Source organism: Scomber scombrus, chromosome 2, assembly GCF_963691925.1.
Source record: "Scomber scombrus chromosome 2, fScoSco1.1, whole genome shotgun sequence".
NCBI lineage: Eukaryota > Metazoa > Chordata > Actinopteri > Scombriformes > Scombridae > Scomber > Scomber scombrus.
The window spans coordinates 33,874,498-33,946,586 of record NC_084971.1 but is presented as its reverse complement, the minus strand read 5'-3'; the positions used below and the strand labels follow the sequence as shown (position 1 = coordinate 33,946,586).

The window sequence follows — 72,089 nt, the reverse complement described above, 5'->3', positions numbered from 1 at the left end:
TCCTACTCTAAAGCTAAATAGGACAAACAGATTCAAACACAGCTTTTATCCTACAGCAATTACTACACTCAATACTGCTAATTAATTATGAAGTAATACTGTTTACAATGACAACATGTAACTTTATGTGGGTATAGTTGGGCTGTTTTTATATATAGTCTTTATTTAACTTTAATTTTCTTGTTTTATTTATTTTTATTTATGAATGATGCACTGACTGGTGAGCACTTTTAAATTCCGTTGTACTGGTGACAATGACAATAAAGATCTATCTATCTATCTATCTATCTATCTATCTATCTATCTATCTATCTATCTATCTATCTATCCATCCATCCATCCATCCATCCATCCATCCACCTATCTATCTATATATCTATCTATCTATCTATCTATCTATCTATCTATCTATCTATCTATCTATCTATCTATCTATCTATCTATCTATCTATCTATCTATCTATCCATCCATCCATCCATCCATCCATCCATCCATCCATCCATCCATCCATCCATCCATCCATCCATCCATCCATCCATCTATCTATCTATCTATCTATCTATCTATCTATATATCTATCTATCTATCTATCTATCTATCTATCTATCTATCTATCTATCTATCTATCTATCTATCTATCTATCTATCTATCTATCTATCTATCTATCCATCCATCCATCCATCCATCCATCCATCCACCTATCTATCTATATATCTATCTATCTATCTATCTATCTATCTATCTATCTATCTATCTATCTATCTATCTATCTATCTATCTATCTATCTATCTATCTATCTATCCATCCATCCATCCATCCATCCATCCATCCATCCATCCATCCATCCATCCATCCATCCATCCATCCATCCATCCATCCATCTATCTATCTATCTATCTATCTATCTATCTATCTATCCATCCATCTATCTATCTATCTATTTATCTATCTATCTATCTATCTATCTATCTATTTAGTTCACAGTACATTTACTTGTAAATGGAAATAGCAGGTTTTACATTTTTAAGGATTCTATTTATTTATTTTTCAGTAAAGTCACTTTATAAATAGGTATTATTTGTATGTGCATGTGTACAAAAAGTAATTCTCACATATGTAGAAGAAATTGATAATTGCTATGTAGAAATAACTAAAAGCATATCTTTGATATTTCATTGAAGAATGCAAATAAAAGTGTTTTACATTTTAAAAAAGTAAGAAAAACTTGCTTTCTTATCTTCGATATTAGTTAAAAAGACTCAAAAACACTTTTAAAAAATGTTTCCTCATGTGAAAAATTACTCAAACTTGTAAAATCTAAAACTAATTATAGAATAATTAATCTAATTGGTTTCCTTATGAATTGATCGTTGTATTTTCTGCTATTTGATTTGTTTTTATGTCATTTCGGCATCATAGAAAATGAAAGTTACCCTTCAATGTAACCCAGAGAAAATAAATGATGACAGAATGAGATAAATGTAAGAGTAAGATTTGAAAGAAGCAAATATGTGTCTGCTATGTTTCATATACGAATGCAACTAAAACTTATTTTACTCATGTGGAAAAATACTTGACAAACAGAAAAGAGGAAATGACTCCGTCCTCACACAGAAGTCGACCCTGATGAATGAGTTTCATGTGAACCAAACTCACTTTATTGCTCATTTTATTACACACACACACACACACACACACACACACACACACACACACACACACACACACACACACACACACACACACACACACACACACATATATACAGATATGCATGAGATAAATGAGCACAAACAGCAGCAACACTGTAGCTGAGATTTTAAAAACCAGTGAACACAAAGCGTTGCACAGTTACCATATGAGTGAAGAAAGTCTGCAGACGTCTGTGTTGTCTTTGTCTTTGTCAAACACAGAAACAGTCAGTGTTTACAGATCTAAAGTTATCTCCTGGCTTGTGTGGTGTTTCTGCTCATATTGTTTTCATTTCTGTGAAGTCAAATATTATTTTAGTGACGATCACACTGAGCACTAAGTGTGATTTCACCTCTTATCTCTCTGGCTCCGTTTCAACTGAAATATATGCATCAAAGAAGTCCCTATGCAGATAATGCTGCCACTTTAAGCTACTAACTGTAGAGCAGCTTGGCTCCAGGGATGGCATCTACTGCTGTATGGATTGTCATGAAATAGGTAAAGGATGAATCATAATTACTTTAATGATCCCAACCTTGCATCTGTCTGAGTCATATCAAGATATCGGCCACATTTACTCTCCCCCTCTTTGTGTTTCCCTGGACAGTGAAGCTTCAGATCAACTTTTAACCCTCCTGTTGTCCTCGAGTCAAGGAAGGAAGGGAGGAAGGAGGAAGGAAGGGAGGGAGGAAGGAAGGGAGGGAGGAAGGAAGACGGAAAGAAAGGAGGGAAGAAGGAAGGAAGGAAAGGAGGGAGGAAGGAAGGGAGGAAGGAAGATGGAAGGAAAGGAGGGGTGGAGGAAGAAGGAAATAAATGAGGAAGGGAGGAAGAAGGAAGGAAAGGAGGGAGGAAGGAAGGGAGGAAGGAAGATGGAAGGAAAGGAGGGACGAAGGTAGAAGGAAGGAAAGGAGGGAGGAAGGAAGACGGAAGGAAGGAAAGGAAAGGAGGGAGGAAGGAAAGAAGGGTAGAAGGTGTGAGGGTGGGAGGGAGAAAGAAAAAGAGGAAGGGAGGAAGGAAGGAAAGAAGGACAGAGGAATGGAGGTATGGGTGAGGTAAGAAGGAGGGAGGGAGGAAAGAAGGAAAGGAAGAAGGAAGGACAGAAGGAAGGGAGGAAAGAGAGAGGAAGGAAAGAAAGAGAGAAGGAGGGAGGAAGGACAGACGGAAGGAAGTAAGGGAGGAAAGAAGGAACAGTCAAAACAGACGGGGTCAATTTGACCCGGGAGGACGACATGAAGGTTAAATACATTTTAACACAGAAGGAAGACTGTGGATTTTGTCTTCCATTGTGCTCCAAAGCTGGATTTGTTGAACTTTGACCTGAGCTGCCTGACCTTTGTGAGCACAGCAAATCGTTGTTGACCACTGCTAAAGAAAGATGAAAAACTTGAGTTTCTGAATTTCCAAGACTGTACAGTAACAAGGTGACCAGAGACCAGGATGGTGAAACAAAGCTGCTGCTACTTACTTTAGCATTGTAGCTTGGCGGTTTATACAAAAGTCAGAGGGAAATACTTGATCACTTGTGATGTGAAAAACCCATGATTGACAGAGAACTACAGTAAATTATCAATTTAAGTATTTTAGCTCAACTGAGACCAGCTCTGCAATCATATATTGCTCTTAAGTTGTCCAAGGATGTTTGCAAGTCTTAAACAAGGTACTTTACTTTCCAAGCATTATTTACATCATCTTACACCAAACATTAACATGTTAACGTGACAAAAGCCTGCATGCAAGATGGTTGGCTAACATTGTACAGGGATCATTTTATATGCAGCAGATGTTTCTGAGAAGTCATTCACCAAATGCCTTCTTTTAAAGGACTACACCACAGCTTGTAGAAAAGAAAACAGCTGATAAATGAAGTCATATTGACAATTTTTTCAATTATTTTGATGACTTTTAAATACTAATACAGCGGTTTGCTTGGACTTGAAGATTTAACATAGTCAAAAAGGTGGTGAATATGCTTTACAAAGTCAACAGTGCAAACAGATTATCCAACAGAAATGAATGAAGGTGTTCACAGGCAGTCCAGCTCAGGATTGACAATCCACGGCCAGATCGTCAACATTTCCTGCGGAGTCCGGCTGTGAACCAGCATCAGACTCCTGTAGATGCAGTAGTTGGACCTGTACTTCTCGTCAATGTCAAATGTCTTGAAGCCACTGTGATTCTCTGGTGCCAGGCCCAGCTTCTTCAGGCACATCCCTGTATAAACATCGTCAATCGGATACAAGACCACTTGCTGGGATGCATTGTAAAGACGTAGCGCTACATCACCAGAGTACAAATATCCTCCGCCCCCGGCATAAGGCGGGTACAGTCCCACAAATACACTTTCTGGGATAAAATACTTGAGTTTCCGGTTTCTGTGAGGGCCGGCATTGCTGATCACATCACCAATGAACAGATCCTTAGCCTTGGCCTCTGGCAGACCTTCCAGGAAATCAATAATCTTTAAGGTGTTGACAAAGACATCGTCGTCTCCCTTGAGGATGTACTGAGCCTGGGGACAGTGTGTGCCGAACCACTCAAGGAAGAGGACTTCCTTCAGGGTGAGGTTAAAGAAAGTATCCCTGTAGTCCCATTGGAGGAGGTCTCCGTGAAGCTTCGCCTCATGTCCCAGCATCCCCAGCAGGTCTGGGAAATGGTCTGTGGACATGGTGTTGCCTAGTAGGAAAACCGTTGCCACAGTCTGATTGGCTAAGACACCCGCCCGTCCCCATGTTTCACGGATAGCCTGCCGCCGCTCAAAGTGCGGCACCAGCGACTTGACCACCAGCAGCAGAAAAGGTCTCTCGTCACACACGTGGAGCTGATTGATCAGCATGGGGTGAGTCCTGCAGCGCATGTGCAAAAGGAAATCCTGAAAGAGCTGCGGTAAGGTGTTGTAGTCTAAGACTTGTGTGGCGACTCTGTAGTCTGGTTCACAGGGGTTGAGTGGCCGGGTGTCGTTCAGCCAATCAGGCAGCTCGATAAGGGAGTCGCTGGAGAGCACAGAGGAGACGATGGGGCTGTGGATGAAGTCCAAGCGCTGCTGCTCCTTGTTCCAGAAGGATTCGCTTAAAATCTGCCGTTTCCAAAACCTCTCGGATGGGATTCGAATCTTAGGGTTTCCATTTTTGCCATGCCTGAGAGTCCACGACACACACATCAGGACGCAGACAAAGAGGTTGAAAGTCATCATCACCCAGAACCCCCTCCCTTTCCGGCGAGGCACAGGCATGTTGCTCCCTCTCTGCGCCTACACACAGGGCGACAAGGGAAGAAAAATTAGTGAAAACCAACAACAAACAGGTTCAAACTTTGAGAATCATGGTCCCAAAAGGCAGACTTACAACAAAACCAGGATATAAAGGAACATTTGGAAACATAGAAACAGCTAGATCAACCCTTAAGCCTTTAGCAGCTATAAACAGAGGAAAACTCTGGTACAACAAGTCAACTGGAAGCTTGATTTCACCCCCGTTTGGTTTCAGAGCTCAGACCGGCTGCATACAAGGCCACATTTTCATCCCTAATCCTGCAGGAATGGGCCCATGAACATTGTTTTTTTTCTCATTCCCTCCGCCTCTTCCCTTCAGCAGTGACAGACAGGAATCACACGTTTCCAATTCAGCCGTTCACATGACACAAGTTTACTGGCACCGGTCTGTGTCACTGTCATTGTTTACTGCCTGCACGGACAAAAACAGGCACAAACATATTATAGTGCACTGTTGAAATGAACAGTTACACCACTTGATGTCAGTAGATTTACAGCATGGAAAACAAACTACAGTTAATCTTTGTAATTCTTGGTAATTTCTCTATTTTATGGATTAGTTATATGGAGTTTACTGTCATAGAGGTCTAAAGAAACCAGGAAATATTCACATTTGAGAAACTGAAAGGGTTATCAAAACAGTTGATAACTGAATAGTTCATTGTTCCAGCTCTATTTTTAATATGGCTCAGGTTTATTTTTGTGAATTTAACCCTCCTGTTGTCCTCGAGTCAAGGGAGGAAGAGAGGAAGAAGGAAGGAAGGGAGGGAGGAAGGAAGGATGGAAGGGAGGGAGGAGGGAGGAGGAAGGAAGGCAGGACGGAGGAAGGAAAGGAAGAAAGGGAGGGAGGAAGGAAGGATGCAAGGGAGCAGAAGGAAAGAAAGGAGGGAGGTAATGGGGAGGAAAGAAAGACAGAAGGAGGGAGAGAGGAAAGAAGGAAGTGAGGAAGTAAGGAAGGAAGGAAGGAGGGATGTAAAGAAGGAGGGAGGGAGGAAGGAAGAAAGGGGGATGGAGGAAGGAAAGAAGGAGAGAAGGAGGAAGGACAGACGGAAGGAAGGAAGGAAGGAACAATCAAAACAGACGGGGTCAATTTGACCCGGGAGGACGACATGAAGGTTAAATTAACTATACAGATTAAAAACACTACAGAGAGATTTACCTGGCTGTGATTGGCTTAAGCAGCATTTCATGAAGTCATTCAGCAAAGGCTTCAATGCAACGGACGTTCACTTATATGTAAAAGTCCTGCAGTATAGCTTAAAATCTTATTTGAATATTAATTTAGCTAAAAGTGACTCAAGTGTGACTATCTGTGTGTAACAGGCCAGTCAATTGTGATGAGTGAGTAAGAGGCTTGTTTTAAGGCTCCATATATTATGTGTTTTGCTTCATTTTAAGTAATTTTTGAATGTGTTTCACCTTTTTCATTCATATAATTTAGTTCCTCAACATCCCTTTTAAAGTGTTCCAACATCTTCTCCCCTTTATAGGAGGCGGCAATACTAGACCATGCATATAAAGAAAAATGCAATATTCAACCACACAAGTACACATTTTAGTGCATTCCAGTATATTTAACATTAGTGGCCAGTATTCAACAGGTGTTATTTAGTCAATGAAGCAAAAGATGGATCCCATATATCTGAGACAACCAATCAGGAGACCTCATCATGCAGAGTATTCTCACTTAAATATTACTGTACGTACTGGTGTGGGGTAGCGAGGCATTGGTCAGTTGGTTCTGGTGGAAACTGAGACCTCTGCTGGGCTCATGTGGATGAGGTGCAGTGTGGAAGAAGAAGAAGAAGACGTCTCCAAGAGGAAGCAGCTGGTTGTTTCTGGGGCCATCTGAAATCAGACAGGTGTTAACCAGGCGGGGAGTTCCGGTCCTCTGAAATGAGGCCAACGCTGAAGTAACTTAAAACTGCATTCTATCAAAAGGCCACCAGGGGGCGACCGTTTTGGTGTCAAAAGGACTTCCGTCTCTATACAAGTCAATGGAGAATTCACCAACTTCTCACTTGATTTCTAACCTCAGTAAACGTTTTCAAAATGTGTTTATGGTCTCAATCGCTAGTTTAAAGCCTTCTTCAATGCAGTATGATGTTCATTTGGGACATTTTGGCCTCCCTGATTTTATATGTGACGATAAAGCAGGGTATGCATTAGGGCGTGGCTACGTCGTGATTGACAGGTTGATTGGTTCACAGGTTCAGGAGGGCGTCTCATGCTCCTCCTGATGCCCATATAAGTAGAATCCCTGTTTTTATTTTTCCCAGCATGCACCTGAAATTTTCAAGATCCGAAACTATTGGCCTCCGAGCAGCAGTCCACAAACCAATGGGTGACGTCATGGATGTTACGTCCATTTCTTATATACAGTCTATGGTGTTGACCAGCAAGAAACTGAGATCAATATATCAGTGTTGTAATAAACTGGTTTGTTTTAAGCTTTATGTTTAAATAGCAGCTTCAATAGTCTCAGTTGCAGAGCATTATGTTATCACAGTACAGCATCATCTCAGAGAGGCCAAGACAAATTAGGTCTAATTGGATTTTTCTGAGTGTCTATAATAAGTACATGTACAGGCCTGTTTCTATCAAGCAGAGCAGCACCTGATTAGAATAATAAGAGTTCATTACAGGTCAAGTCTGCCGTATAACTTACTGCCTGTCATTACTGATGATAGCATGATGAACACAGTGATAGTGACTTTACAGGTCAGAGGTTAGTGATTCATGTCTTGATCTGCAGAACTGTTGTTATAGGAAGAGTCACTTGTTGTTGTTTTTACAGATTTACACTGAAATATATCTAAACTCACAGTAACTGACTTTAAACATCTGGTTTTACCCAAATTGTCTATCCCAACAAAACCAAAGATTATAGATGATTAATAAGATCCAAGATTTGGATTGGTTCAAAAGTGCTTCATGGATAATTCTCTCTTTTAATAACTGAAAATAAAAAAAGTCATAAACAAAGCTGCAACATAAATATCCCTCTCACGTCGTGGGTAAAGACTTAAGATACAATACATCATCACTAAGAGCTTAAAACGTGGTCTTCTGTATCTGGAGAAGGGTTAAAATAGCATCAATGGATCAAGTGTAAGATGTTTTCCTTACATTTTGAGAACCCAAAAGCCATTTAAAATAAACCAATAGATAGATAGACGTCTTTTCTACGTGAAATAGTTTTTAAAAAATACACAATGAAGTGTGGTATTATTCAGTGTTAGTGAAATCACACTGTGCCATGTTGATCCTAATTTTAGGTCTGACCAATACTGGTAATTTTACTACTTACTGTATGTAATGGATGATTGATATTTACAGTTTAACAATAAACTTTATTGTATAAAATGACATCACTGTACTGAAACAGTAATCTGCACTGAGAATTTAATAATTATATAAATAAAAACTTGAATTAAGAAAAATGATTTTTTTCAAATATCTGTGATAGGCCAATATCAGCTGACCGGTATATCAGTCAGGCTCTACACAGTAACACTGAATTTATCCTACATTAAACTGTCAGATGATGCATAATCAACAGTTTAAAAGCAGATGTTCATAAGTCAATATACTTTTACATAAACGCATAAAAATCAGGAATTAAAATAACAATTATTTTGCAGATTATTTTTTAAAATCGATAAAACATTTTGTCAATAAAATGTCAGAAAACAGTGAAAATGCCTGTTAAGTCACCCAGAGTCAAAGGTGACATCTTTAGTGTCATATTTAGTTTGACCATCAGTTTAAAACTCCAAGGTAGTTCAATCAAATATTTGGTATATTCGCTATTTAAAAAATGACAAAAATTATTATTTGACTATTGATCGATTAATCAAATAATCGTTGCAGCTCTTATAAATAAACTGTTTATGTACAACTGGAGAGCTGTTCAGTCTGATATCTTTCATGCATTTTAGTCGAAGTCTTCAAGACCCTATTTTAGTAACTCCTACTGTACTTTCTGCTGTGATTGTGAGTTCAGGTGTAAAAAAGCTCCACCAATCGCTTCTACTTCACAGCTGATTTGTTACAACAGAACTTTTACTTCACAGGACATATTCAACATGTCAGAGCACTTGGTCAAATCCATGACCCTGCCAGAGTGCATAAGTGTGTCTTCCTTTGATATTTGAATACAACTGAGCCACTGGTGACATGATCAGTTCCACCTGAGCTTTTCCTGCTTTGACTAACCAAAATTTCTAATGTGAAAAAAGTTTCTGTGTAAAAAGGAGCTGCTGGGTCCTAATTAATGTCCTGTTCCTTTCACTCTTATGATCAGGTCCTCTGTACTGAGGTCCTACCTGGCTCCAGATAGGCTGTATGAGGTCATTTTATTTAATCGTAATTATTAAAGAGTGTGCTAAAAGTAAGCACAGAACCGAGATGATGGAAGTCTTTAACAGGATTTTAACCCAGGAGTGTCAAGATCAGGTGATAAAGTAAGTCCCATTACTAAGTCACATTTTTAATTAGATTTTTGTGAGAGCTGCAGTGATTCGTTGATTAATTGATTCATTTGCTGATTTGCTGGTTGCAGCTTCTGGTATTTCCTAATGCCACAGTCCTCCTCAGTGTGATTTGAAGCTTTTCTGTGTCAAAAATGACGGTGAACTGAATCTATTTTAGACTGTTGATCAGATATCAATGAGGCTGAAAGAAACGTATGATGAAAATAATGTTTATATGCAGCCTTAAGTCAAAGTTTTTACAACCTTGAGCTGTTCTATTCATTGATAATGGTGTAAAAAAACGGTATGGTAAGTTATTCCAAAACATAAATGCATAATTTTAAATATAATCAAAATATATTCACTTTACTGTCACGTGAGACCGAAATAAAAAGTAAATCCAGCAAATATTTATCAGTAAAACGATTATATATTAATACAAAAATCGATCATGAAAAGTTGCAGTTCTAAACAATATCTCTCACAACTGTCCTCTAACAATGGTTTCAGGTATCAATTCATAAAATAGTGGATACCTGTGTCTTTTTTATTGTAATCTGGGTTCCTGGCAGCTTCATACTTCGTTGATACGATTTAGATAAAGTTATGCTGAGTGTGCTGAAAGAAGGGGAATCCATGAATGTATTGTTAAAACTAAGAAAGAAAGAAAAGAAAGCGTGTAAAATTAACTTGATGAACCTGGACTCCTGACAAAGCTGTTAATTCTTTCATTCTTTCATCATAAAACAGACATATGAACAGACATTGAGTTTAATGTAACAAACCGTTTCCAGTTGGCTCTTTAGTCCTGGTTGAGAGCTGATCAACAGGCTGCTGCCTCTCTATCCGGATCCAAACCCGCCTGCTTCATCCTTCAGACCCGGACGCGCGGCGGTTCTGATGAAAACACGAACTCTATGAAATCTGTCTCGTTAGTCCTCAAATGTAAGATATGGACATAAAAGTCACATCTTCTCTGCACCGAGTGGACGGGGACAGAACTAAATGCGTCGTTCCTGTGTGAGTGACTCCTCCCTCCCTCGGGTTGGACAGGAGTTGCAGCGCACTTCTATTGTCCTGTGTAGTTATCTGGATTGTTCATGGTTGGGTTTATTGATTTGGGGTCCTGGGTCAGAATACCAGCCTTCAGCCTCTTCACTCAATCTTTAATTTTTAAAGGATGAAGCTGACAGTTCTCTATATATTTTTTATTATTATCAACAAATCTTGTGCAGATACAAACCAACAATTTATTGTGTCCAAACCCTGATATATCTTATTCCTCCATTGTTGGCCAAAAACTAGCCAATCAAAACACTGATCATTAAAAATAAGCCTTAACAAAAAATGAGAGTTTTGGCACATGAGTTTATTTAGAAACAGCTTCAGAGACTTATAACATCCATCATGTTTTCAGTCTCCGCAGAGTTGTTCAATGTAACGCTACTGAGCTTGTGTGGAACAGTGGTGTGCACAAGGGGGGGGCAGGGGAGCCAAAACGCGTGCTAAGGTGCCCTCCTGGTTGGCAAAACACACTAAAGTGCCCTCTTCAGTGGCGAGAACGTGCTGTATGTGTCCTTTTTTTTTTTCTTTTCGCCCCTGCCCTTCAAAAAGTCTGTGCACGCCACTGGTGTGGAATGAGACAGTCCTTCTCAGAATAAACTATACAATAAGTAATAATACAAGTATAATGTAATGTTTGCTATCTGGGTGTCTATATAGTGACATCATTTCTGCTTTTGAGAAGTCGAAGATTGCTTAAATGGGAGAAGACGCATGTCCAAGGCTTGTAGCTAATTTTGTGTTAAAAGTATGTTTTGGAGCACTGAAACCGTGACCTGTACCACAATGTCTGCCTCAATAAAACTACAGTTTTGTGAGAGGATTTTTCTTCTGGTGTTCATCCCTTCAACTGTGACAACTCGCTGAAGATCAACCATATCATCTACAAGTCACCCAGAAACAGCATTATAGTTGTGTTTGAATGACAGATGCCACTCAGCATCAGTAGTACTTAATGGTGCTTTTTCATTTGTACACGGAAGTCGAAAATTAAGAGTTCACATTCGGAAATTTCAACTGGATGCCCCCTGAAGTCAGATTTCTGACTCAGAAGGTGGGAGGGACCTCACCAGCCCCGACCTCAAAATCCAAGATGTTGTTTATTAGCACTTCTGTCTTATTTGTGTCTCATTAAATCAGTCGTACACACAGCACTGTCCGACTTCTATCCATGGACACGTTGCAACGTTGTTTGTATGAACAAAGTACAGCGATATGCATTTTTAACAACTGGTATGGCTATCAATGGCTAACTTGGCTAGAACTGGCTTTCTGACTTCTAAACTGGAACGCTTCAAACTCGTGTCTGGTGCATTCCCAGCTCCGACATCCAACTTCCAAGGTGAATGGAACATAGCATAAGACCCTGAGCAGTGGTGCAATCCTCTACTGGAAAATCCCACTTGAGCTGGTCACTACTTTGATCAGTTTGAGTTAGGTTTTTGGCGGCTGGTACACCAGATACCAGCACTGACTTGGTAACTGGTTACCAGCTGATCACCAGTTAAACCAGATTGAGCAACCTGACTCAGCAGGTAAATCCAGCTAATGACCAGCCAAGGTTTGACGCTGGTTCTAGATGGATTTTACAACAGGGGTCAGAGTTTTGACATCAACTTCCTCTCAGTCTGGACATGAAAATCTACACAGTAACCCAACGATTGTTTCCTGTTCTGTGGTGCCGCTGGACGAAAGCCACATAATTACGGATATAAAACCAAGATTACTGTAACTGGGAGATGTTTAAGCTCTGACCTTTCGAGCTTCCCCTTAATCTCATCCTCAAACTCTCTGAATCATCCTAAAAATAAGTTGTGATCGATGTCAGACAGTGACGCCACACTACAATGTGATGTCAACGCTGTATCTGCATCAAATGTTTGGCTGCATTTAAAGGGAACACCGATTTTAGACATCACTAGTAAGGCGTTGGTACCACTGCAGAACCAGAGCTGGATTCTTCTTATCAAACCACAGTTTTTATATTAACCACAATGCATAGCTTAACAATGTGTGAACCTTTTTTATAAAGAGGAAGATTCTTGTTGTTGGTGCAGGGTGGGACTCTGTCTTATCAAAGCCGTGTGAACTCATCTCCACCCATAAACCATCGGGCCTCAAGCGGACTGACAGTGAACCAGAAACTGCAAGCAGACTTTACACAATCATGATAAAGTGATGACATGTTCCAACATGTGACTCAGTGCTGTCACAGCAGTTTATTACAATGGATGTAATAAACATTAATCAAAGAAAGAAATATTTACATTTGAGCAGGTTTTTTGACATGATAGATTAGATGTGTTTTCAACTGCTTCCATTTCTCAATTTCTAAAACTCAGCAATAAAAGTTTAAGAAGTGGACAAACAACTATCTCCACACCTCGAAGCTCTAACCTGCAAACACTGACAAAGGGCTCTGAAATTATTAACTGCTCTGTGGACTTTATCCTCAGAACATCCTGTTTTATACCGTAGAGTTCAAGAGAGATTACTGTTGTATTTATGTCAGTCAAGCAGTGAAAGCAAGTGAAAGTCACCATTGTTTCAGTACCACAGATAATAACACATAATCAAGCCAAACTTTCGATTTTTCTGTGTGCAAATTTTAACTGGCACAATGAACATTTAATATGCATAAAATAAGTCCATAAAATATAAAGTCCAAACACAAACGTGTGTAGAGTGTAGACCTGCAGCTGGAAACCTTAACTGTGACCTGAACCAGGTCAATATGGTTCAAACTTTATTGAGAGTTCATTCATCAGGCCGATATCAGCCTTTTATTACAGGTCAGATAATGAAGTCGGTCATTGATCTCTGAAGCTAAAGACGCTTCCACCCTGAACACAAACACTTAAAAAGTTTGGTTTTGTTTTCACATTAATTATTTATAAAAAAAAAGGAAGCATGGTTATATGGAGGGTTAGTAGAGAATAAAGTCCAGTTATAGAGCAGTGGTTCGCTCCCTTGTCTTGGTTTTAAATGAGTCATCAGGATAAACGTCTGAAAGATGTTCATTATTTTCTATTGTTTGCTGATGTGAGGTCAACTGTAAAGTGACACCTTGCACATGTGGTGTAAACCTCTAGTTGTGAGATGCCCTGCAGGTTTTTGTTCCTCTTAAGAATTAATGAGCCACGTTTGACCTGTATAGTCACCTGACAGCAGTGAGGCTTAGACTGGAGTTTGACACCAACGTCTTAAAGGGACAAGACGCTCCAAACTCTTTTCAGTTGTGTGGCAATACCAGGCCATGGCAGTGAGCCAACTGTCTTCATTCCTGAAGACAGTTAATGTAACTACTTTAGAAATGGCTCCAAAGTACAAAAACTGTGGTAAAATAGTAACTCACAGGAGAGACATTCCTAATAAAGCAGAGGCCACTCTACTATGAACTATGCTGTTCTTTGTAAGAGAGTCACTAGCATCGTGAGCTATATAACCAGACCTCTAGACATTATAAACTTCAATAATGTTTATAATGCTAATTAATACTGTATACCACTGATTGTGCAATAGGGCCGTGCAATGACAGGATGTAACCTTATGTGTGTATGTGGGTATACTTGGGCTGTTTTTATGTATAGTATTTATTTATTGATTATCTTTTCTATAGTAACTATTTATTTTATTTTATTTTTTTTATTTATGAATGATGCAATGACTGGTGAGCACTTTAAAATTTCGTTGTACTTGTGACAATGACAATAAAGGATCTATTCTATTCTATTCTAATCAGCACAACAAGCTAGCAAATCAGTAAACAGAACCACATATTTTCACTCTTTGGAGTCATTTCTAAACAAATGAACGTGACCAAACTCTTCATAATGAAGGAACATGTGACCCAGTGCAGCGGTGTGACTGTATCAGGCTTCAGATACACACACAGTATTTATAAGTAGATGAGATTTCTTGCCAATAAGAAAAATATAGAAAAATATAGAACGCCACCAACCAAAACCTTTAACAACTACTGGATATAACATATATAGCATGTAAACATTTGATGATTATGCTAGAATGTATGACTGCTTATTTTTATGCGTTAGCAAAGATTGGCATAATGTCAAGTATGCAACAGGTATTTACATCTGTCCCCATTTAATAAGACTTATTTCGCCTCTCCTTTATTTTTCAGTGTTCTTAATTTCATATTCTAACAGCCAGAACCACAATTCGTAACATTTTCAACTTGAATGGACTGATTGACTCAATTTGCATCTTAATTGTGTGTTTGCATTGACTTTATATGAAATCGCTCCCTATCAAACATCATGTTAAGTCTAAACGCACCTTTAGAGTCAAAGACGTAACACACTGATCATAACGGTCACTTTACACTGAAGGGTTTATTTGAAGATTGACACTTTGCATCTTTCCAAAATATGAAAAATTGCTTCAAACTGGTGGTGAACACAGAGGCCCTGAAGGCTCAACACTATTAAAGAAAACAGACAAAGACCAAACAAAAGGAAATGATTAAAACATCATCAATTTGACATCATTTAGAGACAACACAAAACAATACACAACATCTTTTACACATTGTATTGAACTTTCAGGGCCTCCTTCGGTCCTCTTCAGTGACTCCACCCTGCCTTTCTTTCAGAGGCCCACAGCTGCGGTTTGTTTTTATCTTTTTTTTTATCACTATGGTCAGAGAGAAACCTTCATCCTATCGGGGGTGGACCTCAAAATGGAAAACATGATATAAAAACACTGCAGTGAATCAGTGCTGCAATTCGAATCAAAACAGGTCAAGAAAGCAATAAAAAGCCCTTTGGTCCATCAACAAGTCAGACATGAACTTAATGTAGCTTGAGAAAAGATGCCAGGTGGTATCTTTAAAGCAGTTGATCCGTTCTGAGTGTGTAGGCAGGTGTGGAGTTCATGTTAGATCCAGTCTGACTCTTACAGGTCTGAACAACTCCCATGACTGTGCAACGCTGTTAAACACAATGAATCAGAGATAGTAGGAGTCGTGTGGAGGTTAGTCCTCTCTCTCTGAGCCACACCTCTCATTGTCTCTTTCTGCTGTCTGAGATAAAGTTTCACACAAGTTTTTAGGTGCGGTGAACGATTCTGTCGATGCTCTCCTGGATGTCCGCCATCTTCTTCAGCACCTGGTTGACTTTGGCCTCGTCAAACTCCAGACACACGAACTCTGAGTCCTGGTAGGAAAGAAGAAGAGAAAGATTTTATTAGTGGAAAGTGACTAAGTACATTTATCTGATAGCTTTAGTTACTTTTCAGATGAAGATTGAAAATGACCTATTAGGGCTGGACTATATGGACAAAATCAAATATCACGACATTTTAGACCAAATACCTCAATATCGATATTACAACAATACTATAGAGATGACTGTTGATGCTTTAACTAAATAAATACCCTATGAAATCTTTGATAAATAATCATCAGTAATGTGGATATAATGACAAAGTGGGTAAAAGGTAAATAACAGAACAGCTAGAACAGTCTGGTAAGTTCAGAAAATTACATAATTTACTGTAAAGCAGCTTTAAAACCAGGAAAAGACGACTCTGATGACATATCGCGATATTACGATATCTAGTCTCATATCACAATATCGATATCATTTCAATATATTGCCCAGCCCTACAATCTATTTTTTTAACAATAAGAAGCTTTTTATTTGAAAAGAAACACAGAGTAGAGCAGCTTATTCCCATCACCCATCACACCATCGATCAGTCGTACTTGATATTTCGAAGCAGCTCTTTGCACAGATCTGCATTTTATTCATTACATGCTACTCAGAAGTGAATGAGGTCTACTTCAGCTGTGATACGAGGGTATCTCATGTGTCCCATCATTGTTTTATCCAATCGTTCTCCAGAACAGATACCACTCTGTGACGACCACTCTCCTGGTTTCCATGGATACTGTTATTCCCTCTGTCCATTGTCTATTGTTGGGTGCCATTGGTATCGCTTATCACCATAGAGGAACATTTTATTGTTTGCTTTTTTTTTTTTTTTTTTTTACCCTTTTTACAATTTGAGTGTTAATATTGGCTGATTTTCCAGACAGGGATTAAGTTTAGTTCAAGACTAGACTTGTTTCTCAATGGATACTTTCACAGATATAGTTTCTAAGACTAGTCCTTGACTATATACTATAGTAATGGAAAAGGTTCCTGGTACCAAACCGAGTCGAGTCGAGCCGAGTAGAGCTAGAACTGTATAGTGGAAAAGCTCCATTAGTCAGTACAGCAAAGCAGCGATCAGCTATAACTAACGAGACGGGCTGAGCAGCATTAAACAACTTAAGCAAACTCTGAGATGAGAAAAAGAAAAGAGAATAACTATATTCCTGACTCTAACTACTTCACATGCACTTTTACCTATATACTCATTGTGCTTTTATACTGGGTTCTAGCAATGCTGAGGGTGGGAGGGTTTGTTTTTGTGTTTTTATATTCTTAGGTATTTTTGTGTGATTTCTATGTTTGTTGTCTTTGTGCCATGTTTGTGTGGTGTATTGCGGTATTGCTGCTTGGACATTTTAAATTTCCCCTCGGGGATTAATAAAGTAAAATCTATCTATCTATCTATCTATCTATCTATCTATCTATCTATCTATCTATCTATCTATCTATCTATCTATCTATCTATCTATCTATCTATCTATCTATCTATCTATCTATCCATCCATCCATCCATCCATCCATCCATCCATCCATCCATCCATCCATCCATCCATTTTGTTATTCTCATACAGACAGAACACTGTGGAAGGGTTAGAAATTACTTAATTCATTAATTATTGCTGTGAACTTTTGGCTGTGGACCATTTATCTGATCCACCTCTATGTTTCATATATTCATTAACTTGTAAGCTCTTTGATAAAAAGTGGAGACCAACTTTTTTCCCACACAGAAAATTGATTAGGAAACTGACTCGATAATGGGATCAATCAAATCTTAACAATTCCCGTCTCTATATATAGAAGAAGCTCTTATGACTCTGTGATGTGTTTGTTATTATACAACCTAACACAAAAAGGACATAAAGGCTGTTAAACTGCTCTGAGTAATAAAGAGATGTTCAGTGTTGATCCACACTGATATAAACCCCAATTACACCATAAACTCTTTTCTTTTTGTGGGCACTTTATGATTTTACTAGACAGCAACAGTTGAGAGATGACAGGAAATGAGACACAACACTGAACTATGAACCACGTAGTGCTGGAAGCTTGGTGATGTAGTGATAGCTGCTCTGTTGATGACTTTGATCTTTATCTTTATACTGCAGCGGTTTATCTTTGATTTATTGAACGGCAGGAGACTTTTTTTTTTTTTTTGGTATATGGAAAACAAATTAACAGAAGTAGTGGAAAATGAAAATAGAAGATGGGACATTTTTAGAAAGTGAAAATGAAATATTGGAATTGGAAAAGCTGAAAGACTGAAGCTAATATGAAGCTTCAGCTGTCTGAATGAGAGACAGAAAGAAAGAAAGAAAGAAAGGAAGAATGAAGAGAAAGAGAACAAGAAGTAGGTGGAGAGAAAGACAAAGAAAGAAAGAAAAAAAAAGAAAGGAGAAAAAGGAGGAAGAAAAGAAAGTCCAAGAAGTAGGAGGAGGAAGATAAGGAAAGAAAGAAAGAAAGAAAGAAAGAAAGAAAAAATGAATAAGGAGGAAAAATAGAAAGAAACAAGAAGTAGGAGAGAAAGAAAGAAAAAGAAAAAAGGAAGAAGGGAAAGAAAGAAAGAAAGAAAGAAAGAAAGAAGAAAAGGAGGAAAAAGAGAAAGACAGGACAAGAAGTAGGAGGAGGAAAATTAGGAAAGAAAGAAAGAAAGAAAGAAAAACGGAAGAAAAAGAAAGACAAGACAAAGGAGGAGATTAAATGAGTCAAATCTTTATCTTCTATGTTTAAACGTTACAGTGTTTTTAGTAGTGTAGTGTGTGTAGTGTGTGTAGTGTATGTAGTGTGTGTAGTGTTTGTAGTGTGTGTAGTGTTTGTAGTGTATGTAGTGTGTGTAGTGTTTGTAGTGTGTGTAGTGTTTGTAGTGTATGGACTCATTCATAAAAACAACTGTAGTACGATCTGTAAAAGAAAGAAAGAAAGAAAGAAAGAAGAAAGAAAGAAAGGAGAAAAAGGAGGAAAAATAGAAAGAAAGGACAAGAAGTAGGAGGAGGAACATTAGGAAAGAAAGAAAGAAAGGAAGGGGGAAGGAAGGGGGGAGGAAAGGAGGGAGGGAGGGAGGGAGGGAGGAAGGAAGGAAAGGAGGGAGGGAGGGAGGAAGGAAGGAAGGAAAGGAAGGAAGGAAGGATGGAAAGAAGGAAGGAAGGAGGAAAGGAAAGAAGGAAGGAGGGAGGGAGAAAGGAAAAGAGGAATGGAGGAAGGAAGGAAAGAAGGACGGAGGAAAGAAGGAAGGGAGGAAGAAAGGGGGGAGGAAAGAAGGAAGGAAGGAAGGTAGGAAGGAGGAAAGGAAAGAAGGAAGGAGGGAGGGAGAAAGGAAAAGAGGTTTGGAGGAAGGAAGGAAGGAAGGAAAGGAGGGAGGGAGGAAAGAAGGAAGGAAGGAGGGAGGGAAAGAAGGAAGGAAGGAAGGTAGGAGGGAGGAAAGGAAAGAAGGAAGGAGGGAGGGAGAAAGGAAAAGATGATTGGAGGAAGGAAGGAAAGAAGGACAGAGGAAAGAAGGAAGGGAGGAAGGAAGTGGGGAGGAAAGAAGGAAGGAAGGAAGGTAGGAGGGAGGAAAGAAGGAAGGAAGGAAGGTAGGAGGGAGGAAAGGAAAAGAGGTTTGGAGGAAGGAAGGAAGGAAAGAAGGACAGAGGGAAAATGAAATACATTAACAGAACCTTTCCTCAGCTCAGGACCCAGATTGAGTAAATTAATCCTCCTCACGGGACCAACGACGGGGCTCCGTTAAAACCGACCCACCAGTAATCCGTCACATTCAGGCTCAGGCTCGCTGCCATGCTGGAAACCTCCCAGAACCAGGTTCACGCCGCAGAGAGGGGGAATTATTCTAATAATACATGTTTGTTTAAGAGCGTTCCTGTCGTTTCGCTCCCACAGATTCTCTCCAGACGGACGTCCATTCAATCGGAAATGTGAGTGGAAAGTAAAAACGTGAAATATTCCGCTGAAATTACTTTAAAGAAAAATCTGTTTGTATTATAAAACCTGAGACACATATAATTAACCCTCCTGTTGTCCTCGAGTCAAGGAAGGAAGGAAGAAGGACGGAAAGGAAGGAGGAAGGACAGGAAGGAGGAAGGAAGGAAGGAAGGGAGGAAGGAAAGGAAGGAAAGGAGGAAGGAAGGGAGGAAGAAGGAAGGAAGGGAGGAAGAAGGAAGGAAAGGAGGGAGGAAGGGAGGAAGAAGGAAGGACAGGAAGGAGGAAGGAAGGAAGGGAGGAAGGAAAGGAGGGAAGAAGGAAGGAAGGAAGGTAGGAGGGAGGGAGGAAAGGAGGAAGGGAGAAAGGAAAAGAGGAAGGGAGGAAGGAAGGAAAGAAGGACAAAGGAAAGGAGGAAGGACAGAAGGAAGGAAGAAAGGGGGATGGAAGAAGGACAGAAGGAAGGAAGAAAGGGGGATGGAGGAAGGAAAGAAGGAAGGGAGGAAAGAGAGAGGAAGGAAAAAAAAGAGAGAAGGAGGGAGCGAGGAAGGAAGGGAGGAAAGAAGGAACAGTCAAAACAGACACAAAGGTTAATGCTTCGTATCGGACTAAATATGAGCTTAACTGCATCATAGAAGAATTTACATCATTACAAACCAATCAGCTGATCGACAGGAAATGAGTCAGCAGCCATATTAATAATCTAAATGTAGCGGTGGTTTGTCTTTAAAATGAAAATAAAAACAATTATTAAGAAAAATATAAATAAATAAGCTGCCCAGTACCTTCAAATTATAAGCATTAAGTACTCAAATGAACTAAAGTGATTATTACAATGAAACTAATTCAGCTATATTCTTAAAAACAAAACAGCAACAATAAATAAATAAATGTCACCTTCATTATGCAGTTATGTAGACTTTGTGTGTGTGTGTGTGTGTTTGTGTGTGTGTGTGTAAAAAGCTCTTAAAGTATTTTATAGTATTGTATAGGGCTGGGCGATTAAGGCAAAAATCTAAAATCACGATTAATTGAACTTTTAACCTCGATAACGATGAATGAACGATTATCTCCTCCCTTGATGAACAGTTATGTATTTTCACAGTTTCTTTAGTTTTGTATTTTACACATGAGGATCTTTAGGGAGGGAAAATAATGATGTTTTAAGGCAGGGGGGTCAAACATGAGGCCCGTGGGCCAACTAGGGCTCGCTGAGGAGTCCAATGCGTCCCACTTTCCTTCCTGTCTTCTTTTCCTTCCATTTTCCCTTCCTCCCTTTCTTCCTTCCATCCGTCCTCTTTCTTTCCTTCCTTGTTTCTATCTGTTCTTTCTTTCTTTCTTTCCTTCCTTCCATCCGTCCTTTATTTCTTTCCTTCCTTCCTTTCTTCTCTTCGTTCCATCTTTCCTTCCTCCCTTTCATCTTTCTTCCTTCCTTCCTTCCTCCTCCCTTCCTCCCCCCCTCCTTTCTCTCTTTCTTTCTTTCCTTCCTTCCTTCCTTCCATCTGTCCTTTCTTTCTTTCCAGTCTTCTCTTCCTTCCTTCCTTCCTTTCTTCCTTTATGGAGGTAAATAATGCTGTTTTAAGGTGTGACGCTGTGGTTAATGTCTAGTTTACTTGATCAGAACTATGTAAAGATCATGGTTTGGGTTCAAATTAACATTAAAAATATGCAACCTTTGCTGTCATGGCAACAGTGAAGAAGGAAGGAAGAGAAGACACGAAGGAAAGATGGATGGAAAGAAGACAGGAAGGAAAGTGGGGCCGCATTGGACTCCTCATAATCGAGGTTCTATTTTTTGCTATAATTGCCTCAAAGTAATACAAATAATAGTACACAAAGTACCAAGTCCAATGGAACCTCCACATCTCATACATGCATATAATATATAATGTGATTAACTGAAGCTCAACGAGTCTCACCTGTCCGGCTCGGCCCAGCTCCAGCTCCATCAGAGCGACCGGTCCACTGTGAACCGCGTCTCCCCTGCTGCCGGCCGTCTGCAGGTCGACCCTCCAGGAGAGGCCCCTGAGTCCGGGCTCCCAGCGGCTCTGAGCCAGCAAGCTCTCCCTCACACGGGCACGCTGGCTCTTCCAGAAGCGGGAGAGAGCGGCGGCCTGTTCTGCCGTCACACCGCCTCCCTGCTTCCTGGTCTGAGCCGTGAGGAAGGCCTCCAGCTGAGCCTGGTCCATGTCTGCTGTGGCGATGGACTGAGAGAGAGAGAGAGAGAGAGAGAGAGAGAGAGAGAGAGAGAGAAGAGAGAGAGACAGAGAGAGAGAGAGAAACGGAGGGAGGGAGTGAGAGAGAGAGAGAGAGAGAGAGAGACAGAGAGAGAGAGAGAGAAACGAAGGGGGGAGAGAGAGAGAGAGAGAGAAACAGAGGGAGGGAGGGAGGGGAGAGAGGAAAGAGAGAGAGAGACAGAGAGAGACAGAGAGAGAGAGAGAGAGAAACAGAGGGAGGGAGAGAGAGAGAGAGAAAGAAAACAGAGGGAGGGAGAGAGAAAGACAGAGAGAGAGAGAACAGAGAGAGAGAGAGAGAACGAAGGGAGGAGAGAGAGAGAGAGAGAGAAACAGAGGGAGGGAGGGAGGGAGAGAGAAAGAGAGAGAGACAGAGAGAGACAGAGAGAGAGAGAGAGAGAACAGAGGGAGGGAGAGAGAGAGAGAGAAAGAACAGAGGGAGAGAGAGAGAGACAGAGAGAGAGAGAGAGAGAGAAACAGGAGGGAGAGAGAGAGAGAGAAAGAAACAGAGGGAGGGAGAGAGAAAGACAGAGAGAGAGACAGGAAGAGAAGAGAGACAGAGAGAGAGAGAGAGAGAGAGAGAGGGAGGAGAGAGAGAGAGACAGAGAGAGAGAGAGACAGGAGAGAGAGACAGAGAGAGAGCGGGAGAGACAGAGAGAGAGAGAGAGACACAGGGAGAGAGAAGACAGAGAGAGAGAGGGAGGGAGAGAGGTAGAGGTAGAGAGAGAGAGGTAGAGAGAGGAGAGAGAGAGAGAGAGATAGACCGAGAGAGAGAGAGAGAGAGAGAGAGAGAGAGAGACGAGAGAGAGAGAGAAGAGAGATCGAGAGAGCTGAGAAGAGAGAGAGAGAGAGAGAGAGAGAGGCGATCAATCAATCAAACTAAATCAATTCAATTCATGGAGTCAATAATCTAAACATTCAGCAGATTAATCGATACAGATTCATCATTCGTTGAACTTAAAGATCATTATAAACAAAAGAATAACATCATTAAAGTTAGAAAGCTTTTATATTTATTTGAAAGGAGACTTCATGGCATCTTTTTGGTCTCTGCAGAAAGTTTCAAGCTGAATTTTTCTCTCGGCCATTTTTTATGTGGTTAACCCTCCTGTCGTCCTCCCGGGTCAAATTGACCCCGTCTCTTTTGACTGTTCCTTCTTTTCTCCCTCTTTCTTTAATTTTTCCTTTGTTTTCCCCTTCCTTCCTTCCTTTATTCCTTCCTTCCTTCCTTCATCCTTTCCTTCTCTCCTTCCTCCCTTCCTCATCCCTCCTTACTGCTTTCCTTCCTTCCTTCCTTCTCTCCTTCCTTCTGTCCTTCTCTCCTTCCTGCCTTCCTCTTTTCCTCCATCCCTCCTTACTCCTTTCCTTCCTTCCTCCCTTCCTTCTCTCCTTCCTCCCTTCCTCTTTTCCTCCATCCCTCCTTACTCCTTTCCTTCCTTCCTTCTCTCCTCCCTTCCTCATCCCTCCTTACTCCTTTCCTTCCCCCTTTCTTCCTCTTTTCCTCCATCTCTCCTTAATCCTTTCCTTCCTTCTCTCCTTCCTCCCTTCCTCTTTTCCTCCATCCCTCCTTACTCCTTTCTTCCTTCCTCTTTTCCTCATCCCTCCTTACTCCTTTCCTTCCTTCCTTCCTTCTCTCCTTCCTCCCTTCCTCCATCCCTCCTTACTCCTTTCCTTCCTTCCTTCTCTCCTCCCTTCCTCATCCCTCCTTACTCCTTTCCTTCCCCCTTTCTTCCTCTTTTCCTCCATCTCTCCTTAATCCTTTCCTTCCTTCTCTCCTTCCTTCCTTCCTTCCTTCCTTCCTCTTTTCCTCATCCCTCCTTATTCCTTTACTTCCTTCCTTCCTTCTATCCTTCCTCCCTTCCTCTTTTCCTCCATACTCCTCTCCTTCCTTCCTTCCTTCTCTCCTTCCTTCCTCTTTTCCTCATCCCTCCTTTCCTTCCTTCTCTCCTTCCTTCCTTCTCTCCTTCCTCTTTTCCTCATCCCTCCTTTCCTTCCTTCCTTCCTCTTTTCCTCCATCCCTCCTTTCCTTCCTTCCTTACTTGACCTGAGGACCACATGGAAGTGGGAAGTGAAGCTTGTTCCAAGTCACCTGAATGACATGTTAGTGCTGCCCTCTGCTGGCAACAGCGAAGACACACAGGAATATAATGATCAATGGAAACACAGCAGTTTGATTAAAAGGAAAAGTTAATGATTTCAAGTGTATCTTAAAATCAACAGTCAGGAGCTCAAATGAACATGAAGTGTGTTTTTCTGTCTGTAATGATTCCTCCTGTTCATACTGACCATTAGAAGATCCTTCATCATGTTTACTATGGAAGTGATGGAGGACTAAACACACAGTCCTCCTTCTGTGGAAACATGGATTTAAAAGTTGATCTGAAGCTAATATGAAGCTTCAGTCGTCTGAGTGAGTGGAAAGAAAGAGAGAAAGAAAAAGGAGGAAGATGAAGAAAGAAAGAACAAGAAGGAAAGAAAGAAAGAAAAAGGAGGAGAAAGATGAAGAAAGAAAAAGGAGGAAGATGAAGAAAGAAAGAACAAGAAGGAAAGAAAGAAAGAAAAAGGAGGAGAAAGATGAAGAAAGAAAGAGAGAAAGAAAAAGGAGGAGGAAGATGAAGAAAGAAAGAAAGAAATATGAGGAGAAAGACGAAGAAAGAAAGAAAGAAAGAAAGAAACAATGAAAGAAAGAAAAAGGAGAAAGACGAAGAAAGAAAGAAAGAAAGAAAGAAAGAAAGAAAGAAAGAAAGAATGAAAGAAAAAGAAAGAAAGGAGGAGAGTAAATGAGTCAAATCTTGATCTTCTATGTTTCAACGTTACAGTGTTTTTAGTGTTAAAGTCTTTGTGTTACTATGGTTACACCACAGCTCAACAGGAAACACTAAGAGGGAATCTGATGCTATAAAGACTGTAAATGTGTCAGATATCATTGATATGACTAACTCACACTGATGAAGCTCAATAGAAGCTGATCAGCTACTTTATAATGATTTAGTCCTCCATCACTTTACATTGAAAGCACATTAGAAGGTTTTAATAGTCAGTATGAACATGAGGAATCATTACAGAGAGGAAAACCTCTTTTAATGATCAGATAGACACCTGACTGCTGCTTTAAGACAGATTTGAAGAATTGTGAACATTTCCTTTAAGTGACACCTTTCACTAACATGAAGGTAAACACCTGCAGGACTCAGATGTACGATACAATACAATATACTTAGGATTGGACTCAAGTGCTGCACACACACTAAATGCCCCCACAGTTACATAGACACACCACACATATTGCACACATCCTAAATACATAAAGTAACAAATACAATACAGTGCATTACATATTATACATGACACATATTGCAACAGAGACCGGAAGGATTGACTTTACAGTTCTGTATCGTCTGCCACAGGGCAAGAAGTGAAGCTCAGACTGCTGAAGCTGAATATAAGCTTCATATCAACTTGTATATGACTGTGTGGACACACTGTGGGTTATGTGTAAAACCTCTTTCACTGCTCATTTGATCACCTGACTCACTGATGTTTCTGTTTCTGTTGACAGACGTGGGGAAAAAAGTGTGAATCTCTCCTTTAAACTCTTCCACTCTTCATTAAGGACAGTCCAATCAGAAGCTAGATAGACTTTATTTATTAGCTGATATTGAAATGAAATGCTTGCTTTAAGGCTGCAAACACTTAGAGGCTGTTGTGTTGTGTTACCTTCAGGAGGCCTTTCATCTTCTGGTGCAGAGCCTTGAACTCATCTTCAGGCAGTTCCGGGTACAGCTCGTGCTTCAGCAGCTCTTCTGTGATTTCTTTGTTGTTGTAATAAACTTTCTGAGCTATTCCACTCAGCAAACCGCTCAGAGACTTAGCTGCCTCTACATCCGCCATGTTTTCTCTTTCTCAGCGCGGGTCACGTGAAAGCGGGACGGACGGATCATGTCACGTGAAGTGCAGCACCGCGCGGCATTGTGGGAGTCGTAGTTTTACCGCGCAAATAGCTGGGTTAGCTTGAGAGGTGGAAAGTAACTAAGTACATTTAATAATTTACTCAACTGGAAGTACAAATAAGTATTCTTATATTATTGAGGAATATGTTTTTCATTTATTATTAATTTTTAAATTGTCTGCAGATGAAGAATCAGAGTATTTAGTGACAGCTGTGCTAACTTGTTGCAGATGTTGTTTTATGCTAATGTAATTTTTTTTCTTATTTCATGTTTGTATGTACACATTTCCTTTTTTATGGCACCAGAGGAGGACTGCACCTTTTCAATTTGGTTGCATTTCTTCTTACAATGACAATAAAGACATTCTGATACTGATTCTGATTCATTGAAAATAAGATACACATTTTGACTTTCTGCTGTAATATACAATAGTTCTCAAATGATTGACACACAGACAGACCAGAATGATGCTGAGCCAAGCTTTAATCAGAAAAAAGCAGAAAATCAGAGGATTTGGTTATGTGTTACAGAAGTATAGGAAAAGACAAACAGTAAATAATGAAAATACTGATTTACATTAAATGATTTTTTCACCTTGATTCGATTTGATAATAATATACAGAACATTACAATACATTGGAAATAAAATAAAGAAGCTCTTCTTCACCTCCATTGAATGTTTCCTCATCAGCTAATTAGCACCCAAATTATCTGTGTCACTAAAAAAAGGCATTAACCCTCCTGTTGTCCTCAGGTCAAGGAAGGAAAGAAGGAAGGAAGGGAGGAAAGATGGAAGGAAGGAAGGAAGGAAAGGAGTAAGGAGGGAGGGAGGAAAAGAGGAAGGAAGTAAGGAGAGAAGGAAGGGAGAAAGGAAGGAAGGAAGTGAGGAAGGGAGGAAGGAAAGGAGGAAGGAAGGACAGGAGGAAGGGAGGAAAGAAGGAAGGAAGGAATGAGGAAGGAAGGAAGGAAGGAAGGAAGGAAGGAAAGGTGTAAGGAGGGAGGAAAAGAGGAAGGAAGTAAGGAGAGGAAGAAGGGAGGAAGGAAGGAAGTGAGGAAGGGAGGAAGGTGAGGAAGGGAGGAAGGTTAGGAGGAAGGAAGGACAGGTGGAAGGAAGGAAAGAAGGAAGGAAGTAAGGAGAGGAAGAAGGGAGGAAGGAAGGAAGGAAGGAAGGAAGGAAGTGAGCAAAGAAGTATGGAAGGAGGGGAAGAACGAAGGAAAAATTAAAGAAAGAGGGAGGCAGGAAGGAAAGAAGGAACAGTAAAAAGAGACGGGGTCAATTTGACCCGGGAGGACGACAGGAGGGTTAAGGTCACATTTGCAGTGGTTGGTCAGGTGAAGCGTCTGGATTAAAAACAAAGATACCGAAACTCTAATTTGACGATTAACAAACAGAATTTTTTTTTTTTTTTAAAGTATGATTGTGAGGAAACAATTTAGAAAGTTTGGTTTTCAATCCATGCACTTCAAACTATAGTCACCCCGTGTGCCTTTCATTCAATCATAATGTACTATATGTTTGGTCATGGTTGTATTAAGCCCGGTAGAAAAGGTTGGCTACCTTGCAAAGCGTGGCTTAGTTGAGTGCTGTATGTGTTTGTTGCTGGTTAACAGTGCATCATCTTCATCTTCTTCAGTCAGCTGCAATGAGATAATGCCCTCAAGATAATGTTTAATCTATCTTTAATTACCATAAGGAAATATGAATGACATGAAGACATACATGATATAGTGTATGTTGTTTTCTGAAATTAGAAATGATCAGTACAGCCTTAGACCACAGTGAGTCCTTAATAACATCAGAACATGTATTCAGTTAGTGCCAGACTCCAGGAAACTGACATCGAACATTTTAAATTCAGCATGAGAATGGTATCAATAAATCTATTGGAAGGATTGCTGAAGAGATGAGCTTTTAACGTGGAAAGAAACGAGTGCATTTTTATCAAGCATAGAGTAGGGTATCATTTTAATTCAGTAAGCTTCACTGGGCTGCCGTGGTTTGCTGCTGCTTCCTGCGCTGCGCCTGCCACCTACATGACGCGTCTTCTACCCTTGCCTCGTTTTCTACTTTTGCCCTTGTGCCCTTTACCCACGTTTTCTACCCTTGCCCCCTTTTTTGTACTTGCGTCTTTTTCTGCCCTTGCCCCCTTTTTTACCCTTTCCTCCTTTTCTAACCTTGCCACCTTTTTTACCCTTTCCTCCTTTTCTAACCTTGCCACCTTTTTTACCCTTTCCTCCTTTTCTAACCTTGCCACCTTTTTTAAACTTTCCTCCTTTTCTAACCTTGCCACCTTTTTTCTGCTCGCGCCCTTTCTTAACCTCGCCATATTTGCTGCCTCCTCTACGCTTGCAGTTACTCCCGTCACATTCTCGGGGTTCGCTCACTTCTCCTGTTTGTTTGCCCTGTTCTTGATTTGACATGGCTTCATTTGCAACACATGAGGGTGTAACATCTCCATCTGAGGAACAGCTAGTACACTGAAAAGGATCATTTCCAGGTTGGTAACAACGGAAAATATGGTCAAGCCCGAGTTTACAAATACCAAGTTCTTTAAAGGATTCAGCCTGTTGCGAGGTGTCTGTGGCAGGAACATCCGCTACTTTAGAAAACACAAATGCATAACCACTCCAATTCTCAATGACATCATTAATCCTCTCAGTGATAGTGTCCTCATTATTGCTTGTACACGTTGGACCACATGGGGATTCTTCAGAGTAGATGACAAGGAAATTATCCTGACTGTTTGCAATAAGAGGTTGTATGTTTTCTAAAACATCTAACAATGCCCCTGATGTTGCAACCACCCTGGTGCCTTGGTACACTTGCCCCAGTGAAACAGTTTGTTTCAGTTTGTCTGCTGGGTCGTCCTGGAAGACTTCCTGAAGATCAGTGGGGTCTTGGTTCTGTGGGACATTCACTGCCAGACTGAAGGTGTCACCGAGCGCATACCTGTACGAAGAAAACATTACATGAAATTTAGTGAATATCTTGGTCCATGTGGTTTTATGATGTCATTCTCTTCACTGTGTAATATATGCAGTTTGTTTTCACCTTCATCCGCTTAATCACTTAAATTTGACTTTAAGGTGTGTACCTTTGTGACTACACAACTAGTTTGGAGCCACTCGTGGTCCAGTATTCAACTTTCAGAAATGTTATGTGGAAACTTGAAGCTTCCAGTACTCATATACAGAGAATGGACATTTCAGTGAGGAAGGAGACATTGACTAATATTGCCTGCAACCTGGATTTGTCTATACTGTAGATAATCTGGATCCTAAAATTAGTATTTAAATACATGTTTATGTTATGTATTTCCAAGACAAAAGATTTCTATAGAGTCACTTTTTTGCATTTTCAACAACCTTGTGGAAAAATCTGTAATTTGTAAAGAGTTACATATAACAGCTGCTCTAGCCTCTGCAGATGTGAATGAGATAATAGTTAATAGTTAATAGAGTAGACTCACTCATTCTTGATGCCTTCTACAATACTTTTCAGCCAACTCTGGTCCACATCAGCCAAACTGGTCCCAGTAGACAGGAAGAAGACCAGCACCACAGCCATCCAGTGCAGACCAGCCATCTGCACACAGATCAAGTTCATGAATAGCATCTTCACAAAGTGGATAATACAATTACAGTAAGGAAACCTAAATCAAGAACATAAGAAGAGGAAGTGTAAATTCTAAACAAATATCTTATTGTTTACAGACGGGTAGATGAGTCCGCTGCAGGTTTTTAGCCTATTGTCCCTCAATATTAGATATCATTTCTAATATTTTAGCAGAGGCAGTGTCTCTGAAGCAGATAAATAAATAACCTTCAGACATAAAAGACACAGTTGAACACATTCATTTGTATGTCTTGAAATGTGAAGAAATCCTTTAAATAACAATCCTGGAACCACACCAAAAACTAAACACTTGCTGCTTGTTCCATGTCTCGACTAACAAGCTGTTTCAGAAATCCTGCTCAGTAAATAACAAACAGGACAAGAAGGGGAGTGTTCCTCATCGTAGAGCTGCAATTACCAATTATTTTCATTATCATGATAAATCTGCACGATTAATTGTTTGGTTAAAAAAAACATCAAAAAACAATATTTCGAAGCCCAACATGATGTTATCATATTGCTTTTGAGTGAGAGAGTGGAATCGGACTCCTCATTTAAATTTTTGTTGGTGCTAACAGGAAACAACTACAAAGTCATTTAGTCATTTCATACGAGTTCATTATTTTCCTGATTAATTTATAAATTATTCGGTCCATGAAATGTCAGAAATGTTGAAAAATGCTGATCACTGATTTCCAAAGCCACGTCTTAAATGTCTTATTTTATCCACAATCTGAAAATATTTAGTTTACTATCACAGATGTCTAAATATTCACATTTAAGAAGCTGGAATTTGGACATTTTCAGTGACTCAAAGCAATGAATTGATTCTCAAAATGATTGACAATTAATTTAATAATTGACAAGTAGTTGATTAATCAACTAGATGTTGCAGAAATTGCAGTGCGGCTCTAGAGTTTGCCCTATAACTGTGTAAAGAATCTACCAGTCTATCAATGAATCAATTAGTCAACAATATTGTTAATTGATTAATGTGTTAAGTTGATTTTAAAGGAACAATGACAACCAAAAACAGAAATGTGATAGTTACAGCTTCTCAAATGTCTTGCATTATAGTATATTTAATAACTTTGGGTTTTTAGCTGTTGGTGAGATAACAATTGCCTTGGACTCAAAATGTTCCAATGTTTGTGAATAATAAATGATTAATTGATTAACTAAGAAAATAATCAGCAGATTAATTGATAAAATAGTCGTTAGCTGGAGCCATACTCCAGTCTGTGCTGTGCAGTGAAAATGTGTGCCTTTATCTCATGTACCTGCCTCAGTGGAGAAAGATGCTCTGAAGCCGTCAACTCTTCCTGTTTTCTTCTCAGGGTTTGGAGGGAAGACGCTGCTGCAGTGAACACGATCAGAAGGAAGGAACATTTTTAAAGAACAGAGGGAGAACTTGGCCAAACCCCTCAAACCGGCAGCATACGCTTATTCTAGCACGTATTTGAAAAATTAGGAAGAGGAAGATAGCATGAGATATCATCCAGTGAGCTTTAGGAGGTTAAAAAAGAGGATGTGATCTACCTTACCTTGTCAGTCTCTTTTTTAATTGAAAAACATGAATCTATAGTTAAGTTTTAGAACAAGAAAGAAATACAGTAAACCTTACCTCACAGTCTTCAAGAATGACCTCTCAAGCTCAATCCACACATAGTTGTAAATTAACTTATTTATATTGTTATGACCCCTCCTTTTCTGCCTGTTGTGGTTAAACTGGCCACTTCCTGCAGGAGCTAGCAGTCAGGGAGGGTTGTTAAGGTCATGTGGAGACACCTTGGTAGGCCTCCATCAAGGCTACAACTACAACTCTGGCTTCAATGTCTCTTTCGTCTAGGTTCCACATCTGCATTCAACAGTAGCATACACACGTCTCACCTACTGCCTTTTGTAAATTATTATATTGTTTCATTTCCAATAAAACATTAAATTATCACCTTAACCGGACTTGTTTGACAGTCGGTTTACGACAATATAAAGCCTCTATTACTAACTGTACAAAGACCCGGAGTAGGGTTGTGCGATAGATATCGATTGCAATAATATCCTAATTGTTGTTTGAACAATGTGCAAGCTGACATTATCGAACATGTCCCTTGATTTGCAAAGAAACAATCAAGAGACTTGAGCATCCATTCATTCACTGCTGCTCATCTACAGACCAACTATTTATTGACTTTAATAAGATGTGCTTTATTGGGATAGATATTGTTATCAGGATATGAATGACCTCGATCAGGATATGACATTTTGGTCATATTGACCAACCCCAACACGGAGCAGCAACTATTATGTTTATCAAGTAGCCTAAAGTCCTTTTTCAACCAAAATTGCTAAACATGCTAAACTATAACTAGTTCCAGCCTCTGAAATGAGAGAATTTAATGCATTTCTTTTGTCTTGCAGACAAACTGAATCTCTTTGTTTTTTTGATTGTTGGACTAACAAAACCATCAATATGAAGACTTCCTCCTGGGCTCTGGGAAACTGTGATGACATCTTTCATTCTGCTTTTCACACTGATACATTAGTCATCATTAAATAGAGAAAAGGTGAACACTTCTGCTTGGTGGATGACTGGTAGATTCACCTCAAAACCAAACTCTTCCCCTTTTCATCGAGCCTGTCCAGGTGTTGATGAGATACAAGATGTCTGTAATTGATAATCTATTATAATTACAACACAGTTAGTGACCGTGAACCGCTGGATGTGGAAATAAGCAACTGTTTGCTAACAAGTTCAATGTGTCACCTTAAAAGCTGATGACATGTCAGTGTTGTGTTCACAAGTTGTTTCCAGTGAATACAAGTAGCCAAATAATCAGTTAATGCAGGTTTTACAGACAATAAGGGACGTTATTCAGCGGTTCCCAAAAGATTGATACACAGACACAACAGGGTGGATGCTTAGCTGAGCTTTAATGAGAAAAACAGAACATCGGAGGATTTGGTAAAGCTTTACAAAGGTGTAGAATACAATGACATGATGTGAATACATGTTTAATTATTTAAGCACAGCCCAAATAAAAATGATCTCTTAAGCTAAATATTGAATTGCTTACTCAATCATATGTGCAGCCTGTAATATTGCAGAATAAATGTGCCACATTGCTGTGTTTTTGTTGTTAATGTCAGAACTAACTGATTACACCTAATTTGGAGATCAACAATCACTAAATCTGTAGTTCCTCCTGTTTTTAGGCATTAAAATGTTGGATTTATACCAGCAAAAGTATAATTTTAATATTATTCCATAATTGATTCTGTGGTTGAAGTTATTAGGACTCTTTGTTGTCCCTCAGACTCAAACACAAAATGTTCAGACAAAACTGCTGTGAGTAAACAACATGATTTAAACCTGTTAAATGAAACAATCACTCAGTCTCCGTCAAACTCAGTAAATGTGAAGGTAAGTTATTAACGTCAACATTTTTACTGTGGTTTGGACAAAAGAAAACAACTACCGGCATCTTTAGAGCCTTTGTCAATGTGATGTAGTTTGATACATGAAACAGTACCAACTGAAGAAAACAGCAATAAGCCTCCAGTATGAAAAGAAACATTGCATTGCAGAGCATATATTATCTTTCTCTTTTTAAAAGCTGTCTAAATAGATTCAGTGGATCTCTGCACGTCAATCTATTTGACCTGAATCACTGTGGTTCCCATAACGTCTGTATTCCAAACACCATGAAACCAAACCTAATTCTGAACACACTCCTGTACAACAGTTTCGCCTTCAAAGCAGTTGATACATTTGAATTCAGTTTTGGGTCCATAGCAACGGAATATGTTGCCACGACCAATTTTAGATTTCCCAAGTTCCTCCAGGGACTCAGTTGTTGCTTCAATGACCGATTTGACACCAGTATTTTCAAAAGCTTTGGAAAACACAAAGGCTTTGTTTGTCCATTTGGGAAAGACTTCATTAATCTTGCCAATGATATTGAACTTGTTTTCCTTGTTTGTACATTTTGAAGCACATGGGGAATAGAAAGTATAGAAGACTAGAAAATTGCCTTTACGGTTGTCAACTAAGGGCTTTATGTTTTCCAAAACAACTGCCTCGGCATGGTCAGTTTTTTTTTTGACATTAAAGATGGGTGTTGCAGCGACCACCCACTTGTTAATCTTGTTGTTCTTGAAGACGTCTTCAAGTTTGGGATCTTTCTCAGGGATGTTTACAGCCACACTGACCTGAGTGTTTATGTTATACCTGCCAAAAGAAACAGATACCCAAATGTTACTGGGTGTCAGAACAGATATGAATGATATATATATATATATATATATATATATATATATATATATATATATATATATATATATATATATATATATATATATATATATATATAGACAGATAGACATAAGATGGAAAATGTCATTAACACTTCCAATAATGAACCTTTTGTAAACTCTGTGGAGCCACAACTAGTCAACAGTCAACAGAGTGTGCTGTAGATCCGTGACTTTACCAAAAGTCAAGTTCGAACAAAATTCAAACTAACATGTAATTCATTTGAATCAATTCAATATACAATATTTACTGTAATGTGTCAGAGATACAGTTTGCTGTGACTGTGTTATCATAAACAAATAGAGTCCTCAGATTAGCCTCAGCTGTTTTTTTTTTTTTACAAAGATGGCAAATAGCCTGATCTTTGTTGGTAATTTTGCAATGTACTCTGTAGAAGTCAACATATTTTCACACACTGTGTCGCAGATGCTTCAAGGTTGTGATTATCCAATCAGGTCAGCTTTGCTCTTCCTTCTCCATTTTTACTTGTTTGTGAGGTATACTATCAGGCCAAAAACAGCAACAGGTAAAGCTGATCACAAAGCAAACTACTTCAGTCTTCTGCACTTTTTCCCCATATTTGAACAAACTTTTGGATTTCCGATATAAAGTGACAGTGCTAGTGTGCTGAATGGGTTCATTTCATTAAGTTGAGTCAGCACTGCTGCACAAAGCAGTTTTAAGTGATGTAATAAAACACGTGTTTTCTCAGATAGAGAAAAAGACTCAAATGCTGGAGAAATTCAACCAGTGATAGATGGAGATAAGAGTGGTACTCAGAAATGATGTTGGCGGTATAGACACACTATGGCATCAGTCAACATGACACAGAACAAAACGAAGCTAAATGTTAAAACTGTCAGAAGACTAAATGGTGGCATGTGTTGAACATGAAGTTAAATACAACTTCCCTCAGAAGCCTAGAAGCGCTTATAACAAAATACCTTTGTGTTCATTCATTAAAATAAGACCAGAAGCTTGATCAGAACTTGGCTCTGCTGCTATTTTTGTGAAAAGAAACATGATGATGATGCATGAATCCATTACAAAAGATCGTACTGATGGACTGCTTCTCAACATTTCACTACATATATAAAATCTATCTAGTAAAAGGGTAAAGAGTGATTTTTAAACATTTTGGTGGATTTTGTTGACACCTTGTGGTGACTGTCAGTATGAAGTGTGTTTCCACCAGGCGGGGAGTTCCGGTCCTCTGAAATGAGGCCAACGCGGAAGTAACTTAAAACTGCATTCTATCAAAAGGCCACCAGGTGGCGACAATTTTGGTGTCAAAAGGACTTCCGTCTCTATACAATTCAATGGACTATTCACCAACTTCTCACTTGATTTCTAACCTCAGTAAACGTTTTCAAAATGTGTTTATGGTCTCAATCGCTAGTTTAAAGCCTTCTTCAATGCAGTATGATGTTCATTTGGGACATTTTGGCCTCCCTGATTATATATGTGACGATAAAGCAGGGTATGCATTAAGGCGTGGCTACGTCCTGATTGACAGGTTGATTGGTTCACAGGTTCAGGAGGGCGCCTCATGCTCCTCCTGATGCCCATATAAGTAGAATCCGTGTTTTTATTTTTCCCAGCATGCACCGGAAATTTTCAAGATGGCCCCAGATCCGAAACTATTCGCTTCCAATCAGCAGTCCACAAACCAAAGGGTGACGTCACAGATGTTACGTCCATTTCTTATATACAGTCTATGGTTTCCACTTGATCTGAAGCACTTCATGAATGACATTAAAGGTGTAATGTATATGAGAAAAGGGACTGGATAAAAATCCAGATTTTTCAGAGATTAGAATCAACTTAAAAAAACCCAATAAACTCACTTATTCATGATGAATTGTACAATATCTGCAAGTTGCTGCTTGTCCACAGCAGCAAAACTGGTCCCAGCAGACAGGACTAACGTCAGCATCACAGCCGTCCAGCACAGGCCCAACATCTGCACACATATCACTGTTTTCAGTCTTTTCAACAAAAAAGCTTTCTAAACTGATAAAAACAGGAACAAGCAGGAATGAGATAATGCACAACTGGAAATGTTTGTTTTTGCTTCACATCTGTTTTAGTGCAAGAATAAGAGAGAGAGGAAAGAGTATTTTTAACCAGTCTTGTTTTTTTTGTTTTTTTGTCTTTTAAGTTAAGAAATGGGATCACACTCATTCACTGTCAGTCTTGTGTATTCAGCGCTGCTCACAGCAACATGTGGCAGTTCCTTTATTAAACCAGCCACACACTGAAATAAACTGTATGAAATGTTCAAAACTCTTTCATAAGAGAAGAATTTATTCAAAGACCTTCTGATGTTTATTTGAGCCCTTAAATAAACCTCACACAGCCCAAGCCCATTGGTTCCTATTGAAAATGTAAAGTTATAAGTAAAAGTATTTGTTGGAGACCATGTTCAGGAGGACATGTGTATACATTCAGTGCTCTACTGAGTATTTATTGTGTATAGTGGAGCAATAAATTAAAGCAGTAACACCCCAACAATACTTCAAATAGTCATCAGTGTAAAAAATAAAAAAATGCTGCTCACTTTCATCGATGTTGTCAGAAGTTCTTTTAGTCTGAAGAAACTGTAGAGTAGAAAAATATAAAGACATTTATCAGATAATCTGCTTTTTCTGTTATTGATTACACGTTTTACATTACTTTTTTACATTTTATCATTTTATATGAAAATGCAGATATTTAAGTGTTTCTTTTACCTGCTTTGGTCTTCTTGGATTCTTTCCTCTCAGTGTCTGAGTGCTGCTGCAGTAAATACAATCAGAGAGAAGGGACATTTTTATAAAGAGGGAAACCACAGCCATGCCCTCAAAGTGGCACCATGACCTTATTTGAACATTTAGATCCCCACCCTTTGAATTTAGTCAGAAATGTAAGAACATTTAGAAGAACACAAGAGGAAGAGGTGTTATCAGTTAAATATGTGTCAGGTCTTTGCAGCAAAACGTGATGATTCAGCAGTTGTTGGTTTTATCAGGGGAGGAGGTGAGGAGGAGATACAGATACAGTACGTTGGAGTGCAGCTCGACAACAAGTTGGACTGGAAGTTCCACATGGAGGCACTGTACGAGAAGGGTGAAGAAGGCTGACGTCCTTTAATATCTATCTATCTATCTATCTATCTATCTATCTATCTATCTATCTATCTATCTATCTATCTATCTATCTATCTATCTATCTATCTATCTATCTATCTATCTATCTATCTATCTATCTATCTATCCATCCATCCATCCATCCATCCATCCATCCATCCATCCATCCATCCATCCATCCATCCATCCATCCATCCATCCATCCATCCATCCATCCATCCATCCATCTATCTATCTATCTATCTATCTATCTATCTATCTATCTATCTATCTATCTATAGATTCTGTTTTTCTGAAGTAAAACAGAGTGAACGAGAGCAGGATCCAACTACTGTGACTGATTTATTCACTATTCATTCCTTAATTTTCTTCAACCAGGTCAATTATATGCAAACACAAAGTGCTCCTATATAATAATCATGCTTTGAAAATGAACTGGGCCCTCTGCACGCTTGTTTCACAGCAGATTTTCTAGGACTCTGCCCTGCAAAATCAGACATCTGAGAAAAAACTAATTTAATAACAGCTTTGCCTTTAAAATGTTTTTAAAACTCAGCATTTATTCATTTTGACTATTTACTTTGACTGTAAGTATGTTGCTTTTCTTTCAATCTTAAAAAACACTTGCTGCCTCTGTGAGAAAATGTGTTGTGTTTTAGGTAGTATAAAAGCAAATCTGCCTGTTCATCATGACTTGCAGATTAAAGATGCAGATTATGGTCAAAATGGAGAAGAAAGAATAGCCTGTGAGAAGAGGAAGACATCTTTAGAGCGTGGAAACAGAAATAAATACACATACACCTTTTTATAAAGAGGGAAACCACAGCCATGCCCTCAAAGTGGCACCATGACCTTATTTGAACATTTAGATCCCCACCCTTTGAATTTAGTCAGAAATGTAAGAACATTTAGAAGAAGACAAGAAGAAGAGGTGTTATCAGTGAAATATGTGTCAGGTCTTTACAGTAATAAACGTTTAGTGATTTCCTGCTGCCTCTGTGAGAAAATGCTTTGTGCTTTAGGTGCTAAAAGCAAATCTGCCTGTTCATCACAACTTGCAGATTAAAGATGGAGATTTGGGCCAAAATGGAGAAGAGAGGCCACCCTGAGAGAAGAGGAAGACTTTTTAGAGCGTGGGAACGGAAATAAATACACAAACCACCTTTTTTAACAAATTAATTAATTAATTAATAAAATCTAACCCACAGAACACCAAAAGAAAACAACATTTTCAGTAGTAAAAGGTAAAAAGTAAAAAAATACTTAAGGACTTTGTTCGTAGTCCTTTATTTGATAGATAGATAGATAGATAGATAGATAGATAGATAGATAGATAGATAGATAGATAGATAGATAGATAGATAGACAGACAGACAGACAGACAGACAGACAGACAGACAGACAGACAGACAGACAGACAGACAGACAGACAGACAGACAGACAGACAGACAGACAGACAGACAGACAGACAGACAGACAGACAGACAGACAGACAGACAGACAGACAGACAGACAGACAGACAGATAGATAGATAGATAGATAGATAGATAGATAGATAGATAGATAGATAGATAGATACTAAAAGTCGATTTGGACTCAAAGTTACACCTGTCAACATATTTGGGGAACCAACACCAGCAGTTCATCAAGATATTACTATACAGAAAAGTACAATATAAATAATACAAACATACAAATACAGAAAACTACACACCGAGACATCAGTCTGTGTGTTATACTGCTGTCCAGACTTTGGCCGATATAGTTAATTTTTGAACTAGAATAAAAAAAGACCTCTTCTATATGAATTGGTCACATATTTGCACTGCTATGACTATGCAAAAGTGCTTAGAGGGCCGCCTTCTAGAAAAAGTAACTTAAGTAAAGAATATTTAACATTATTTTACATTGTCAACCAATTCTAAAAAGTATTATTCAGTATTAATCAATTGTATAAAGTAGCTGAAAATGTCATGGAAATGCTCAAGTAAAGTACAGTAATTAATTAAATGTACACTGCTGCTCTCTTATAACGTTAGTGGTCACAAACAGTGATGTCAAGGAAGTGTGGAAGGTGTCTATAGAGAAGTGACAGGGTGTAGTGGAGGTAGTATTGAAAATGTTACTTTTGAATATATGAAAAGACATGAATTTGAATGTTCATAAAAGGGTGTGGTGCCATTCTGGAGGGATTGACCATAAACCTTCTGTTGAAAAAGCCTGTTCTTCCTGACTGTGTTCATTGCAGCAACACTCACACACTTCAGAGCATCCATCAGGCGCTGTTCTCCAAAGGTAAGGTACGATAATGAAACTGAAGCTATTTTGTTTGAACGCTGTAGCAGTTTACCTACAGCAATGAACTTATCTAAATGACTATGATAACAACTAACTGACTAAAAACCACAACTTAACAAACACATTCATTAATCATATTTATAGGCAGTGAGTGAGACAAATGTTTCATCATCTTCACAGGCTCTTATCCTAACCCTTCACAGATCACTGAGTGGTTTAATTAATGAGGAATCAGATCGATACTACATCTCAGTGCACGTTCTGTATGACAGTATGTATAAAATGCTGCAGCTGAACAATGGCTAATTTGAGGGGAATTTCAATGTAACTTTAGATGCTGTTATCATGTCAGCACAAGATGTGTAAATGGGGTGTTTGTGACGATAATTAATTATTAACTTTTGTTTGCAGATGGCCAACCTGTTGTGCATCACTGTGACACTGATCGTCCTGTCTGCTGGATGTTTGGCTGAAGTGGACCAGAACCGGCTTGCTAATCTTATTCTACAGATAAAGAAACCCATAGAGTGAGTCAATATACTTTTAAGTTTAAGAAAAAATGTATCTGGTATTATTTTTTTGTGCAGTAGTGGAAGAACTTAGACAAATTGCTTGAGTACAAGTATTAATACCACACTGTAAAAGTAAAAACATGCAAGTAAAAAGTACAATAGTTTCCGTTTCATGCAGTGGAGTAGGAGTATTAACTAGCATTAAATGCAAATATTCAAGAAAAGAAAAAGTAGCTAAAAAAATTGTATTTAAATACAGTACTTGAATGAATCACTTAGTTACTTTCCACCACTGACACAGTCATAGTTAAGCTTTGCAGATGTGTCTGTGACCTGGACTAAAACCTTTATCAAGATGGTATGAATGGTAAATATTACCAGATATTTTTCTTTATGCTATTCTATTCTTTTGGCATCAGAACATATTTAACTCTGCCAGTGACAGGACAGATATTAAATCCACAGTGTTACTCAGACAGACTGTCAGTTCATTAGTCTGATCATGTGATGTGTAATACACCTTTCAGACCAGGCTCCAACCAGGGTTATCCCCTGGTCGAGTTTGTGCCTGAAAGGGTCGACCCTGGTTGGCCGACCCTCCTTGGTGTCCCTGATCGAGAGGTGGGTCAGACCAGGGTTGACTTTAATGTCAGCGTTGCACACAGGTTGCTGACAACTGTGGGACGATTACAAAAGACTGTTGCATGTAAACAAGCAGGAATGTTTGGCCAGATCCTGTCTGAATGGTCCTGACCAGGGATTAACCAGGGCTGACCGACTTGGTCTGAATGCCCCAAAGAATAGCCACACTCTGGTCAACTAACCCCAGTCAACTAACCCTGCTTAACTAACTCTGGTCAACTAACCCTGGTCAACTAACCCTGGTTAACTATCTCTGGTAAACTAACCCTGATCAACTAACCCTGGTTAACTAACCCTGGTCAACTAACCCTAGTCAACTAACCCTGATCAACTAACTCTGGTCAACTAACCCTGGTCAGCTAACCCTGATCAACTAACCCTGGTCAACTAACCCTGGTCAGCTAACCCTGGTCAACTAACACTGGTCAACTAACCCTGGTCAACTAACCTTAGTCAACTAACCCTGGTCAACTAACCCTAGTCAACTAACCCTGGTCAACTAACCCTGGTCAGCTAACCCTAGTCAACTAACCCTGGTCAACTAACCCTGGTCAACTAACCCTGGTCCGACCCTGGTCCGACCCTGGTCCTTGGTCTGAAAGGAGTATAAGGGGCTGATCAATCTTGTTTCCAGTATGTTTGTTTGTCCATATTTGATCCTCCATTGTTGATGAAGAGTAAGTTGGAACCAGTTTCTCAACATCATATTCTTCTGTTTTAAATTTGATTAAGGTTCAGGTTAAACTTCACTCAATGAACAGCTCAGCTACACCTGTGCAGCAGAGTTCTGCTGCAAATTACTGAAATATTTTACTTAGTTTATTTGCAGTGCTTTCCAGTTTCTTTTAGAATCCACTTTAAAACCCATGGACGTTGCAGTTATGTGGCAGACAAGCTTTCGCCCTAAAACTTGAAGATAATCCAGTCATGCAGAGTTGCGTGTTTTGACAAACTTAAATCTTGTTAATGACGTGGGTGATATGTTAGTCATCTTTTCTAGTGACTCCCCATGTCCCCGAACTTGTGCAAAGCTAGGGGCCCGTATAATATCCTTGGCAAGATTAGAGCTGTGATTCAAAACGGGAGATGGGGGGACCGTGTTTTAGTGTTTGAAAATTTGTTCAAGCCATATGGAAAGGTCCACATTAATGAATCTGAATTAAAAACGGCCCTCAAGAATATTGGGAATTCTATTGGGGGTCTTGCAAATGTATTTCGCTGTTATTACCCCCAAGATAAGTCTGGTTTTAAGTGTGTGAGCTTCTCCAATGGTGGACAGGTTACAAAGCAATGTGTTGATTACAAAGCATAAACTTGTCCCAGCCACAACAGGGGCTGAGGTAGGTACATCAGGGTGTTAAATCGTTCTGGGGACCAGAGTGATTCAGATCAGATGGATTCATTAGAACCTGAACACCTCACCCTCAATATTATCTGCACTATGCAATGCAAGTCTTTACCATTTTAATTTATATTCTCAGTTTTGGGGAAATTTCCAATCATTTATTTGAATATCAAATTTTTCGATCCAACAATCCATCAATTAAAAAAAAGAAAAAAAAGTATTTTAAAAAGTTCCTAAATCTTAATAATGTATTGATCAGATGGGTGATAAGGGCTCCTCTGTGTATTTTCTGTGTATGTATCACAAATCTATTATATTAAATTGAAAAATAAATGAGGGATTTCGTGCTGGATGAGTAGATGTGTTAGGTTGTTAGGGAAATAATCAATAATCTGAAACAATAAATAAATGTTGGCTGGTTTGATATGTGGTTGTTTAATATACAGATTTGTGCTTTGGTATGTTTGTAGAAATGATTGTTAGAAAAATAACTCTGTATGTTATAGATCATTTTGTATGTAGTTACCAATTTATTGTAACATTCTGTATTTAGTTTAGTAAACTGAAATAAGGAAAACAAGTATTGTGTGTAAAGTATTTACAATACTCATGTCATTGTATTCATTCATGTATTCAATCATTCTGTAAAGCATTGAAAATCCTCTCATGTTCTGTTTTTCTGATTAAAGCTTGGCTCAGCATCATTCTGGTCTGCCTTTTCTTTTCTTTTAAATAATGTGGAAACTCCTGAAGAACAGTTCTGTTATCTGTTAAAAAAGTGTTCAATCGGTAAGCTACCAGTTCTATCCTCACCCTTTAACAGCCTGCCCTTCATTAAACAGTGTCTGTGACAGTGGTGCTGCTCCATTTTAACAGCAGAAGATGTTGTTTGGCACTAAAACAACATTAAAAAGGATGATGAGCAAACAGCAAGTGAAAAGGATTTTAATCAATAATAACATTAATCAAAAAGAGCCAACTCCTCCCATCGCAGCTCAATGCATGTGTGGCGTCATGCACACTATTACACTGTTACATAATAACATTAATCAAAAAGAGCCAACTCCTCCCATCGCAGCTCAATGCATGTGTGGCGTCATGCACACTATTACACTATTACTAGTGTTTGCAGTAAACATACAGTGCAGTGTAATTAAATTATGCACATGTGAACCACATAAAAAAAAAAAAAAAAAAAGAACTGGCCTTGGCTGTGGGTGCTCTGGGTGCTCTGGGTTTAGCCCCGGAGTTAATGAACTCCTAGATCCGCCCCTGCAGCTAATGCTGTGTAATGGTGACTGAAGTTACCAAATTTTAGCTACAAATTGCTGTGTAACTGAAATTACTGAGTGACATTGCTAACTTTATGACTATCTCTTTACTTCTGCTACTGTTTTACATTTTAGTATTCACTATTATCCCATAATTACCAGCTGTGATAACAAAGTAGCATTGCTTCAAGGGGTAAAAACAGCTTAAAGGACCGAAATGAAGCTTTAAATCATGCTCATGTTCCCCAGACTGCTCTTACATAAATGAGGGATTTAACTGAAGATCTATTTGAGTGGTCTGTCCCATAGATATATATAGAACATATATATAGTGTTCTATATATATATATATATATATATATATATATATATATATATATATATATATATCTATGGTCTGTCCTCTCACTTTGCAGATAAAGGAAAATACAATTGTGAAAATGATGGCACCCCCTATTGACGAAAGCAGAAAATACAGGTACGTTTTCCTGCTGTGTTTCCAAAGAGTAGATATATAAAGACATTTTAACAGCATCACAAAACAAAAAGTTAAGATTTGTTTTTTAATCCTTTTACCTTTTATTTGTAGAGCGACTTTTATGTACATCTGGGTCATGAATTGTACCTTTATCATGAAAATTGCACTCTGTAGGGCAATAAGGCCTCCTTCTTTCCTCCCTTCCTTCCGTCTGTCCTTCCTCCCTCCCTCTTTTTCTCTTTCTTTCCTTCCTCTCTCTTTCTTCCCTTACTTATTTCCTTCCTCCATCCCCCTTTCTTCCTTCCTTCTGTCCTTCCTCCCTCCTCTCTTTCTTTCCTCCCCCCTACCTTCCTCCCTTCCTTCTTTCCTGTCCTTCTTTCCCTCTTTCCTTCCTCCCTTCCTTTCTCCCTCCCTCCCTCTAACCTTCCTTCCTTCCTTCTTTCCTCTGTCCTTCCTTCCTTTCTTCCTTTCATTCTTTTCTTTCCTCCCTTCCTTCCTCCCTCATTTCCTTCCTTCTTCCTCCCTTCCTTTCCTCCCTCCCTTCCTTCTTCCTTCCTTCCATCCTTCCTTCCTTGACTCGAGGACAACAGGAGGGTTAAAGAGAAGGGAGCAGAGTCAAAAAAAGACAGGATTAAAGTAAATCTTGGACTCTTGGACTGAAAGGCTGCACACATAAATGCCTCCACAGTTACTATAAAATAAACTACATATGAACAACAATAAAGTGCACATAACAAAATATTGCCCTCACCTCATGGTAAAACACAATGCACATTACACATAATGCATATTGCACACATCCCATAATAAAACACCATGAGACCATTGCACAATCCTTACAGCCTCAAGCAGCATTGTTTAAAAGTTAAAAGAGGTCAGCACAAGTTTTAATAACGGTTGAGTTAAAAGTGGGTTCAGACTCTGTATTGTCTGCCAGAGGGTAAGAACTCATTAGAAGAAGTTTTCAGGTAGATTAACATTTTGGGAAATAGGCTCATTTTCTTTAGTCAAAGCTGAATTTGAGCCGACCACTGACTGGAGGAGCCATCTTGTGCTGTGAGCTGTACCCTGAACTTCCCTCTGTGTTTATACTCTCCATCATCAATTATCTGCAAGTCAGGATGAAGAGGCAGATTCAGTTTAACTGTCTAAAGCACGAAACCAGTTGCACAAGATCGCCAATGGAAGAAAAACAGTAAACTCTGCATCTCTGTGGAGCATTTTAGCCCCTTTTAGCATACAGTTTCATTTTACTGCACATTTTCTGAGTGATTGAGTCTTAGCATCCTTATTGACCGAATTTCAAGCAAAAGGAGGATCTTTTTTTTTTTCTTCTTCTTTTTAAAAACCTTTTTAAAAACAGCAGGAAGACACGATTGGGGTCTTGTTATGCTGCAAAATGAGTGGTTTGTACATCGTGTGGAAAAATGATTAAAATATTTATGGCTATTGTAACTGGCCACACTCCAAAAGCCTGCCGTAATGAAAAGGGGCAAGATGTTTTTGCAGTTCTTCAAACATTGATGTTGCCGTCAGCCTTGAAAATTAAGCATCTGTCAGTTTGTTCCTACTGGTGATTTCATTCATTCATCCTCATTCATTGTTATTGCATGTTGAAATGTATGACAACAAAATAAAAACAACAAAATAAAACAATTTGGTGAGACACAAACATCTTTTAATGAAGGCAAAACAAGATACAAGATTAACAGTGATATTTAGTGTTAGATATTAAGTGTTTCAAACTTTCAGTTTCTGACATTTGATATAAAGAATGACATAATGACATGTACAGTTTAGTTCATCACACCAATACCCTTCCTTAAGCAATGAAGCTAATATCTGATAGCAGGAGATAAATGATATTCAAATTTCTAAAGAAAACTGCAGAATGACTTTCTCTTCTTGACCTTTCGACATCATTTCTAATGTACAAATATTAGACATGTACAAATAAGGATATGATGCCACTTTAAGGGTTTGGTCACGGCCAACCTCTCTATAAAAGTGTCGTTTCTTTCTGACTGTATTCACTGCCAAGAAAGGAACAGAGCGGACAGAATCCATCGGACATCTTCCTCCACCGAAGCAGGTAAAATGTTTTCTTTATATAGCACTTTTCGAATGTTATAGATTGCTTTCCATAAAGTTGTGTATAACATAGAAGGAGTAACAGTTACAATAGGGTCCTGACGAGGAAAAACAAGCCGCAAATAAAGAACAGAGGCAATTAAGACTCTGCAATGAGAGCATAAATCAGTAAAACCAAAACAAGAAGCAAAACCATAAACCAGAGATAAAATATATGATAAAGAAGTGGGATATAGGACAGGTTAGGGTAAGGAATACACTCAATTAAACAATAAAAGGGCCTTTATGTAAAAGGGATTTAAAAGATGAAGCTGATTTAGACAAACAAAAAGAAGAATCGGGCTTTTTAATAATACTGTTCTGCAGTCTGAATTCAGCGCAGTGTTTTTTCAGTTGCAGTTTGGAAAATAACGTGTTTGAACTGGCAAACAAGCCTTAGGTGTTAAATAACAGCATTAGAGTAGATTGAATTCCCCTTCATTTCCCAAGATTGTCTCCTCATTATCTTTAGGCAACAGCAAGTACATGTATGTCATATGGTGTTAGGGCAGGGCAATTAATCGAAAAATAATTGGAACCGACATTTAGAAACTCTAATGGACTTAATCTTGCTCATGTCAATGAATCGTGGTGTTCACTGTTGCCATGACAGCAAAGGTTGCATATCTTTAATGATCATTTGAACCCAAACCATGATCTTTACATAGTTCTAATCAAGTAAACTAGACATTAACCACAGCGGCACACCTTAAAACATCATTATCTTCACTCCCTAAAGATCCTCATGTGTAAAATACGAAACAAAAGAAACTGTGAAAATACATCATCGTTCATCAAGGGAGGAGATAATCGTTCATTCATCGTAATCGAGGTTAAATGTTCAATTAATCGTGATTTTGATTTTTGCCATAATCGCCCAGCCCTATTTGGTGTGTTTATTTCTTAAGCTTGACAGTTAAAGGATAGGGTTGACTTAAAAATCAATGGTCAGGTACATATGGACACAAACACATGTTTTCCTGATGTAATCATTCCTCCTGTTCATATTGGCTAATAAATATAACGCTATAAAGCTTCAGCAGTCTAAGTGTTTAAATTATGGGTGCCAACAACTACGTTACACACTTTAGCACTACTGGCTGCTAATAGGTTTAATTATTTAGGTGTGTACTCAGAAATGAAATTCAGTCTTTTACAAATCTTCATACATACTACATTTATTTTCTTACCAATGTCGAACTTTCTGCATTGTCCATCACTTCTATTAAGCTTTCATCATGAAGCTAAAACACACAGTAAATGTATACACACAAAAAAAAGCGTCTTTCCAGCCTCAGAACCTGTGATTATTGGCATTGAACTTAAATGTCCTTTGCACAGCCTGGCCTTTACCATGCGCCCCCTAGTGTTTGGGAGGAATAATGCATAGTAACATAAATTAATATTAATACTAATTTGATACATGCTAAATACTTAAATCAAAGTCAATTTTATAGTTGTGATAGTGACCGAATCCAAAATCATAATCACAAATACTAATATGCAATTACTATAATTTTTTAAAATAGAGGTTAGAAAAGAATATTTCTGTGACAAAAGACATTTACTGAATCCTCTTATTCTAAAGGAATTCAATTAGTCCCAGAAAATTCAGGCATATTGAGGGATATGTTTGTCATGTTTCACTTATTTTTAAATTGTCTACAGACTAAGAGTCATAATATTTAATGGCAATATACAATATTTAATGCTTCAGTAAATGAGATACAAATGTTTTAATATCACTTTTGGTTTTGGGTCTTTTCTGCTTTGGGGTTTTCAGATCCTCTTGGCAGCAGCAGTTAAGGTGAGCACTCCTATGATCCCTTTTCACACTGTCTCAAAATACGGGAATCCTACTTAATTGCTTTACCACTGCAGCAATATTCCAATAAATGTTCAAATGATCCAATATTTCAGCAAAAATCAAAGATTAGAGAAAAAGTCCAAAAACTGAAAACACATTTGTGTATCAGAACTTGGTTTATTCTTCTTTCCTCTCCCATTAATCATCTCACCACCCCTCACATTTATCTGCTGACCCTTTGGAGGGGCCCCACCCCTAGGTTGGGAACCACTGGACTAAACTAGCTAACTGTATATAAAGTAGTGTAAACTAGCTCCACCTCCAGCAGCTACAACAGTAACATGCTGCTCTAACACTGATGCTTCACTATTAATAATCTAATGATGTCATAATAATAATATATCAGTCAGAGGACCAAACCACTACTTTTACTGTAATACTGCATACTACATCACTCATAATACTGCAGTACTTTTACTGTAATACTGCATACTACATCGCTCATAATACTGCAGTACTTTTACTGTAATACTGCATACTACAACACTCATAATACTGCAGTACTTTTACTGTAATACTGCATACTACAACACTCATAATACTGCAGTACTTTACTGTAATACTGCATACTACATCACTCATAATACTGCAGTACTTTTACTGTAACACTGCATACTACATCACTCATAATACTGCAGTACTTTTACTGTAACACTGCATACTACATCGCTCATAATACTGCAGTACTTTTACTGTAACACTGCATACTACATCGCTCATAATACTGCAGTACTTTTAATATAGAATCATTTTTTCATGCAGGACTTAATTAAGCATTTTTACATTGCTGAATTGGCACTTTTTTAAAAATGTAAGTAAAGGATCTGAATACTTCTGCCACCACTGAAAGAGATGCAGAAATGTTTTGAATAATGAATTTTCCCTTTTTAAACAAGTGTTTGTGTCTTCGATGGATGCAGGGAGAAAAACCCTTCAGGAGTCAGAATTGGACACCTTGAAGTGGCTTTTTCTGCCTCCAACTGTCTAAGACACTATGAGACATTTTGAGAGTGTAATGTAGTCCTGTTCTTATTATTATCCCTAATTATAATCTTTATACTGCTCCTGTTTGTTAAAACACTTAGATGTCTGGCCTGCATTGGATGGCTGTGATGCTGGCCTTGTTGCTGTCTGCTGGAAACAGTTTGGCTGATGTGGACCAGAACCAGCTTGAAGGAATTGTAAATGAGATCCTGAACAGGTGAGTAAACTTTCTGCAGAATATAGAGAAAAAGAACTTGTAGCCTTTAATATAAGCTAACCCTTTGCTCAATTGATCAGCTGCGCTGCTCCAGTTTGTGACAAAATAGTCACACAGAATGCCAAGTTAGTGAGTCAAGTTATTTATATTTGATTGATGGTTACAATCAAACAAAACCACATTCACAAATTAAATAGAAAAATGTATTAAAGACAGGCGGGGAGTTCCGGTCCTCTTTAATGATGCCAACGCGGAAGTAACTTAAAGCTGCATTCTATCAAAAGGCCACCAGGGGGCGAACGTTTTGGTGTGAAAAGGACTTCCGTCTCTATACAAGTCAATGGAGAATTCATCAACTTCTCACTTGATTTCTAACCTCAGTAAACATTTTCAAAATGTGTTTATGGTCTCAATCGCTAGTTTAAAGCCTTCTTCAATGCAGTATGATGTTCATTTGTGAAATTTTGGCCTCCCTGATTTTATATGTGACGATAAAGCAGGGTATGCATTAGGGCGTGGCTACGTGGTGATTGACAGGTTGATTGGTTCACAGGTTCAGGAGGGCGCCTCATGCTCCTCCTGATGCCCATATAAGTAGAATCCGTGTTTTTATTTTTCCCGGCATGCACCTGAAATTTTCAAGATGGCGCTGCTCAGATCCGATACTATTGGCCTCCGAGCAGCAGTCCACAAACCAATGGGCGACGTCACGGATGTTACGTCCATTTCTTATATACAGTCTATGATTAAAGAGTGACTCGCTGTGTCCGAAATTGCCTTACATGCTCAATATATTTACTATAATTAAGCAAATTTCTTTATGAATAAATAGCAGTGTGTACCTTTTCGGTCACACTGAGCTGTAATTATCACGTCACTTCCTGAGAGCCTCTTTGCTGGTTAGAGACAGGTAACCAATATATTACGCCTAACAAACTGAAACCTTACTTGAATTAAAGCATTATGTCAAAGCTGCCTTAGTCGCTGTCCACCATTGTGATAATTATGAAAGCGTACTGTCCAGTGCTTGCTTAATGTAGTATTTCCTCAGAAATAATATATCCATCATTTCATACTACGGTTTAAGGCATACTAAAAAATCTCACATACTGTTTTAGCGTACTAAATATTATATTAGTATGGAGTGTCGGACGCATCAACAGTGTTACACGACACTGCCGAAATCTAACTGCAATTTATGGGCGGATGCTAATGTCAAACCCTGGATATCTTTTTTTATGCTAAGAAAAATGAATTAAGCTTGTAGTGTAAATGTATACACATGTTAATCTATTATCTGTATAAATGATCAAACATACTCTGTAACATTTTCTGTTTTCTGTTTCCATCGGCAGGTATAGACCACACTACGGGATTAGGTCAGTAAATAATTAAGAAGCATTTCTCAAAACCCAAGTTACAACGTGCCTTGTAGCCAAGGATGTATTATTAGAGCTGGATATGGTGCCATTACTCAGCCTAATCTCCCAGTGGTCACTTGTGGTAATGCAGCAAAATCCCCCTGTGGCCCAAAAAGTATTTTCCCCATAGACCAACATTGTAAAAGAGACTTCTTAAAAACTGTTAACAGGACACATTGAACAGCAAACAAAGCAAATACAAACTTTTATTGGCTTATGCACTAGCTAAGCAATTTGTATCGCACTGGATGGGCACTATTTTAGCTCTTATCATACATCCATGCTTATAGCAGAAAAAGAAACTAACAGATGAAACAACTATCATAACATGTAACAGTACAGAGTCGGACCTTACAGAGTGTATGTCTGCTACAATCTTCCAAATGCCAGATACAAGATTAACAATGATATTTAGTGTTAGATATTAAGTGTTTCAAACTTTCAGTTTCTGATATTTGATATTAAGAATGACATAATGTACCGTTTAGTTTGGTTTGACTCATCAATCAATACCTCCATCCATCCAACTATGCTGTTTTAAATGGACATGTGGTTAACATTTTGTGCATTTGTTTCCTTTGACAGAAACTTCCCCATGTTCAGTCTGGCTGTAAACATCCCATACAACAGTGACACCAAAATGTATGATATTGGAAAAGTCACTGACAGTGGTGACCAAGTGAGGAGTACGATTCTAAACTGTGAGGTGTACACCGGCAGGAGGCTGGTGGCAGCCACAGTTCTGCGGTGGCCCAATGTTCTGAAGCAGTGTCCTGCCGGACGTGTGCAATGGCCTGATGTTCTGAGAAAGTGTCCGAAAACAGTTAAGACATGGGCTGATGTTGAGATTAAATGCCCCGAGGCAGTTTATGACAAAAGAGCTGATCATGCCGAATATCGTACTCTACAGCACTTTAACACCTTGGTCAACAATCACAACAAGGAGGATTTGCTGCTTTTCTATGTTCTTGCTTCCCCGTGTGATAAAAGATGTACAAGTGAATCAAATCCCTTCAACATCCTCACAAGCATAAATCAGATTCTGAATTGGAAGAATTATGCTGTTGTGTTTTCTGATGTATTCAAGCCCCGTGGTGGATCCATACCTGAGGGTGACCTACGTGGAGCCATTGAGCGACTCAGGAGTTACAAAGGTCCCCTGGGGTCAATCGGTCTGAAAAACATATTCCGTTGCAACAAAGACAAAGGTGCAGTGCAGTGCAGGAGCTGCTCCAGCAATAATGAAGTTGCACGGTATTGTTTTTCCGATGATCCATCACCTGTCCCCGGCCACAACTTGGCCCCCCTTACCCTATCACAGAGTGGTCAGAGTGTCCGGGGCAGAGGGCAGACGGAAGAATAACAGAGGCAAAGGAAAGTCAACATAATTACATAGATGCAAGTTTTCTCTTAGGGGAAAAAAAGGACTTAACAGGAGCCTGGAATAAATGTTGCTATAATTGGTTTTCCAAAAATTAAAACCAAGCAATGCATGTGGAAAAAAATATCAAAGCAATGCACAATTGAAAGATATCTACTTGATTTGACTCATTGGGACGGCTGAAGCTTAAAGCATATTAGCTTCAGATCAACTTTTAGATATATTTTTACACAGAGGAAAGACTGTAGACTCCCATCACTTACATTGTAAAAGCATTATGAAGGGATCTTTTAAAGGTCAGCATGAACAAGAGGAATGATTACACCATTCTGCCAATTACTAATAGTGAAGTTAGTAGAGACAACGAGTGCAAGAGATCCTGTACAACAATGACTTTTAATGTTCTGTCCTGTTCTCATTAAAGCTTTGCTCAGCATCCATTAGGTCTGAATGTGTGTTAATTGTTTTCAGATTTCAGCATAACAATTATCATTTCATACTGCTGATTGTTTGTCCTCCTAAAAGAAATGTTTCAATAACACTTTATTTTATACATTCTTTGACTTTATGCTAATAAATACTACGTTTGCAGGTATTTAACGGTTAATTTTTAGTACATTTTACAGAGAGGGTGCTGCAGTTTGGTATGATTGGTATAATTTCTGAAAGAATGATTTGAGGCCCACAAGGTAACAGTCTCCAGATATTTATTATATCAGGTCTGGATCAAGAATATGGTACGCAATGATAGACAGAGGACAAACAGTGTAATCCCTTATAGTTCACCCACAATATCTGGAGCAATATTTAAAAGTTCTTTCCATGCATCTATTTGTTTTAGTGTCAAATGCATATACATTTTCTTAAAGATTCTTCACATAATTTCATACATTATAGTTTCACGTACATAGAAACTGACATTTCTGAAGAGTGTCGTTTTCTCTTCTAAGACACTCAGAAAACCTATTCTCAACATTCAACATACTAAGACAAATGAACACTGAATAAAAATGACCATGAACGATCAGAAAAACATTATATGACTCTGATGTGTGCCCAGAGGGACTCCATTCTCCACGTCGCCCCACACAAACTCATTGGACAGTCAGGCTCAGAGGGGCCATAATGGGGGGAAATGGGGACAGGACATAGTGGACTGAGCAGTTGAATGAAATTTGAATGAAATAGAAATGCACACAGGGCGATCACTGCCTGTCTCCTGTGAATCTTATTTTGAACAATTGCTTTGACAGAAAATACTTATGTATATTTCAGTTTGTTTTTTGTGTTTTGTGTTCATATCAGCACATTAGGTTGTTTCTTAAAAACTATAATGAATACATTTCCCGCACAAATTATACAACTCTTTCAAAGAAATGTCCTAAGACTTAACAGCAGCTGATGAACAGGCAGATTTGCTTTTATCACCTAAAGCACAAAACATTTTCTCACAGACAGCCGGAAATGACTAAACGTTATATTACTGTAAAGACCTGACGCATATTTAACTGATAACACCTCTTCCTCTTGTCTTCTTCTAAATGTTCTTACGTTTCTGACTAAATTCAAAGGGTGGGGATCTAAATGTTCAAATAAGGTCATGGTGCCACTTTGAGGGCATGGCTGTGGTTTCCCTCTTTATAAAAATGTCCCTTCTCTCTGATTGTATTTACTGCAGCAGCACTCAGACACTGAGAGGAAAGAATCCAAGAAGACCAAAGCAGGTAAAAGAAACACTTAAATATCTGCACTAGGATTTTCCTAAAAAATGATAAAATTTACTACAAGTATTTTAAAACATGTAATAATTCATTTTTATAGACACTGATGACTACATACAATTGAATTGACTTAAAAGTGTCAGCAGTAAAAATACACATATGACATTATTAGATTGTTAATACTGATGTGTACTCTTTTACTGTTGAAGATGGTTGAGGTGGAGTTAGAAGAAGAAAAATACTTTATTGATCTTTGCTTTGCTCGTGAAATCTTTTAACACTTTGAACACTTATTAATTAAAATAACTGACATTATTCTCCTCTAAACCAAAGTTTAAATAGGAAATGTCTTTTTGGTTAAAACTGCTAACCGATCATACAAATCTGAAATGTGACTGTTTGTATTACTGCCAAAAAGGTTATCACACGTTTTTATCATTTAAAATTATAATCTGTAAAGACAGTTGTTAATTTAGTGGCGTGTAGCAATTTTGGATGTTTAAATTTATACGCTCTCGTTTATCAGAGGCACCACCTCTTTGTTTAGCAAGAAATATCTGTTTACTTACTAATTGGTTTATTAGTAAAGTTTAATGAATCAATACATTTCTGAATCAGTCAAATTTCTGAATTCATGGCTCTACGGTTCAATAGATCCCCTGTATCACTTCAAAGAATAGTCACACACAATTGAGTGAATTTTATGGATTTTATTAACTACACACTACTAATAAATGATATATAAATAAATGTAATGATAAACTTGCAATACAATATGAATTCAACAGATTGTTACTCAATATAGTGGCATTAATGAAAGATGATGGTGAATGATGAATTTAAATGAAGGATATGTAATTATGTGGAAGCTAAGAAAACTTATAAGCTTTACTGAGTTCTACTTTTCAAGAAAATTTGAATTACTCGATCTGACATCAACCCTTGATTGAGGCAATATTTGGGTCCTACTTTCATCCATGGAAGATGGGGATAACCCTAACCCTAACCCTAACCCTCAGCTGTCCGTCCTTCAGAACCACGCATACGCACACCTAGTGGAAGAGCTCAGAGAGCGTCGCCGGTCTGGGTGAAGTGCTGTGCGGATGGTGTAGTTGGCTGGCCTTCTGTCAGACTGCCTGGTCCCGGTGGTTGTCTGCCTGCAGATTTTGTCCCTCTCGATTATGATGAGTTGTAGGGTTGACAGACGTTTATCTGCCGAAAACCTCTTGCAGGTTGATGACAGATGGAGGAAAAAGTTCAATTTAACTAGTTCACTGTTTTATAACTTTCTGGAGAGATTTCAGCGCTGGCCACACGTCAAAATCCTCAAAAATGTCTAAAAACAGGCTGATTGCAAAACTTAATGACATGTTTATTTGCTGACGAAAAATATAAGATTACCAAAACTTAAAATAAAATTTGGCACGTAAACTAAGATAAATAAATAACTAATGATTAAAAGAAGGAAGAATGTGTGTGGCGAAGAAAAGAGAAGGGGGGGGAGGGCTTGTTTGTCAGCCAATCAGATTCATCACAGCTACTTTGAGGATCTAATTTCCATCTTTTTACCGCAAAACTGTTCATCATCATCATTCATTCAGTATTTAATCCTGATTATAAAATGCATACTATAACATAGTAACACAGAACACAGGATGTATCATTCTGGCATTAATATGACATCAGCTTGATTCAAGTCTGTGTGACTCCAATCTGATGGTAGAAAAGAGTGAAGTCTCTCCGATAAGTTATGGCGTCCGAAGGAGACACCAAAATCTGTCTTATGTTACTTTTATGTAGTTCTTGTCACTTTGATATTAATGGATCTTTGTTTGTCCATGAGAGAGACCATGTCAGTCTCTATATCAAACCTGGTCCTATTTCTTCATCTCAGGCTCAAAGGCGAATCTGACCAGATTATGTTCTGAGCCGTACTGATGCTGTGTCGGCTACGGGTATAAAAAGTAAAATATTTCTCTCTGAAATTTAATAGTTAGTAGTTAAGTAAAAAATAAGGATAAAATTAAGTAACTTACAAATATGTCAAAACAGTAACAAAGTACTTTTTGTTTTAGATTAAATGTACTTTATTTTTAACTGCTGCATAATCTGGACAAACCACAAAAGAAATGGGTGGAAATGTTTAATACTTATTGTTAAAAGTATCATCACTGTGCTCTTTAACTTGATCTGTGTGCAGATGGCTGGCCTGTGCTGGGTGGTGGTGGTGGTGGCCGTCTTCCTGTCTGCTGAAAACTGTTTGGCTGCTGTGGACCAGACCAAGCTTGCAGGAATTGTAGATGGCATCTTGAAAGAGTGAGTTAACTTTTGGATCATTTGCAGGCTTTATTTAACAGGTCCATCATTTTAGATTCATTTTCTGGAAATTGTCAGAGTAATATGAAAGTATATAATGATGAATTTTTAAGATATTTTATAAACAGGATGGTTTAAAAATAACTGTTAGGATAGTAGTTACACACTCATTAAATGTGGGTTTGATGCTAATTTTGCAGACATTCTTGATTAAATTGGACCCTTGACAGTTCTTGAGTTTTCAAAGTGTGGTTTTGTTTGTCAAACTTTATATTCCCTTACTAGTTTGTTTCAATAATTTCCTAAAAGTAACTGAAACTGTTCATTCTCAGGGCATTTCTTTGAAAGGGTTATGTAATTTGATAGTAAACAGTAAATGTTTATCTGTCTAATATGTAGTTTGACACACCAAACAACTCACTGAAACTCACTTTGCAAATTAATAAGTACATATGAAACCCAAAATACTGAACAAATACTTACTACTTACAAAACCAATTTAACACTCATGTTTGTCTGTTTTTTATCATTTTTACAAAATTGCACCGTCATCTGTAAAATGTCCTGAAAATTATCTTTTAAATACCCAAAAATACTCAGAAAAGTTGGAAGAATTTGGTATTTTAACCTTCGTGTCGTCCTCCCGGGTCAAATTGACCCCGTCTGTTTTGACTGTTCCTTCTTTCCTTCCTCCCTCCCTCCTCTCTTTCTTTCCTTCCTCTCTTTCCTCCCTTCCTTCTGTCCTTCCTCCCTCCCTCCCTCCTTCCTCCCTCCCTCCTTCCTTCTTTCCTCCCTCCCTCCAACCTTCTTTCCTTCTTTCTTTCCTCTGTCCTTCCTTCCTTTCCTTCCTACCTTCCTTCTTTCCTTTCCTCCTTTCCTCCCTTCCTCCCTCCTTTCCTTCCTTCCCTCCTTCCTTCCTTCCTCCCTCCCTCCTTTCCTTCCTTCCTTCCTTCCTTCCTTCCTTCCTTCCTTCCTCCCTCCTTTCCTTCATTCTTCCTCCCTTCCTTCCTTCCTCCCTCCTTTCCTTCCTTCCCTCCTTCCTTCCTTCCTCCCTCCCTCCCTCCTTTCCTTCCTTCCTTCCTTCCTCCCTCCTTTCCTTCATTCTTCCTCCCTTCCTTCCTTCCTCCCTCATTTCCTTCCTTCTTCCTCCCTTCCTTTCTCCTTTCCTTCCTCTTCCTCCCTTCCTTGACTCGAGGACAACAGGAGGGTTAAGTGGAAGAAACTTCCGGTCTACTGTGTCCTGCAGAGGACAGAGAAATGCTGCAATGTTCACACAGTAAACAGACCACTTAGTGTTCAATTTAGGTTACTGCGTTATACATCAATTTATTAAAAAAGTCATATTGTGTTCTGCACCAAAATATCTAAGATACATGATGGCATGTTGTTTATATTTTTTTCCTTTGGCAGGTATGAAACAAGTGGCATGTTCAGTCTGGCTGTAAGTATCCCAGACAACCAGAACCAGAACACTGACCAAAACCTTCAGCAAGTCTTCACAAGTGACCCTGGTAACAATGTGAAGACTACGATCAACCGTGGTGAGGTGTACAAGGGCAGCAGGGTGATTGCAGCTACAGTTCTGAAGCAGTCCAATGGCATTGATCGAGCAGAGTCACGTGTTGTGGACTACTTGAACGATTTATTCCAAAAGCAGAATCCTAATGATAATGATATGTTGCTTTTCTATGTTTCCTTCTCCCCCTGTGTTGAAAAATGTTCAAGCGAAACAAATGGCGACAACATCCTCCAACGAATAAATCAGACTCGGCAATGGCAGAGTTACGCTGTGGTGTTTTCTAAAATACTGCAACCCCCCAATGGTCAGCCCAACACTCCTCAACAACGACGTACAGCCCTTGAGCAGCTTGGGACGTCAGTCGGTCTAGACAACATATTCAGATGTGACAGAGGCAGTTCTGGGATGGCGTGCACCAGTTGCTCCAATGGTTCTCAAGTTGCAGACTATTGTGTTTCAGGTGACATGGGTACACGAGGGAGCAGGGCAACAGGAGGGGGCATGAGCACAGGAGGGGGCAGGGCAAGAGGATGGAGCTGGTTCAGAGGATTGGGTGGGGTCAAAAGAGGGAGCATGAGCAGAGGTGGAGGTATGGGCAAAGGATGGGGCAGGGGCAGGGGAAGAGAAGGGCGCCGGAGCAGAGGGTGGGGCTTGGGCAAAGGGAGGGACAGGGGTAGAGGAGGACGCCGGAGCAAAGGGTGGGGCTTGGGCAAAGGATGGGGCAGGGGAAGAGGAGGACGCCGGAGCAGAGGGTGGGGCTTGGGCAAAGGATGGGGCAGGGGAAGAGGAGGACGCCGGAGCAGAGGGTGGGGCTGGGGCAAAGGGAGGGACAGGGGTAGAGGAGGACGCCGGAGCAGAGGGTGGGGCTTGGGCAAAAGATTGGGGCAGGGGAAGAGGAGGACGCCGGAGCAGAGGGTAGGGCTCGGGCAAAGGATGGGGCCGTAGAGTTTAGTTAAGTTCTGGGTGAAGTGTGATTCAGGGGAAACGTTTCTGTTAGAACTTGAGAACAAATCAACTTTAACCAAGACCGACTCATTGTGCTTAATAACAAGATGAAGAATCTACAGCCATGCTCGTGACTGTGTGTATTCAACCACAGCAGTGCTTTGAGCTTAATGCTAATGCTAGCATGCTAGCATGCTAACATGCTCACAATGACAAAGCTATAATATTTACTGAGTTCACCATTTCACTTTAGTGTGTTAGCATTTAGTTTTTCAGGAACGTGGTCATAAAGTAAAGTATCGGACAACTTAACATTTTGAACTGATGATGGCGCCAGAAAAAAAGAGAAAGAAAAGTTACTGCACCAAAATTCATGGTGATCCATCAACATTTCACTCAAACAAAAAAACAGAGTTCTCAATCTTATGGTGGCTATGCAGGAGAAGTTACTAGGGACGTCTGTTGGTAATCAATTTAATAGCGGATAAACTATTACAGACTGACAAAAGTGGTGGACAGAACTCCATTGCCCTCAATAAAGCCACACTGCTATCGTGACTAAAATGCATCCATACAGTATATGACAATCTAATAATAAACTTTTTTTCATAGTGATTTAATGACTCCCATCTAAAGCCATATTGTTTATAACATGTTAACACCAACGTTGAATGTTACCAAATCTATAGTTTTTTTATTTTCTTTATTCTGCTGCAGCTAAAAGCGTTTTTCTATTAAAAACTGTCTTAAGCACGAAGACCATACATCCCTTATATCTGACCACACTCTCAGTCCAAACATTCAGTACTTTTAAAAGTCAGTTTTGTCTTTGTAGCAATATTTTGTGTTTACTTTACCCTGAAATAAAGAACAAAAGTTATCTTCCTGTCCTCAGTATTTACAGACCTTATATCATTGTACTCTGTATTTCTGTAAAGCATTACCAAATCTCTCAATATTCTGCTTTTTTATGATTAAAGCTTGGCTAAGCATCCATTTTGGTCTGTATGTCAATCATTTGCTAAACTGTGAATAACAATAATATAAAGTTTTACATAGTTTGGACCCACTGAGCTTAACAGACTGACAATGGCAGAGAGAACCGCCTCTTTATACACTCTGCATACATATCATACAAGAACATATTCTACTAGACTGTGTAACATAATAGTGAGTTATCTTTATTTATGCTCTCTTAGATAAAATGGGTCAAACTAAAGCCTGCTTCATTCTCAGTTTAACCCTTTCATCTTTGCATGAAATAATTTGAATACGTTCACATTTCAGATAAAGGCATCTGGATACAGAGAGAGCTCCTTGGTTTCTTGGAAACTTGAGTTTTCTTCCTCATTCAGCAAATAAGAAACACTGTTGTTTCACTGAATATAAAATATAAAGTACACATTATAGGCTGAATGGTAAAGATATTTCTTTTTTACTTTTTAAAATGTCTTTATTTGTGCGATGAAGTGATAACAATACAAATGTAAAACAATACAAACCATGGTGTTGGAAGAGAGGACAGAGGAGGTAACCGAGTCTCAAGATAACAAAACATAATCAGCACAGAACAAAAAAGAGAAAATCAACCAATAAACAACCAGAAAGTACATGAAGACAAATACAAGGTTCAAATGAGATTAATGTGCCTAAATATGCACATCAGAGTGTGTTGGTGTGTATGTGTGTGTGGTAGTGTGGAAGGTGTCTATAGAGGGAGTTAGGTCGGGTGGGAGGTTGCTAGGAGACCGGAGCTCCACTGCAGATAATGACAGTGTGTAGTGGACATAGAAGTAAAATGTAAATCTTCTTGCTGTCATCCCCCACAGAAGACGATGTATGATCCCACACAGTGCATTCAAAACAGCTGAGAGAGGAGTGTTCTGGGTAATCGTGTCGGTCCATCTTCTAACCAATGGCACGTCATGTTCTCTTTCTTTCTCATATTTGAATAACTGAAAAGACAAGAATTTGAATGTTCATATAAGGGAATGGTGCCACTGTGAAGGGGTTGACCATAGTCCTCCTCTTCTCTTTAAAAAAAGCCTGTTCTTTCTGACTGTGTTCACTGCAGCAACACTCTCACACTGAGGAGACAACAGAAGAATTGGACGACTTCAGAGCATCATTCAGACGTTCTTCTCCAAAGGTAAAAGATTTACTTTGAAAGATAGATTGGATTTTGTTATAAAAGTGACAGTGAGACTTTATGAAATACTGTCTGTGCATTATAGGATCAAAACTAGCAAGCAGGTGAAAATGTTTTTGTTCTGGTTTTAAGAGCAGAGTTCTGGCACAGGGCAACAACCAGTTTATAACCGGTCTCTAACTGTATGTAGAAAACACTGCAGCTGCTTTTCTCACTGTTGTTTGAGACAGAGAACAATGGCTAATTTGAGAATTGCAATATAACTTTAGATGCTGTTATCATGTGAGCCCAAGATGAAAATGAAGTGTCTTTGTAACAATAATGTGCTCTATTATTAACTTTTGTTTGCAGATGGCCAACCTGTTGTGGATCACAGTGACACTGATATTCCTTCTGTCTGCTGGATGTTCGGCTCACAGGGACCCGAAATATGAAGCTGGTCTTATAGCGGCGCTTGCAAATGCAGAGTGAGTCAATATCCTTCAAAGTTTCAGAAAAAATGAGTCTTTTATTATTATGCTGTGCATAAGAAGCACTTAGATCCATTACTTTAGTACAAGTATTTATACCAGTCAACTAACCCTAGTCAACTAACCCTGGTCAACTAACCCTGGTCAACTAACCATGGTCAACTAACCCTGGTCAACTAACCATGGTCAACTAACCATGGTCAACTAACCCTGGTCAACTAACCCTGGTCAACTAACCATGGTCAACTAACCCTGGTCAACTAACCCTGATCAACTAACCCTGGTCAACTAACCCTGGTCAACTAACCATGGTCAACTAACCATGGTCAACTAACCCTGGTCAACTAACCATGGTCAACTAACCCTGGTCAACTAACCATGGTCAACTAACCATGGTCAACTAACCCTGGTCAACTAACCCTGGTCAACTAACCATGGTCAACTAACCCTGGTCAACTAACCCTGGTCAACTAACTCTGGTCAACTAACCCTGATCAACTAACCCTGGTCAACTAACCCTGGTCCGACCCTGGTCCGACCCTGGTCCGACCCTGGTCCGACCCTGGTCCGACCCTGGTCCGACCCTGGTCCTTGGTCTAAAAGGAGTATAAGAGGCAGATCAATATATTTGTTTCCATTGTGTTTCCATATTTGATCTTCCATTGTTGATGAAGAGTAGGTTGTAACCAGTTTCTCAACATCATATTCTTCTGTTTTAAATTTGATTAAGGTTCAGGTTAAACTTCACTCAAACAACAGCTCAGCTTCACCTTTCTTTAGTTTCTTTGCAGTTTTTTTCCAGTTTCTTTTAGACTTGTTATTAATCATTTACAGTAAGGTCTAACACAGGATAAATTTACCATCTTCAGTGTCTGATTGTCTCACTGTTAAAGTCTTTTAGCAGCAGTAGGGGGAAAAACAATGAGAAAAAAAAGGTCCCTGGCTGGAATCAAACCATGGACGTTACAGTTATGTGGAACAGATCTTAACTGTTAGGCCATCACGATGGCGCTCTACTAAACATTTTCTGTTGTTGTGTTGTTTTCTTACAGGCATAAGAAACCTGCGAATCAACAGAACAAACCTGCGGATCAACAGAACAAACCTACTCTCTTGAGTAAAGTGAACTCAAAGCAGAAGAAATAGAACAGATTAATAATGATCAAGTGTATAAAAACGGCAGACTGGTTGTCGCCATAAGACTTGATTAAAAAAAAAGAAAAAAGTGTGGCTTGTTTTGGAAGAACATGAAAAACATGGGGGGATCGTTTGTTGGTCATCTTCTCATATCTCTCCATGTGGGATCAAAGAGAATGTGGCCTCTAACATTTAATGTCACTTCTAGTTGACAGAAAACTGAAGGTTATAGATACTTTTCATGTAGTTACAAATTAACAGTCACATTTTGTATTTACTTTAGCAAACTCAAATAAGAAAAAAGTAGGTTTTGTGTAAAGTATTTACAGTACTCATGTCATTGTATTCATTCATGTATTCAATCATCCTGTAAAGCATTGAAAATCCTCTCATGTTCTGTTTTTCTGATTAAAGCTTGGCTCAGCATCATTCTGGTCTGTCTTTCTTTTCTTTTAAATAATGTGGAAACTCCTGAAGAACAGTTCTGTTATCTGTTAAAAAAGTGTTCAATCTGTAAGCTACCAGTTCACCATCTTTTATATTTCATTATTTAACAACCTGGCCTTCATTAACAGTGTCTGTGACAGTGGTGCTACTCCATAAAGAACAGAAGATGTTGTTTGGCATTAAAAAAGTACTAAACTAATATTAATCACAGAGACACAAAAATGTACAAAAGCATATTGCATTCAAATAAATTATAAATATAAATATTTCTAAGAATATTTTTTGCCAATAATGATCAATGACAATGATCAAATTGATTTCAGTCAGCACAATGAATTGTACAAGTGTTAGCGTTATTAGAGTGTTAGTTTTTAGGCCTCAGGGAACCAGGCTCATGAATATTAACCATAATATCATTACATAATATATATTATGCACAATAACGTCCAGCCTTCTGACAACAGAGTCAGAAATATATATCAAAATATTTAAGAAAATGATCCAAATAAATAAATTGAGAGTGAGTTTAGTAACTAAGCAACTAATTAAACACATAGCACACGGCTCTGTGGACATTAAAATACCTCCTGAGACAAACACCATCTAACATACTTACATAGTTTATTTTATTTTTTATTTATTTTATTTTATGCATGTCTGCTGCGGCTCTCAGTTCTTTTAAATCATGGCTGAAGACTTTTATGTTTGCAGCTGCTTTTCAATAAACCAACTTTTTAGGGTTTATAGTTTACACTACACAGTAGATTTTTATTCTCTCATTCTATTTTAGCATAATTTGATTTCCAATTTAACAATTTTTAAATTGTATTTATATGTATTTTTATATTGCCATGTATTGCTTTTATATCCTGTCTTGATGCCTTTTATGTTGAGCACTTTGAATTACCTTGTTGTTGAAATGTGCGATATGATACAAATTAATTATGAATATCAATATATCTTTTGGAAAATGTATTTCAATAATGACGATAAAATTGATTTCAATCAATACAATGAACAGTATTAGTGTTATGAGTTATATCAGGAAAAATCTCTTTCTCAATCTCTCTCTCTTTCTCTGGTTTTAACACATTTTGTCAAAGAATAATAATATAGAATCAGAATTAAGGTTTTTTTATAGGGCGTTTTTTGTTTCTTATAAAATCAAACACTATGAACTACAGTCATGATGCATATCCAGGATATGCCAACAAAGCCAGAAACATCTATTAAAATATTTCATCAAACGATCCAAATAAATAAATAGTGACTGAGTTTAGTAACCAACTAATAAAATAAAACTGAACGACACTGTATAGTTGATGCTTTACTCTGTTCTTATCTTTCTCCTGGACTGCTGCTGCTTTGTATGAAGGTGTTGTATCATTTAAAAAATATAACTGTAACTAATCTTAAGTGCTCAGTTAATGAAACGCAGTGTCAATTAAACAAAGGCTTCACCTGCAGTAGACATGTACTGTCCACATAATATCCCTGTTTTTAATCCTCTGTATGATGATGCTGTTTCTACCTCCATGATGCACTGAGCTCCTCTCTCCTCCTCTCTCTCTCTATATCCATCCATCTATATCCAATAACATTCATGTACTATTAATGCATTCAATAACCTAAACTTCTTCCCCGGAGTTGTCTGTGCTTTCTCGTCCCACAGGTAATCTGGGCCTGTAGACGTCCGGATGACAGATTCCAGTCCCGAACCTACTAGCTTCAATGTTGATTTTCTATGTGCTACTCTCTCTCTCTCCTATTCTTCCTCTCTCTCCTCTCTACCCCAACCGGTCGAGGCAGATGTTCTCCCACTTTGAGCCTGGTTCTGCCTGAGGTTTCTTCCTATTAAAAGGGAGTTTTTTCTTGCCATTGTCGCTAAGTGTTGCTCATGTGGGAATGTTGGGTCTCTTTCAAATTAAAACTTGAAGAGTACGGTTTAGAACCTGCTCTATGTGTAAAGTGCCTTGAGATAACTTTGTTGTGATTTGGCGCTATATAAATAAAGATTGATTGATTGATTGATTGATTGATTTGTGTAAAAGGCTCAGTCAGTAAACTTGTGTGTGCAGATGGCCGGTCTCTACTGGTTGGCGTTGGCCTTCCAGTCACATAGGCATGTTGAGTTTTGCTGAGTGATAATACAGTGGGGTTATGCAGGGTTTGGAAGTGTAGGTTATATTAACTGGAAATGAATCAATTCACTTGATTGTTTTAACTACAGGATCATGATTACACATGTATTTTTGTTTATTTTAATCTGCAATGCAAAAAAATCTCACAAGGTGGCACTGCTGTGTAGCATTGCCTCACGCTTATTCTTTTACACAGTTCTATAGTATTAACCTGTTGCTGGCCCACAAAGCCACACATAGAGAAAAAAAAGATAAGCCACATAAAAATAGAGATGAGCACTGTCATGCCCACACAGGCACATCTATGCTCGGTCTATTTTGGCCATGATTGAAAACACCTGTGAGTGGATTATGGAGCGTAGAGGCTTTAATTAAATAGCTTGAGTAGTGCCTGAAAATACTATCATGTGAAGGTTCCCAAATGACTGACACACAGACAGAAGAGAAATTATGCTTAGCAAAGCTTTAATCAAAAAGAAAAGGACTTTAGATTTGGAAATGCATTACAGAACAGAGTAGCATGACTATAACAGGCTGTAAATAGTGAGGATAATTCACATAACATTACATTTTGACACTGTTGGCCTTTCAGGGAACGGAGAACTGTAAAGTTCAAAATGGAGGAAGATATCTCATTGACCTTGTCACACCGCCATTGAAATACAGTTTCATGAAAATTGTCTCTACTAGAGAACAAACTAATTTACAAGAGATTTTAAATTATTTGTAATCAGTCATGATGATCAATGAATGGGAAGTACTTGTATGTTTGATTGAATTACCTGTGTCAATATATCCTCTAGTTTGCTACTGAAAGCACGTAAGTCACTATATCATCAAGCTTCCACCACCGCCTGTTTCACAAGCACATGCAAACAGATTATAGATCTGGTGTGACCCATCACTGAGGTGATGGTTATTAAATCAAGCCAAATGTTTTAGATACTATATTGTAGTATGAAAAAGAAACAAGTGCATTTTAAGTATTACAGATTTTTTTTTCATTTTTTATCTCAATCGGTTCGTTGAACTGCTGTTGAGTTCAGGTCTACAAATCTACAGGAACATGCACTGATATTACGGGATGATTGTATAAGAAAATTAGTTCAAACATGTGGCCCCCCTTCCTCTCCTCATTTTACTGTCCCCTCTACTCATTCATGTTTTCACATGTCATCTTAGCTATGTATTTTAAAGATGTATGTTTAGATTTAGAGTCTACAGCTCTGTGAGGCTGTCCTCAAACACAGCAATGCTCACATCATGCTCTCAAATGATAATCGTAACATGTTGATATTAAGCAAATGTAATGTTCACAATCTTAGCTCAGAGTCTTAGCGTGAGTACAGAAGAGACTGATGGGAGTGTCATGAGTTAGTTTTACATTGTTTCGTTTGGTCGTAAACCAAACGAAGGATTTCAATGTTTGTTTGTTTTTTTACAATTTATCTTCTGGGGATCATGAATGTTTGTGGCAGATGTCATAGCAATCCAGCCAACATTGCCAATCCTGATGTATTGCTGCTAGCATGGCTAAAAAGAAACTTCACAGTTAAACTTAACTGTATCGTCCATGATATTGAGATTTGTTGTTAAACAATCACCTGGTGTTTTTGTTCTATAACATCACTGTCATAGTTTGGCTGTAATTATGACAAAAGTGGCAGCTGTAATAATTAAAATAATGTTTGAGGGCAATGTTGCAGTGGCCTTAGCTACTGTAGTATGTATACTCTTCATGTCCCTGCAAATCAGTATGACCTGAATCACAGCAGTCCTAAGAACTTATCTTCTCTCTGCTACCGTCACTGAGTCTGCGTCCCTCCATCTGAAACACAAATGTCTGCAACTGGATTACCAGAGCAGCTGTTGCATGTCCAACCAGCAACTCTTTTACAACGGAATATGTTGTTTAAACCTACTGATTCCCCAAGCCGTTGAAGGGCATCACTCCTTGCCTGCTCACTACTGGGTGTACCAGTGTGGGATTGGTATATTATAGAAAACACAACAGCGTAACTACTCCATAGCTGAACGCGTGTTATTCTTTCAAGGATTCTCCACTTATTTGTTCTGCTTGAACATTTGTTGACACATGGGGAGGCAAAAACATAGAAAAGCAACATATCGTTATCCTCAGCATCACGTCTGTTGTATAAGTTTTCCAATTGGTCCACAACAAGTGACTCTGCATGATCAGTATATGTATCCGTTCTCAGAGGTTTGGCTGCAACCACCCTGGTACCGATGTACACCCCACCACTGTTAATCGTGTCTTTCACACCTTGACTAGGGTCACTTGTGTAGACTTCCTTAAGGGCTTGGTTCAGGTTCAGGTACAGGTTGTTTGGGATCCTAACAGCCAGACAGAACATGCCGTCTGTTCCATACCTGCCAAAAGAAAAAACATACATGCCACCATGTATCTTAGATGTTTTGATAAATATCTAGATACATCTGGTAATATTTTACTATTTTTTTGGTGGAAAATAAAATTGGACATTTGTTCAGTGCTTGAAATTACTAGTTTTGTCGGTGGGCCGGCATGTTATGGATACGGATACGTGGTTGTTGACAGTGTTGTGTCATTATAGAAGTGCACAGTAAAGCCACTTCATTTCTCTGCATTGAGCTGAAATGAAATGAGTGCATATAAATTGTAACTGTAAATAAATATCGTGACATCCCTCTCTCCCTTTTGCTGGAGTGGTTGCTTCCTGGGCCAGGAGCCAGTGGTCAGGACTAGAGAGGACATCAGGAAACTATCTGCACCTATAGGTAGTTTAGGCTGCAACCTATTTAACTGGCTTCTTTGTCAACAAGTCTCTCTTCTTTTCCTTTCAGACCTCAACCAGCCACACAGGTACAGTAAGGGTTATTGTTTTGGTTGCACACATTTCACTCATTACAGACTTCGCTGACTAACATTATTATGTTGTAATTTGAAAATAAATGTTATTTTTTACAAGCTTTATTCTTGTGTGCGACCCTTTGTTGTCGCGGACGCTGAGCTGGCTCAGGACAAAATGCTTGATAACAATATTTATCTAAAATTACAACAAATAAACAAAAATAATAACACACATAGCAGGAACCTGGCTCTCTTAAACCTAAATGGAATGGAACCTTAATTTATAATGATAATTAATAATTAATGTTAAATTTTGTGTACATATCTCCTGTATTTTCTGTTTGTATGATGGTGGTGGCCTAAGACCTTTGCACAGTACTGTATATATCCGAAGTCCAACTTCCCAGGTAAATCGAACGCATCATTAAGCCCCAGAAAAATGAAAGATGTTTCTCTCACAAGACAACATTCTTTCAGTGAATACAGCATGAGTTAACTCACCGTCCTACGATGCCGTTTACAATAGTTGCGAGCTCATTCTGGTCCACAGGATCTGCAGTGTTTTCAGCAACCAGGAAGAAGGCCAACGCCAACCAGTAGAGACCAGCCATCTGCACACAGATCAAGTTTACTGACTGAGCCTTTTACACAAACAGCATCATCATACAGAGGATTAAAAACAGGGAAATTATGTGTACAGTACATGTCTACTGCAGGTAAAGGCTTTGTTTAATTCACACTGAGTTTCATTAACACTTAAGATTTGTTACAGTTATATTTTTATTTAATTCATGTGACACCTTCATACAAAGCAGCAGCCTTTCAGGACGAAGATAAAAACAGAATAAAGGCAAGGGAAGTTTATCTGTTCTTCTAATATCTCTGATATTATCGGCCGATATTCACTTAAAGATGTAATATCAGGAAATATCGGTATCGGGTTTTTATAACCAATGTTTGTTGTGTAGGCTTCAGCATTTAGTAGGAGATATATTATGTTGTTACCTAACAGTTTTGGTGTAAAAAGCCTGCATATATCGGTATCGGAAATTTAGATTTGAGGAATATCGGATATCGGCAGAAAAGTCAATATCGAGCATCCCTACCTGTAACCCTTTTTAAAGGGTCTCTGGGGCCTGGAGCCTATCCCAGCTAGCACTGAGCAATATGTATGTATATATACAGTCCAGACTGTAAGAATTTGGATAGTTACATATTTTGTGTTCTTCAGACTCTGTGCTTTAACGTTCAGTACCAGTTAAAAGTTTGGACACACTTTCTTATTCGAGGGAATGTGAAGGTGTGTCCAAACTTTTCACTGGTACTGTATTCAGTTTGAATAAAGTAATGAATACTACAATGAAGTTAGAGTGTCACATCCTGTCTGTTGTTTCTGTTGTGTTTTAATTGATGTCTTATTTTGAAAGAGATGTTCTCCTTGTGTTTGGAATTAGTTTTACTTCCTGTGTTTTCCCGCCTTAGTTGATTTCCTCATGTGTTTCACCTGTCTTGTTTCACTCACCTGTGTCCTGTTGGTAATCACCCCTTGTCCATATAGGTTTTGGTTTTCAGTTCAATGATTGTCTGAGTCTCTGTGTTTATTTGTTGAGTTTCTCCTATGTTGGCTAAATAAAGTGCATTGTCCAGACTCTGTCAGCCTGCAGTCTGCGTTTGGGTCCACCTGCTCTGCATTTTCATGACATAAAGTCTCAGTAATATTATCATTATTACTATTGATCACTATTGTTACTACTGTTGCTGTTATTATCATTTTAAATATTGTTGTTAATAAGAGGTGTGGAGGAAATGACAGTAATAATAGTTATAAATATTATAAACACACACATCTGCCAGACACTCTCTCTTCCTCTCATACAGTCATTCAACATCTTCCTCCCTCTCCACAACACAACCCCAACCCCTCCACCCCCACAGGCTGGATTATATCTCTACCACAGGCCGGTAGCCGCACTGCTTTCCATCATTTCACATCCAGACAGACCTTACAGTTTGACAAGTGCTGCCCTCACATCCTAAAGAGGGAAGGAGTGAAACTAAGAGTAGTGATGATCATGATGATAATAATAAAATAGATAAATCACTCCTCTCACCCCCACCCTCAACCTGAAACCCACCCACCTCCCTCTATAGACACCTTCCACACTACCACACACATACACACCAACACACTCTGATGTGCATATTTAGGCACATTAATCTCATTTGAACCTTGTATTTGTCTTCATGTACTTTCTGGTTGTTTATTGGTTGATTTTCTCTTTTTTGTTCTGTGCTGATTATGTTTTGTTATCTTGTGACTCTGTTACCTCCTCTGTCCTCTCTTCCAACACCATGGTTTGTATTGTTTTACATTTGTATTGTTATCACTTCATCGCACAAATAAAGACATTTTAAAAAGTAAAAAAGAAATATCTTTACCATTCAGCCTATAATGTGTACTTTATATTTTATATCCAGTGAAACAACAGTGTTTCTTATTTGCTGAATATTGAAGAAATTCAAGTTTCCAAGAAACTGAGGAGCTCTCTCTGTATCCAGGTGCTCATGCCTTTATCTGAAATGTGAAAGTATTCAAATTATTTCATGCAAAGATGAAAGGGTTAAACTGAGAATGAAGCAGGCTTTAGTTTGACCCATTTTATCTAAGAGAGCATAAGTAAAGATAACTCAGCGTGTTCATAGAAGCCACATATAGAGACACATCACCAGAAACTCAGGCCTTCATAAACCTACACCTGTAACCCTCTTTGGGGCCTGGAGCCTATCCCAGCTAGCACTGAGTAATATCTATGTATATATACAGTCCAGACTGTAAGAATTTGGATAGTTACATATTTTGTGTTCTTCAGTCTCTGTGCTTTAACGTTCAGTACCAGTTAAAAGTTTGGACACACCTTCACATTCCCTCCAATAAGAAAGTGTGTCCAGACTTTTCACTGGTACTGTATTCAGTTTGAATAAAGTAATGAATGCTACAATGAAGTCAAAGTCTCAGTAATATTATCATTATTACTATTGATCACTATTGTTACTACTGTTGCTGTTATTATTATTGTTACCATTATTATCATTTTAAATATTTTTGTTAATAAGAGGTGTGGAGGAGATGACAGTAAGACACACATCTGTCAGACACTCTCTTCCTCTCATACAGTCATTCAACTACCACCACATTACTGAGAAGCATTCTCTGTATCCAGATGCTCATGCCTTTATCTGAACTCAAAAACTATTAATTCATGCAAGAATTAAATAGTTAAACTAAAACCGACACCCAATTTTATCTAAGAGAAAACTCCGCATCTTCATAGAAGGCTCCTTTTATTTACTGTAATTGTACGCCCTCCTGTGGCCAGTGTTGGTAAGTGTAGTAATTGGAAAACCTTCCCTCTTCCCTTTTGCCGCTGACGATCTTAGATGTGCTATGTGGGTCAAAGTGCATTTCCATCTTTGACAAAAAAAATCAACAACAGTTTCATCAGAGCTTCACTCACTTCAAGAACAATGAATCCTGTTAAATATAAATGAACAGATTAGGCTCTTGATGGTAGAATATGGAGCACTATATTTACTCTCCCATTCAAATATGTGCTGTATAATGCAAATGTATTCCTAATATAGATAAATCCTCTTTTTGTAATAAGGTAATGTTTTTATTCAGTGTGTATATGTGACAATGTTTTGGGCTGACTTTCAATTGGATCTTAAAAAATATTTCAAGAATGTCATTTTGCTTTCAAAGAACATGATTCGTTATTCACATTCAATAATCCTAAATTCTCCACTAATGACCGATTTGTCATTAATCTGCATATTATTTTAGCCACATTATATATTCATAAAATAAAATTCTTCAAGAAATGTCGCCCCGCCTCGTGGCCCAATTGTTTGAAAAACGTGTGCTAAAGTGCCCTCCTAGTTGGCAAAACACACTAAACTGCCCTCTTGGGTGGCAAATGCGTACTAAACTGCCCTCTTGGGAGCCAAAAAGTGTGCTAAGGTGCCCTCCTAGTTGGCAAAACACACTAAACTGCCTTCTTGGGTGGCAAAAACCATGCTAAAGTGCCCTCCTGGTTGGCAAAATACAACTGCCCTCTTGGGTGGCAAAAACACACGTGATATTTTCACTAGTTTATAACATTTAATCATGCAAATAATATTTATTTGTTGTATTAATAGCAGATATTATCATTTTATGGCATTTTAATGTACTGTAAATATTTTAAACATCTTATCCTGTTTTTATACAGTTTTTAACTTAAAAAATACTGTTGTTGCTGCCGATAATTTCTCATAGGATCATTATTGTTGTTGCTAAAGGAATCACATTTAATCAATATTTTGGGTCATGTGTATCATTCAGTGTAACATAATATTGTCATATTTTACATTAAAATACAATGACTTGTTTTGTTGACTCACAAAGACAAAACACATCTCAAAGGATGAAGTAAAAGACATTTTTGCTTTTTTTCCCTTGCAAGGCGTAAATGTTTGTAAAAAACCTTTAACACATTTAGAGTTGTAGCCTACCAATGACGCTTCAAATACGTGGTATTCAAAATAAAATAATGTTGTTTTTCTGGGTAGTTATATTTCTGATAGTCCAAACATAAATATATAACCATATGATTATGATAAAAATGTTTTTCTTTTAATCGAAGCTTGTGAAGCGCAGTTTCAGGAGGGGGAACACACCCCTTCCGGCTCCTATATAAACCAGCCTAACCCCTCTTCCCCCTCTTTCGTTCTCGTATTCGAGTCCCCCCACCCCCCGCCCTCTCTTTCTGTTCTTCTCTCCTTTCTCATAGGTTCCAAGGGGGTCCTAGCTGCCCGGGCGCAGCAGCGGATCCTTCATACGGCCTCCCCACACCGCATCTAGAGCACAAACGATTCATTCAAATCTTGTTATTAAATTTGTCAAAAAGTATCTCATTGGTGGTGTGGTCCTTGCTCGTGAATCAAAACTTGTTGTAGCCTACTGAACGACAT

At 38.6% G+C, this 72,089-nt stretch overlaps 2 protein-coding genes and 2 long non-coding RNA genes across 4 annotated transcripts; 2 read left to right on the top strand and 2 right to left on the bottom strand.

The window, feature by feature from the left end:
• Positions 1-3,718: 3,718 nt before the first annotated feature.
• b3gnt2a (UDP-GlcNAc:betaGal beta-1,3-N-acetylglucosaminyltransferase 2a) lies at positions 3,719-4,924 on the bottom strand. Its single transcript, XM_062426433.1, has one exon. The coding sequence runs from the start codon at positions 4,922-4,924 to the stop codon at positions 3,719-3,721; it is 1,206 nt and encodes a 401-aa protein (XP_062282417.1).
• A 9,912-nt stretch (positions 4,925-14,836) lies between these two features.
• Positions 14,837-25,718, bottom strand: commd1 (copper metabolism (Murr1) domain containing 1). Its single transcript, XM_062434606.1, has 3 exons — positions 25,544-25,718; positions 21,512-21,799; positions 14,837-15,677 (listed from the first exon to the last, which is right to left on the bottom strand). Exons 1-3 carry the CDS (start codon positions 25,715-25,717, stop codon positions 15,570-15,572), a joined length of 570 nt encoding a protein of 189 aa, XP_062290590.1. The 5' UTR covers position 25,718; the 3' UTR covers positions 14,837-15,569.
• A 22,822-nt stretch (positions 25,719-48,540) lies between these two features.
• On the top strand, positions 48,541-50,622 carry LOC133992124 (uncharacterized). Its single transcript, XR_009927028.1, has 3 exons — positions 48,541-48,578; positions 49,934-49,957; positions 50,585-50,622. It is a non-coding gene; the product is annotated as an uncharacterized LOC133992124 (long non-coding RNA).
• Positions 50,623-59,955: 9,333 nt separating this feature from the next.
• Positions 59,956-61,972, top strand: LOC134002079 (uncharacterized). Its single transcript, XR_009927575.1, has 3 exons — positions 59,956-60,030; positions 60,382-60,497; positions 61,553-61,972. It is a non-coding gene; the product is annotated as an uncharacterized LOC134002079 (long non-coding RNA).
• The last annotated feature ends 10,117 nt before the right edge of the window (positions 61,973-72,089 follow it).

Excerpts from the sequence above, each read along its gene's own strand:
- b3gnt2a (XM_062426433.1), bottom strand. The coding sequence starts at position 4,924 with ATGCCTGTGCCTCGCCGGAAAGGGAGGGGGTTCTGGGTGATGATGACT.
- commd1 (XM_062434606.1), bottom strand. The coding sequence starts at position 25,717 with ATGGCGGATGTAGAGGCAGCTAAGTCTCTGAGCGGTTTGCTGAGTGGA. Across the intron at positions 21,800-25,543 it reads AGATGAAAGGCCTCCTGAAG|TCCATCGCCACAGCAGACAT; the intron begins GTAACACAACAC and ends TCTCTCTCTCAG. Across the intron at positions 15,678-21,511 it reads AGCTGGGCCGAGCCGGACAG|GACTCAGAGTTCGTGTGTCT; the intron begins GTGAGACTCGTT and ends CTTTCCTACCAG.